This window comes from Triticum urartu, chromosome 3, assembly GCF_003073215.2.
Source record: "Triticum urartu cultivar G1812 chromosome 3, Tu2.1, whole genome shotgun sequence".
Taxonomy (NCBI): Eukaryota; Viridiplantae; Streptophyta; class Magnoliopsida; order Poales; family Poaceae; genus Triticum; species Triticum urartu.
The window spans coordinates 428,799,823-428,871,911 of NC_053024.1; positions in this window are offsets into that span (position 1 = coordinate 428,799,823).

The window sequence follows — 72,089 nt, forward strand, 5'->3', positions numbered from 1 at the left end:
AAACTGGAAGTTGCGCTTGAACAGATTGTCGTCACGACACCAGAGTAGTGACGACGGATGTGCATCATCAGGCTGTGGTCCTTGAACCATGCATGGGTAGAAGCTTTGGGCAATAGCTTCATCTCTGGACCTAGGTACAAGGTTCTTGTAAATGATGTCCCCCCACGGTTTCTTGATGGCACTTTTCTCAGCATACTCCTGGGTGACGAAGCGGTATTTGAACCATTGTTCTGCCCAATAGCGTCGAATCCATTGGATTCGAGTCTTGCGCTGCCCATAATTCTCTTCAGGATCTGTTTTATACATTTCTGCCAGGTCTTCAGGCAGATCTTTGGAAGTTCCTTCACGTCTCTGTCTGCCCCCTTTCCTTGCAGCTGCTTCTGAAGCCATAAACTTTAACTTGAAAGGTTTCAGAGGCTTTCTTTTGCCGGACCAACAGGAACTAGCTTCAGGAGAATTTATGTGATGCTGTAGGAATTCTGCAAATGAATGCAGACTATAAGAACCGAAGGATTCTCCCATGGACATGTACCTGTGACAGCATTAAGGTGCGAGGGAAGGGGAAGAGGTCATATGCATTCTCAGAAGGTTTTGAAGATTAATCAGTTTAGAAGACATTGACCTCATCGTGCGAAGACATTCACTCATAGATAAGAAGTTGGTTCCAGATTTGTACGAACCCACAGATCAGTACAAGTGAGGAATCTAACTACTTTATGAAGCACAAGTGAATATACTAGGCATGTTATGAGATGCAGATTGAGAGATCTAACTTGTGTGAAGAGAAACTTCTTATGGTAGAAAGTGACAGAACCATGAGATCAAAAGGGGCTGTAAAAAGAAGTTTTATTTACCACACTTGGAACTGCTAGACGGAGTGGGAGATGATGCCGAGCAGTTCAATCCTCCATGCCCTAACATGGCGATGGAAGACACCTACGGCGACGGCAGAGAGGACGATGTCCGCGATCGGCGTGAAGACGGCGTCGGAGAAGTTGCGGCAGCGAAGCGCTTCGTCGCCGGCGTCGTCGAGTGCTAGCGGTGGCGCTAGGGTTCGTGCGAGGGTGGAAGAGGGAGATAATGACCGCGGTAAGTGTAAATTTATAGGCTCAGGGGCGGCATTGTGCTATTACACAGGTGCCCCTAGCAATTCGCATCTGAGGAACGCGTGGCCAGTTTGTGGAAGTTTAGGGTTTGTCCCACGTCTCACGCACGCCTGGATTGTCGGCCGGTCGTTCCTGCTTCTCCGGATTTTATGTGGAGGAATGAGCATTGAAAATGGACTTTATGGTTGTCTCTATATCTTCTGCTGACAAGGACGCATCTTCCCTCACAAGCGCCTTGATGTTGAAGCCATTGCTGGTCTGCCCTGCTTAGAGGAAGCGCTGGATTGCTTCAAGCAAGTGGGTCTGCTGCCGTTTATAACTGATGAAGAGCACTGGAATGAAGAGCTTCTGTTGCAATTCTATGCCACCCTACACATCAAGGGATACAACAGAGATCCGAAGACTTGGGCCCTGGAGTGGATGACCGGCAATGTCCATCACGAAGCCAATGCATTCGATATCATTGAGCTCACCGGCCTGCCCACTCCTGGCGAACTCTTCGAGGAAGGTTGTCCACTACACACTAAAGCTCTTGAGAGCATATTCCAGCGGCCTGAACCAAATATGAGTCAGATGCTCTCCATGATGAAGCCACTGCCTCTCGATGCTCCTTATCCAACAGAGTTCTTCGTTGAAGACTTTGAGTACCTGCCCAGAACAATCTATCACATTATCCGGCGGACTCTCTGGCCTATTAAAGGGCACTCTCCAAATGCCAAGATTGAGGGTGCAATGAAGACTCTGATATTCTGTATCCTTCATGGCAAATGCTTCAACGCACAGGATCTCTTCATACGCCAACTCGCTGCATCAGGCTCAGATCTGTTTGGTTTGAAGTTCTATGCTCCTTGGGTAATGAGACTGATCAAGCTTCACTCTGCGATTTCATATCAGCCCTCAGCCCGCAACCATCGGATCTTCTTGCCTGATGTGGATACCTCTACTGAAGCTATATATCCTGAGCCTGCCAAGCAACCGTTCAGTCTTCAGAATGCAGAACACCAGAGCTTCACTCAGAACGATGAAGGTGTTGAAGCCATCTCCAGGGTGTATCCTTTGGCTAGCACTACACGTGCGCCACACCCTGCTTCAACTGAAGCCACTGATAGTGCAACTGCTTCAAGACCCAAGAAGCGCGCTCGTGTTCTCAATGACCGAGAGCTTCTTGTGGCCCTTCATCAAAAACATGATAGGCATCACGACTGGCTAAAGCGTCAGATGAAAAGCCCCTTGGTGGATGTTAATCGTCTTTGAAATCTTGCCACCAAGAATGCTTTCGTCACTCATGAAACCTGTCGTCGTACATGGAAAGGACTATCAATGATATGTACTGAAGCTGAACTTGAAGAGGATGGCTTCACTGAGCGATTCAAGTTTGACACCACACCTCCTAGAAGGGCTGTGATGCGCAACACACTGTCACTTGAATACTCTGAGTTTTCTTCATCTGCTACCACAGTCACTGCCAGAATCATTGATGAAGAAGACGATGCTACATCACCGCCACCTGCTTCAGCACCTCCCAGCTCTTCTGCACCGCCAAACACATCCAACGACCCTGCTGCTCCTAGAAACGAGTAGACACTCTTTGTCTCCAAACCTTTTTGGTCCTTGCTGACAAAAGGGGAGAAGCATATGGGTTGATAGTCTTCAAGCGGGTCCATATGGGCGGGTGCTTTATGTTTTCCTATATTTTTGCTTCGTGCTTACAACTCTCGTTTTTGCTTCATTTGGTTGTTATGAGTTGTAACACTTAAACCAGATGGTCGTCTGCTACTTGTTTGCCACCCTGTTTTGCGAAGATAAATTCCGCATGTGCGAGGATAAATTCCGCACTTAGCTCATTCTGTAGACGTCCATTTTCCATTATGCATGTCATTATCTTCATATACTTTCACATGCATAGTGGATTGTCATCATAAGCTGAAGTGGATCTCCACAAGTACAACCTGCCATGTGCATTTGCATTCCAAAAGCAAATTAACTTATATGCACATCTTCAGGGGGAGCCCTTGCAACTTATGAAGACAATTCCTTATCCTTTACAATTTCACAGACTATATTCCCCGTTGAAAACTTCAACTAGTTTGTCATCAATCACCAAAAAGGGGGAGATTGTAAGTGCATCTAGTGCCACCCCTAGTTGGTTTTGGAGTATTGACGATAAACCTAGTTGAGGGACTAATGTGTTTGTGAGAATTGCAGGATAACACAGGTAGAAGTCCCTCATTGATTCGGTTTTACTACCAGAGATGACCCCTATAAATGTATGAAGACATTGAAGCCAAAGGTGGTATATGAAGATATTCACATTGAAGACTATGACAAAAGAAGACACGTTATGAAGCCTATGGAGCTCGAAGACTTAGATCTTTCGTAGTTCTTTTTCTTTTGTGTTGAGTCATAGGAACCACCGTACTGTTAAGTGGGGTCCAGGAGAACCAGTCAGAATGACTGAAGTGATGCCTAAACCAAAAACCTATGTCTTCGAGTGAAGACAATGAGAGCGAATCTTGTCCAGAGCCGGACAAGTCAGCTTTGCTTGTAGCCAAAGTAAAGTTGCTATGAGAGTTTGAAATCTGACCGTTGAGACACGTGTCAGTTCCTTAGTGACCCAGGGTCATTTCGGATAAATCAGGTCGGGTTGCCAAGTGGCTATAAATAGCCCACCCCCTACAACCATAAACGGTTGGCTGCTCAGATTTCAGTGCACGGGTTTTGTTGTTTGAGAGCAACCCACGTTGAAGCCTTTGAGAGAAAATTCCTAGCGAGGAGAAAAGCCCTAACCACCCAGAGCCAGAGAACATTGGGCATCACTTAAGTCTTCTTGTCTGTGTGATCTGAAGACTTATTACACTTGAGGACTATGAATCCTCCAGACGGTTAGGCGTCGCGTTCAGAGCATCCAAGAGACATTGTGGATTGCCAGTGAACGAAGTCTGTGAAGGTTTGGGTGTCTACCTTGAAGACTTACCAGAGTGATTGGGCGAGGACTATGTGACCTTAGCTCAAGGAGAATACGGTGAGGACTTGGTGTCCTGAGCTGCGTGTTCAGGACTGGGTGTCCGGGACTGTGTGTCCTAAGGTTTAAATACCTAGCCGCTCCAACCAGACGTACAGTTGTCACAGCAACTGGAACTGGTCCAACACATCTTTGTCTTCAACGAGTCACCGGTTTCATCTTCACTTCCTTTTTCTTACTGTTACTCATTGTGAAGCCATTGCATGCTTGCTCTATCTTTTGTCTTCACAACGTGAATGTATGATCTGTTTGGCTTCATAACTTCTTCCTACCTGATCCTTATTACACTGCAGCTGTTTGTCTTTGTGCTTTCACTCTATTGAATACTTGACCATGGCTTGCCTAGTGTAATCTAACTTCCGCTGCATAGTAATAGGCAAAATCTTCACTGTTTGTCTCCATAACTTCCACGTTTTGAAGACTTTCATAAAAATCGCCTATTCACCCCCCTCTAGTCGATATAACGCACTTTCACGCACACGCAAGATCATGGTGATGCATAGCAACGAGAGGGGAGAGTGTCGTCCATGTACCCCCATAGACCGTTAAGCGGAAGCGTTATAACAACGCGGTTGATGTAGTCGTACGTCTTCACGATCGACTGATCCTCAGCATCGAACGTACGGCACCTCAATATCCAGCACACGTTCTGCTCGGTGACGTCCTGTGAACTCACGATCCAGTAGAGCTCGGGGAAGAGTTTCGTCAGCACGACGGCGTGTTGACGATGTTGAGGAAGCTACCGTCGCAGGGCTTTGCCTAAGCACCGCTACGATATAACCAAGGTGGATTATGGTGGAGGGGGGCACCGCACACGGCTAAGAGATCAACAGATCAATCGTTGCGTCTCCAAGGGGTGCCCCCTCCCCGTATATAAAGGAGGGAGAGGAGGAGGGGGCGGCCAAGGAGGAGGAGGCGCGCCCGAGGGGGGCAATCCTACTCCAAGTAGGATTCCCCCCGCTTTCCTAATCCTAGTAGGAGAGGGGAAGGAAGGGAAGGAGAAGAAGGAAAGGGGGGCCAGCCCCCTAGTCCAATTTGGCTTGGGCTAGGGGGGCCGCGCACCCCTAGCTGGCCGCCTCTCCTCTTCCTCCACTTGGGCCCATAAGGCCCAATAACCCCCAGAGGTTCCAGTAACCTCCCGGTTCTCCGGTATTTATCTGATAACCCCCGGAACTCATCCGGTGTCTGAATATAACCTTCCAATATATCGATATTTATGTCTCGACCATTTCGAGACTCCTCATCATGTCCGTGATCATATCCGGGACTCCGAACTACCTTCGGTACATCAAAACACAAAAACTCATAATATCGATCGTCACAGAACTTTAAGCGTGCGGACCCTATGGGTTCGAGAACTATGTAGACATGACCGAGACACATCTCCGATCAATAACCATTATAGGAATCTGGATGCTCATATTGGTTCCTACATATTCTACGCAGATCTTTATTGGTCAAACCGTGTAACAATATACATTGTTCCCTTTGTCATCGGTATGTTACTTGCCCAAGATTCGATCGTTGGTATCTCAATACCTAGTTCAATCTCATTACTGGCAAGTCTCTTTACTCGTTTCATAATGCAACATCCTGCAACTAACTCATTAGTCACATTGCTTGAAAGGCTTATAGTGATGTGCATTACCGAGAGGGCCCAGAGATACCTCTCCGACAATCGGAATGACAAATCCTATTCTTGATCTATGCCAACTCCACGAACACCATCGGAGACACCTGTAGAGCACCTTTATAATCACCCAGTTACATTGTGACGTTTGGTAGCACACAAAGTGTTCCTTCGGTATTCGGGAGTTGCATAATCTCATAATCATAGGAACATGTATAAGTCATGAAGAAAACAAAAGCAGTAACTTAAACGATCAAGTGTTAAGCTAACAAAATGGGTCAAGTCAATCACATCATTCTCCTAATGATGTGACCCCGTTGATCAAATAACAACTTATGTCCATGTCTAGGAAACTTAACCATCTTTGACCAATGAGCTAGTCAAGTAGAGGCATACTAGTGACACTATGTTTGTCTATGTATTCACACATGTATTATGTTTCTGTTAATACAATTCTAGCATGAATAATAAACATTTATCATGAAATAAGGAAATAAATACTAACTTTATTATTGCCTCGAGGGCATATTTCTTTCAGTTTCCCACTTGCACTAGAGTCAATAATCTAGATTACATAGTAATGTTTCTAACACCCATGGAGTCTTGGTGCTGATGATGTTTTGCTCGTGGAAGAGGCTTAGTCAGCGGGTCTGCAACATTCAGATCCGTATGTATCCTGCATATCTCTATGTCTCCCACATGGACTTGATCCTGGATGGAATTGAAGCGTCTCTTGATGTGTTTGGTTATCTTGTGAAATCTGGATTCCTTTGCCAAGGCAATTGCACCAGTATTGTCACAAAAAACATTCATTGGACCCGATGCGCTAGGTATGACACCTAGATCAGATATGAACTCCTTCATCCAGACTTCTTCATTTGCTGCTTCCGAAGCAGCTATGTACTCCGCTTCACACGTAGATCCCGCCATGACGCTTTGTTTAGAACTGCTCCAACTGACAGCTCCACCGTTCAATATGAACACATATCTGGTTTGCGATTTAGAATCGTCCGGATCAGTGTCAAAGCTTGCATCGACGTAACCATTTACGACAAGCTCTTTGTCACCTCCATAAATGAGAAACATATCCTTAGTCTATTTCAGGTATTTCAGGATGTTCTTGACCGCAATCCAGTGATCCACTCCTGGATTACTTTGGTACCTCCCTGCTAAACTAATAGCAAGGCACACATCAGGTCTGGTACACAGCATTGCATACATGATAGAGCCTATGGCTGAAGCATAGGGAACACTTTTCATTTTCTCTCTATCTTCTGCAGTGGTTGGGCATTGAGTCTTACTCAACTTCACACCTTGTAACACATGCAAGAACCCTTTCTTAGCTTGATCCATTTTGAACTTTTTTAAAACTTTATCAAGGTATGTGCTTTGTGAAAGTCGAATTAAGTGTCTTGATCTATCTCTATAAATCTTGATCCCAATATATAAGCAGCTTCACCGAGGTTTTTCATTGAAAAACTCTTATTCAAGTATCCTTTTATGCTATCCAGAAATTCTATATCATTTCCAATCAACAATATGTCACCCACATATAATATTAGAAATGGTACAGAGCTCTCACTCAGTTTCTTGTAAATACAGGCTTCTCCGGAAGTCTGTATAAAACCAAATGCTTTGATCACACTATCAAAACATTTATTCCAACTCCGAGAGGCTTGCACCAGTCCATAAATGGATCACTGGAGCTTGCACACTTTGTTAGTACCCTTTGGATTGATAAAACCTTCAGGTTGCATCATATACAACTGTTCTTCCAGAAATCCATTCAGGAATGCAGTCTTTACATCCATTTGCCAAATTTCATAATCATAAAATGCGGCAATTGCTAACATGATTCGGACGGACTTAAGCATCGCTACGGGTGAGAAGGTCTCATCATAGTCAACTCCTTGAACTTGTCGAAAACCTTTTGCAACAAGTCGAGCTTTGTAGACAGTAACATTACCGTCAGCGTCAGTCTTCTTCTCGAAGATCCATTTATTCTCGATGGCTTGCCGATCATTGGGCAAGTCAACCAAAGTCCACACTTTGTTCTCATACATGGATCCCATCTCCGATTTCATGGCTTCAAGCCATTTTGCGGAAACTGGGCTCATCATCTCTTCCACATAGTTCATAGGTTTGTCATGGTCAAGTAGGTTTGAATCTATGTTTGTCCGCTCTTTTGTGACATGAGCTTTGTTCATCCTTTTGCCAACACGCGGGACATCTAGCATCAAGGTGCACGTGTCACGCAAGAAAATTGAGATAAGCAGTGCGTAAGTGAGTCGTGCACTATGATGGCACCTAGTACTACGTAATATTTTTCCTCCTCAATGGCACCTGAATACTGCACGTACTCAACGACAGAGCACGGGATGGTAGCCATGGACTGATGGACATGGTCGGAGCTTTTTGGAGAGAGTACTAAATACGTATTAAATTTGATGTGTCCCGTCAACTCGTAGAATGACGAGAAGCACACACAGAATGACGGAGCACTGGATGGTAGCCATGGACATGGTCAACCCTTTTTGGAGACTAATGCACTATCGACTATAGTACCATCATCATTGTTTGACTTTCGGAAGAGATGAGAGAACTTAATGTTTATTTGCTAATTAATAGCATTGCATGCAATGAACTAACCACTACATGTCGTGTTTGCTAGTCTCAAGTCATTAAAAGCATGCACGCCCACATCTTTTTGGTTGATATGTCAAGAAGCAGGAAACGAGGTAGAAGTTAATGCACCGCGCCTAAGTATTTTGGGATTATTTGGTTTTTGTAAGATGACACCTAGACGGAGGGAGTATTATACTTGAAGGCTACAAGGTTGGCTATAGATGACGTGGCAGTGTCATGTAGCCATCAGCTGGTTATACTATTAACCATGCTCTTATAATACTCCTATATTTAGGAATGGAGGGAGTAGTTGGCATGCATGGTACTACCTATAATACTCCCATTACAACCAGCCTGGTAGAATTAAAATAGCTAATCTAAATGGTCGCTGCCCGATCTCTTTGTCGTCCTCCAGCATCCGACAGAAGAAGAATCGAGCAAGACACCGGCTGTATATGTAACACCCCGAATGTAACTTTCCCAATTTGTACTCCAACTCTTGCCGTTTCCGGTGTTAAGTTATATTTATTTCCTCGGGTTCGGGTTTTGTCTCCGTGTGTTGTTGTCGTTGTCATGCATCTCATATCATGTCATTTGCATTGCATTTGCATACGTGTTCATCTCATGCATTCGAGCATTTTCCCCGTTGTCCGTTTTGCATTCCGACGCTTCGTTCTCCTCCGGTGGCCATTTCTAGCTTTCTTTCGTGTGTGGGGATTAAACATTTCCGGATTGGACCGAGACTTCCCAAGCGGCCTTGGTTTACTACCGGTAGACCGCCTGTCAAGTTTTGTATCATTTGGACTTCGTTTGATACTCCAACGGTTAACCGAGGGACCGAAAAGGCCTCATGTGTGTTGCAGCCCAACACCCCTCCAATTTGGCCCAAAACCCACCAAACTCTGCTCCATGTCCTAGAGCGTTCGATCACGATCGCATGGCCGAAAACCGCACCTCATTTGGACTCTCCTAGCTCCACTTATGCCTATAAATAGACCCCCCCCCAAAATTCGGATCTCTCTCCCCCTCTCGAAACCCTAATCTCCAGATCCGCCGCTCCTCCCGCCGACGGACATGTCCGATTCGGGCCGGACGTGTCCGCCCCGCCGCCTCCAGCCTCCCACGCGTTGACACGTGGCAGCCGGCCACCGCCGCCGCCGCGGCCCGCCCAGGCCCGAGGCGCGCCCTCTCCCACGCTGCACCGGGCCGCCCCGCGCGCCGCCGCCTCTCCCGCCGTCCGCCCGCGCCGCCGTCTTCTCCACCGCGACCGGCCGCCTCCTGCCGCCGCCTCTCTCCACCGGCGCTGCCGCCGCCATCAGGGAGCAGCCCCAGCCTCCTCCCGCCGCCCGACGCGCGCAAGACCACGCCGGGTCGCGGCCGACCCCGGCCACCGCCGGTGACTCGTCCCCGGCGACCGGATCCGGCCTCCTCCGGCCTCCCCTTGGAATTCTTTTTCAAGAGATTTCATCTCATATTTCCAGTGGCACCCTTGGAATTCCAAGTTGAGGCCAGGTTCATGCATTTCCTGTCATATCTTGCATTTTGCATCCCGCATAGCATATCATCTTTGCATCATGTTGGTTGAGTTTTGCACGTGGTTGATTGTGTCCTTGTTGCTTGTTTGTCTTGTTTGGGTAGAGCCGGGAGACGAGTTCCCTACTGAGGAGCCCGTTGAGTTTGCTTTTGAGGATCCGGTCAACTCTGACAACTGTGCAGGCAAGATGATCATACCCTCGAAATCACTACTATCTTTGCTATGCTAGTTTGCTCGCTCTTTTGCTATGCCATTGCTACGATGCCTACCACTTGCTTGCCAGCCGCCCAAATTGCCATGTCAAACCTCTAACCCACCATTGTCCTAGCAAACCATTGATTGGCTATGTTACCGCTTTGCTCAGCCCCTCTTATAGCGTTGCTAGTTGCAGGTGAAGATTGGAGGCCGTTCCTTGTTGGAACATCTTTTATTTACTTGTTGGGATATCATTATATTGCTATGTTATCTTAATGCATCTATATACTTGGTAAAGGGTGGAAGGCTCGGCCTCTCGCCTAGTGTTTTGTTCCACTCTTGCCGCCCTAGTTTCCGTCATATCGGTGTTATGTTCCCGGATTGTTGCGTTCCTTACGCGGTTGGGTTATAATGGGAACCCCTTGATAGTTCGCCTTGATTAAAGCTTTTCCAGCAATGCCCAACATTGGTTTTACCATTTGCCACCTAGCCTTTTCTTTCCCTTGGGTTCTGCAGACTCAAGGGTCATCTTATGTTAACCCCCCCGGGCCAGTGCTCCTCTGAGTGTTGGTCCAAACCGTCAGCCGCCGGTGGCTACCAGGGGCAACTCTGGGCTGGCCTACCGGAAGTTTAGACAATCTGAGTGTGCCCTGAGAAAGAGATATGTGCAGCTCCTATCGGGATTTGTCGGCACATTCGGGCGGTGTTGCTAGTCTTGTTTTAACCTGTCGAAATGTCTTGTTGTACCGGGATACCAAGTCTGATCGGTGTGTCTCGGGTGAAGGTCTATTCCTTCGTTGACCGTGAGAGCTTATCATGGGCTAAGTTGGGAATCCCCTGCAGGGATTGAACTTTCGAAAGCCGTGCCCGCGGTTATGGGCAGATGGGAATTTGTTAATGTCCGGTTGTAGATAACTTGAACCTTAACTTAATTAATATGAATCAACTGAGTGTGTTACCGTGATGGCCTCTTCTCGGCGGAGTCCGGGAAGTGAACACGGTGTTGGGGTAATGTTTGCGCAGGTTGCTCTCTAGATTCTCGCTCGCGCTTTGCCTCCTCTTCTCGCTCTCTTTTGCGTATAAGTTAGCCACCACGTATGCTAGTCGCTTGCTGCAGTTCCACATATATATTGCCTTACCCTTCCTATAAGCTTAAATAGTCTTGATCGCGAGGGTGCGAGATTGCTGAGTCCCTGTGGCTCACAGATTACTATTACACCAGATGCAGGGCCCGATGATTCTACTCCAGGTGACGCATATGAGCTCAAGTGGGAGTTCGACGAAGACTCTCAGCGATACTATGTTTCTTTTCCCGACGATCAGTAGTGGTGCCCAGTTGGGGGTGATTGGGACCGTGTCGCATGTTGGGTTATTTTCTATTTTGGCGCCGTAGTCGGGCCATGAGTGTTTGGATGATGTATGTTATTTATGTACTCTGATGTGACGTGGCGAGTGTAAGCCAACTATGTTTTCCCCCTTTTATTCTATATGTTACATGGGATGTTGTGATGATTGCCTAACTTGCGACATTGCTTTCAATGCGGTTATGTCTCTAAGTCGTGCCTCGACACGTGGGAGCTATAGCCGCATCGAGGGCGTTAAAGTATACGCCGGAGTCGCCTCGGCGGTGGCCTTCATGGAATACAATCGGCGGCGGCCTCCCGTGTTCTACTTTTCCTCGATGATGGCAGCGGGCGGGGACGTGCTGCCCGTTACCTCATCCACATCCGTGTAGCCGCATCACCTCATCGACATCCGTGGCGGCTTCTTTCTCTGCCTACATGTCACGGCTATGCGCGCGTCGATGGCAGATGGCGCTGTCGCAGACATTGGAGGAGCTGTACACCACGGCGGTGTCGAGGGCAGCGACGATGCCCGTGCCGCCGTGCTCCCTGACAAGCCGGTGTGGAGCAAGTTGGCACTCTTCCTCGAGCTGTATTGGAGAGGCCAGCTGCGGAACCACGCGCTGGCTTAGTGCGGCAACTACCTCCGACGACCTTGGCTAGGTAGGTGGAGAAGCGAGCTGCCGGGCTCGGCGGGCCACCCAGACGGCTTTTATGCCAGAGAACTGCTCTTCCTGCTCGTCGGATGCCGCCGAAAGGGTGGACAAAATGGTGGAAGGAGGATCTTGGCTGGCGTCATGCTCCTGAACGAACGTGTGTGGCCGGAGTTGGTTTCTCGCATTCCACGCGGGTTTCTATATCTATATCTATATCTATACTACTATATAGTGTACCCATTTTAAGTAGGACTAAGAACATCAATCATAACCATTGATCTTCTAAATCCAACGGTCAATATCAGTAGGATTCGCATGAATAGTACACTGCTGCTACCTCACCTGTGTTCTAGAACAATCAAGACGGAGGGATGTGATGGTTGCTTGTCCGTTTATTTTACCAGGCCACTTATTAGTGGTTGGGTTTTTTGATATGACGGCTTTACTACTGCGAGACTCGCGTGCAGCGCCGCCCTCTACAGTAGTACTACATCGGTCGTGGTTTATTAGTCCCCCATTGAATTTGACTGAAGATTTAACTGACAAAATGTTAGTGCATGTCAACAAAAAATATATCGTTGGATTAGTATTTGAACATAGTTTTCAATGATATAATTTTAGGTGACATGCATCCGCATTTATCGTACTATATATAATGTTAGTTCAATTTTTGGTCGTACTAATCTATGGCCCTGTTTGGATACTCTAACTTACCTAGAGGTTAGAGTTAGTTTCTAGCTCATGACTAACCCTGAACTAACTCTAGGTAAAGAGGTGTTTGGATGACAGGTTTAGATTGACAATAAATGCACTTGATGGAGAGAGAAAAGTGGTTTTTCAGTGGCCCGACGAGAACTAGCTCCAATTAGCACCAACTTGGCTGGCGGGATAGAGAGAGAAAAGTGATTTTTCAGTGGGCCCCATGAGAACTAGCTCCAATTAGCACTTCTTGGGTGGGATAGTTTCTTGGGTGGGTTAGATGCAACTATCTCCAATCTAGCCCTCATGTTTGGATACTTTAGGGCTATTTGAGCCCCAACTAGCTCAAACTAACTCTAACTCATGGATCCAAATAGGGCCTATAGTAAGGTGCCCGTGCGTTGCACGGAATAGTTATATTAAGACATGCCTTGCATGTGTATACATAGTAGTAATTGTTTGTTTTTTGAATGCGGCGAGGAGGCGGGTACAACTGGGAGTGCAGCGGGCGGTGCCCTGGGCTGGCGCGCCGCTTCGAATGGCGTATCCAGTCAGAGGTCGCATCTGCCATGACCCCCTTGACAGTGCCTATCACCTTGTGTGTAGATCTGAGATGCCACGTGTACCAGATGAATGACTCCAAGCTCGACCACCGTGATGCAAGAGGTGCGAGACGAGGAACACAGTTGGAGACACCCTCCTCATCACCATATGAGTCCTAGAAGATCTCACCCACATCATCATTAGGCATGGAGCCTCCTTCTTAGACAATGTGCGCATAAGGAGTAGAGGCGACTGGGGATGCAGCACGTCATGGGCACTCCATACGTGCTCGTGTGTGTGCATCGTGCGTGCTTTTCCATCGATGCTAGCTCTAAGGCCGAGGCTGCGGTCGTCTTTTTCTCCGGCTAGTCATTGAGCAATGACAGCAAAGAGGTGTTGCAAGAGATTCTTAGGCGCCGTTGTGTGCGAGCTTCGCCGTAGCATGACGAACCGGACATCACTGCAGATGGCGCATGCCTCCATGTAGCCGAGTGTGTGCGCATGAATGTGTCATTCACATGCATTCTGCGACCGAGTGTGTGTGCATGCATGTGTTGTGTATGTGCGTTGTGTGCTCCATGATGTGCGCATTTGTGTTAGTTGGATCGGCATGAGTTAGTGCGTTGGCGTGTGTAGATGCGTGGCTGCATGCGTCCCGTACATGCGTGGCTTCTTGCGTGGTTATCAATATAAACTAATAAAATATCTTCAACTTAGCATCCTGATGTATCGTCTCTAGTGGTTAGTGAAGAGTTCATGTTCTTTTATTTGTTTATAGGCGGGCAGGCGGCAAAAAACAGGGGAAAACTCGCAAGGTTCCTTGCAGACGCTCCACCACAAGGTTCCTTGCTCCTTCTCGGTCATCGGGAATCTATGTTCTTCCACTCTTTTTTTACGTGAGCTTTGTTCATCCTTTTGCCAACATGCGAGACATCTAGCATCAAGGTGCATGTGCCATGCAAGAAAATGGAGATAATCATATAAGTAAGTGAGTCGTGCACCTTGATGGCACCTAGTCCTATACGCAATATTTTTTCTTCTCGATGGCATGTGAATAGTGCATGTACTCAATGACGGAGCATGGGATGGTAGCCATGACATGGTCAGCCCATTTTTGGAGAGAGTACGTACTAAATAACTTTGATGTGTCCCATCAACTCGCAGAACAACGAGAAGCTTTCTTACTACGCCTTATCCCTCGCCAATGCGTGCACGGTGGCTCTCAGCATGAGGAGAAACTTTTTCTTACAAGCGGTGGACGTGCAGCAGTTCATTTGGTGTCAGATTGCCAGAAGTACTACTGTAGTACAACCATTATTGTTCAACTTCCGGAAGAGGCGAAGAGCCAAGCGCAAGGCTAGCCATAGTGGGAGTAACATAAGTAGGAGTACCTCCTTTTTTATTCTAGAAATTACCACACACGAATATTGGATGGTAGCAGCACAACAATTGAACCAAAAATCGAAACCTTCCTGCCCAGCGCCAGCTGAGCCCGCCGCTCCACATCCATGGCAAGTCAGGGCGACACGACCTCTCACTTCTTCTGCCGTTGAAGCGGCTTGCCGATCGAGGGCACTGCCCGCTGCACGCCCGACATTTCAGACTACACATACTTTGTGAGACAAAAGGTTGGGCCATTATTAATGATATAGTATTATACTAAAAGGACTAACTATTGTAAGCAGGCTCTGTATTAGGTTGGTTCTAGATGACGTGTCAACTTCATATAGCCGGATGTTGGCTATACTTTTAACCATGCTCTAAGTGTGGTGTGAGTTAGAAAATTTACTAAGTCATTAATTAATAATCAACGGACGCCTTAATTACTCAGCTGTTTCTGATTCTTTTGGATACTGTGGCTATTATTGACTTGGACATGGGGTTTGGGCCAAAGGTCTACTATTATACTAATTGGTCTTACTCGCACGACTGACCTGACAGGCTCTACCCTAACCGCCGCTGTATCATATGGTTTCTCACCATTCTAGATCTTAGTGCCACCACGCAATTCTTCTCCATCCCTCCTTCCGGCGTCCACCGCGAGAAGGGACATGAGTCCTCCGAACCCCGCCTTTTGTGATCCTGTACGGGAGAGGGGCGATCAGGTTTTTGGGGAGCACACTCCTGTGACTGCTGCCAGCGACGACTTCCTCAATGACAGCCTTCTTCCCCGACCTCGGTAACCTCTTCATCAACGACATGAGTGAAAGCATCAACCACATTGGTTCTGCTCCCGCTGTATAGTATGTGATTTTGTCCTCCTGGTTTAGTCCGCATCATTACTTTGATCTTTGCAATTGTCGTCGTGATCTATTTACTCTTGATTCGGATTACATCTCATAGTAAATTGCTCATTTATTCAACAATCCATTCCAAAAACATGATTATAGGCAACTTACTCCGAGTGGTTTTGCTGCGCTTTTGAAGCCGCCTACTTTTAAGGGGGTGCAATATAAAAGGTGGCGCACAAGAGCAGTATATTGGTTTCAGATCATGTACTCCTATGACGCCACTAAGGGTAAGCCTGAGGGCGATCTTAATCCTACACAGCAGGATCCTTTTGAGAACGTGGATACCCTCTTCAAAGCCGCCCTCCTGAGTGTTCTTGAAGATTCCATTGTGGATTCATATATGTCGTTTGACAGCGGCAAAGACATGTGGGCTGCGCTCGAGGCCATGTTTGGGGCCTAGGGCGCTGGCAACGAGTTGTACGTCATGGAGCAATTCTATGACTACAAGATGACTGATGAGCGCTCTGTTGTTCAGCAGACTCATGAGATACAGTCAGTCGCTAAGGAACTTAAGTACTTCAAGTGTGTGTTGCCGGCCAAATTTGTTGCTGGGACCATCATTGCCAAGCTTCCACCTTCGTGGAACGATTTTTCTACTTCTCTGAAAAACAATAGACATGAGTTCTCCGTTTTAGATCTCATTAGCACTCTTCATTTTGAAGAGAAGGCGAGAGCAAAAGACACACATGCTTGGGTCGCTCAGGGAGCTTCTAGTGCCCACATGGTACATGAGAAGAACTTCCAGCCCAACTAGCTCCAAAACAACAAGAACAAATCTCAGGGGAAAGGCAAGTTTGATGCAAAGAACAAGCGGTCACATTCTACCAACTTCAAGAAGAATTCTCATAACGGGAAGGGATACAAGCCTCAATTTTGGTAGCACCACACAAAACTTATATGGCTGCATCTACCTGCTGTGAGCTAACCTCATGGTGCTCCAGGTATTCCTACATTCGTAACTAGGTACAATCACCACCGCAAGAGGAAATAAGCTTATTCGTACGTTGACTTTCTGATTGCAGTGCAGAACGATCCTGTCATGTGTGGAGTAGCAAACAAGCAGTGCCGCCGAAGGTGGAAATCAACCAAGGACTTATGAGATTATATATAATCAACCAAGGACTTATGTTTTGTCATGCCGAGCTATTGATATGTGCTACTATTTTGCAACACCATTTAAGTATAGCTATTGTTTTTCTATCTTTTCAGATTCAGGACAATGAAGATGATTTCAGGGGAACCGCATAATATGGACTCATGTTGAGTCATCTCTATTGCCTCATGTGTTTGCTGCAAATGTGTCAGCATCAATTGCAAGATGAGGCAGCTAGCTAGTTGTGGAGTTGCCAACATGCTCAAAGTGCTCGCAACATTGAGAAGAAACAAGCATGCCCAAGAATTTAAGGAAATTAATGCGTGCGCGGGGAGGCCCTTTGCTCAGAGAAGCATCGACCAATTTTCTCTATTTCCACACCTGCTCACAACTTTGTATTGGTTATAGTCTGGTGAATCATTGAGATGCATAAACATGCTGAACTTTTGTTCTTCTAAATGTTAGTATGCATACCATATGTTCTGAAGCTTAGTTTAATGTAAACGTTGACAAGCCTGTGAACCTTCACAATCTAGTAAGTATATTGTAGGCCTGTTATTTGACACCTCACTTTGCCGTGCTACGCGGCCAGTGTGAGTGTCTGCATCCAGTACCGCATCCTCTAATTTGGTGGATGCGAAGTTGAAAAAGGTTACTAATGAGTAGCCATAAGCTGGAGGCGTCTCTTTTTTTATTTTGAATGGGCAATAAGCTGGAGAGTGTCTCAGACTGCCTCTAGCACAAGGACCTCCAGTATGAAACACGGGCAGCCGACAGGGCTGATACAAAAGCCTATCCATCTTAAAGCCCATTTGTTTTAGTTTTTTGCGAGGAGAAGCCCATATTTCTTGAAGAGGGGGCGATCCCAGGAAAACCCTCCTTCCTCCTCGATTCCACTTATACTAAAGCTCGCTGGACTCACCCGCTTCCGTCGCCCCCCAATTCCCCCCGCTCCCCATCTTCCTCACTCGTCTAGAAAACCCCCACTCACCTTCTTCCTCACAAGTACAGAAAACACATGCTCCTCTTCTTCCACTCCTACAGAAAACCCCAGCCCTCCTTCTTCCCCACTCGCACTGCCACTAGGCTCGTCTCTGGCTACTCTTCTCAAACCTGTGAGCTCGGCGCGACGCCCACAAGGAAAATGGAGTCAGCTGGCCCTAGCGCCAAGAAGATGAGGCTCACGCCAGCAGCGACGCCGGTTGTAGATCCCGCACCCGGCAGTGCAGGGAGAAGCGGCGAGCCCCCCTCCCACCCGGATCTGAGGAACCGGTAGAATCCTTGATGGACTGCATCAGCGATCTCCTAGACATCGTGCTTGAGGAGATCATCTCGCTTCTCCCCACCAAGGATTGCTGCCGCACACAAGTGCTCTCAACTCGGTGGCGCCCTCAATGGCGCACCGTGCCCATCAATCTCGACTGTTGTGAGATATCTGTCCTTCCTAAATTTGATCTCCTTAGAGCCATCGTCTCCTCTCACCAGTAGGGCCCCGTTCAACGCCTATGCATCCCAACATGCTACCTGCTGTCCATACCTGGCATGGTGGACGCTTGGCTGACATCCCCTGAATTCGGAAAACTCTAGCAGTTTGAGTTCTACCATTACCACGAAAGTTTCATTCCATGAACACGCCAAGAATTCGTGCCCACACCACTGTTGTCCATCTCGCGGTTTTCCTCCTCTCTCCACACCGCCACCTTCACCTGGTGCCATCTACGAGACGATCTGGTACAAATGCTTCGACTCACACTGCTAAATAAACTTTTGCTTGTGGTGGTTTATCTGTCGGAGGCCTCACTGCACAACATCATCCACTCCAGTTGCCCTGCCCTGGAGCGCTTAATGATTGTTTTGGGAATAGAAATCCCTATTAGTTGTCTCAAAATAAAGTCGCCTCACCTTAAAAGCATTGGAATTTGTTTTGAAGGACAACAACTCATCATCGAAGATGCCCCTTCAATTCAAAGGTTGCTCCTTGTTAATTGTTATACACCTTCGCAAATAATTGTTGTCTCTGCGCCCAAATTGGAGATCTTGGGTGTAATTCGTGATACGTTTGATGATCACAACAAGTTGATGTTTGGCTCCAAACTTATTCAGGTACCGTATATTATCATCTACACATTTGTAATCATAAGTTACATTTTTCATTTGTGCGCATAAGTTTTATATCATCTTGGAGTACACTTTGGGTACTAATATTATGGTATATGCTCAATGAAGAGTTCGTCCATGGATAGCCTATCAATGCTGCTGGATTTTGTCAAGATCTTATATATCAGAATGTTTAGTTCTGATCTAAACATAATTATTGGCTTGCTTCGATGCTTTCCATCTCTGGTGAATTTATATATAGAGGTGATGATTTCATGCACATTGAAAGCCCGCATATATTGTACTAGAATTAATCGTTCAGCTGTCGCTCTTTAAACATACTCTTTGTTCAGACCTTAACTGTTTTCAATCTTCATGTCTACTTAGGTAGTGCTACCACATGGAAAAAACGTATAACCAATCGTTGGCGTAATAAGCACCAGGATTTTCTTAGTTCTCATGACATTCGTTTGAGGACAATAACGATGGAAGGATATGCATCCAACCAGGCAAACAGAAACATTGTCACATTCTTCCTATTGAATGCGAGGTTACAATTGTCCACGAGGCTTAAGTTTCATCGCAAGAGATTTCTCACGGACGGACATGTTGGACAGCAAAAAAAGAAGTTTCAGGTGGACAAATGGTCTTCTAAAAGTGCCCGGCTTCTATTTACAACAAGTTGTAGTCATCCTGAAATAATTTTTTTTGCACAGGATGTTGATTTTATGGATCAGACCAATCCATTCGTTTGTGACTGCGAAAAAGAGTGGTTGGGTTAGATGTTACTGCCATGTTCAATTAGGGTTTTGTCTAAAAATTTGATGAACAATTAATCCTTGGGATTTTTGTACCATTTGTAAGCTTGAGTTGCATGTTGTTGCCCTCGTACTCCCCTCCACCTGCCACTAACTGCCGCATCTTCCACGACTGCTGTTCGTTCCTGTCTGAGGCCTCGCTGTCGTTCTCTGACTTGGTTCGCTCGTTGTGCCCACCGCCGTCTAGTGTTATCAACATGGTCAACAACCTCCCCGCAAAAAAACATGGTCAACAACAAAGAGGAATCATGAGATGACTATACATGGAGAGGCAGATAGTAGGGACCCACCAGGGTCAATGCATTACGCAAGCAGGTGCCTCATTATTACAAGCCAAAAAATACTTCCTCCTAATTCCTCACTGCTATAAAATCAATTAAATGTCTTAAAAGGTCAAATGACTGACAGATCTCCTGGGGTTTTTGACTCCCGTATCACGCAAAAATCTCCTGTTGTTGTTTCGAGCTGTTTTTCTGAGAGATCTAATTATCATGACGTCCCCAAGTGCTTCCAAGGACAAGTTCTTCGAGAAGGTCATCAACCCTTACCTCACGGAGGTGCTGCAACACCCTCAAACCATTGAGATGCGTGATGGGTTGCTGCACATCCGCGATGCCGAGGGACCATAGGGAACCGGAAGCGTGGAGACAAGGCTCGAAGCAATGGAGCAACAAGTTTTCAAGTGCCAGGGGATGGTGGAGCATGGAATCAATGCTAGCCACATGATGCTCGCGGAGTTCACTAACAACTACAAGCCGGATGCCAAGAACACCGAGGAGGCCACTTCAAGCTACATGAGAACATCTAGCACCTCCAAGCCCAAATCTATGACCTGCAAAACCAAAACTGTGAGTATGAATATAGATTAAAAAGAATGAGTTTGGCTGCAGATTCGAGGATTCCGGAGACTCGATCATCCTTCTATGATGGTGAACCTATGCCTTGGAAGATGGATGACAAGCCCGCATCAGCAACAACACCTCCACCTTCTTCACCAACCAAGGAGATATAATCACATGGGTATGGGCACTCCCCTTGGCAACTACCAAGCTTGGGGGAGGTGCCCCGGTATCGTATCACAATCACAACTCCTATCTTTACCGTTTTCCTTAGTTCAATCCTATTAGTAGTATTTTGATCTAGTAGAATAAAGTTTATGGCATGATCTAGTTGTGAGTTTTGCTTTTTAGCTGAGTATGTGGACTTGCTTTTTAGCTCTGACATAGACTCTTTCTGATGTTATGATAAATTGCAATTGCTTCAATGACTAAGGTTATAGTTTGTTGGTTCTCAATAAGGGTTCTGATTCATACTTTTGCATTGTGAATAGATCATCACTTGAACATAAGTAATCATATAACAATATCTATGTATGTTGCTGTTATGAGAATAATCATGATGCCCTCATGTCCGTATTTTATTTTTATCGACGCCTCTACCTCTAAACATGGGGACATATTTATTGTTATCGGCTTTTGCTTGAGGACAAGCGAGGTTTAAGCTTGGGGGAGTTGATACGTCCATTTTGCATCATGCTTTTATATCGATATTTATTGCATTATGGGCTGTTATTTCACATTATGTCACAATACTTACGGCTATTCTCTCTTATTTTACAAGGTATACATAAGGAGGGAGAATGCCGGCAGCTGGAATTCTGGGCTGGAAAAGGAGCAAATATTAGAGACCTATTCTGCACAACTCCAAAAGTCCTAAAACTCCACGGAATACCTTATAATAAATAATGAAAAATCCTCACCAAAGATGAAGACCAGGGGGCCCACACCCTGCTCACGAGGGTGGAGGGCGCCCCCCCTTTAGGGCACGCCCCGCTACCTCGTGGGCCCCCTGGTGGCTCTCTGATGAGCATCTTCTCCTATATGAAGTCTTTCGTCGAGAAAAAAAATAAGAAGCAACCTTTTGGGACGAAACTCCGCCGCCATGAGGCGGAACCTTGGCGGATCCAATCTAGAGCTCCGGTAGAGCTGTTCTGCCGGGGAAACTTCCCTCCCGGAGGGGGAAATCATCGCCATCATCATCACCAACGCTCCTCTCATCGGGAGAGGGCAATCTCCATCAACATCTTCATCAGCACCATCTCATCTCAAAACCCTAGTTCATCTCTTGTATCCAATTCTTGTCTCCAAGTCCGGGATTGGTGCTAGTGGTTGCTAGTAGTGTTAATTACTCCATGTAGTTGATGCTAGTTTGTTTAATTGGTGGAAGATCATATGTTCATATCCTTAATGCATATTATTACCCCTCTGATTAGGAACATGAATATGCTTTGTGAGTAGTTACGTTTGTTCCTGAGGACAAGGGAGAAGTCTTCCTATTAGTAGTCATGTGAATTTGGTATTCGTTCGATATTTTGATGAGATGTATGTTGTCTAGCCTCTAGCGGTGTTATGTGAACGTTGACTACATAACACTTCACCATTATTTGGGCCTAGAGGAAGGCATTGGGAAGTAATAAGTAGATGATGGGTTGCTAGAGTGACAGAAGCTTAAACCCTAGTTTATGCGTTGCTTTGTAAGGGGCTGATTTGGATCCATATGTTTCATGCTATGGTTAGGTTTACCTTAATACTTTTTTTGTAGTTGCGGATGCTTGCAATAGAGGTTAATCATAAGTGGGATGCTTGTTCAAGTAAGAACATCACCCAAGCACCGGTCCATCCACATATCAAATTATCAAAGAACCGAACGCAAATCATATGAACGTGATGAAAACTAGCTTGACGATATTCCCATGTGTCCTCGGGGGCGCTTTTCCTTATATAAGAGTTTGTCCAGGCTTGTCCTTTGCTACAAAAAGGATAGGGCCACCTTGCTGCACTTTATTTACTTTTGTTACTTTTTGCTCGTCACAAATTATCTCATCACAAAACTATCTGTTACCACTTATTTCAGTACTTGCAGAGAATACCTTGCTGAAAACCGTTTATCATTTCCTTCTGCTCCTCGTTGGGTTCGACAATCTTACTTATCGTAAGGACTATGATAGATCCCCTATACTTGTGGGTCATCAGTCTCTGCCGCGGGAAATGTAGCTCTGGCAGACGATGAACCCTTCAATTGAAGTACGACGGCACCGCGACCCTCTATGTGAGGGTGTGTGGGGAAGATGGTCGCCGCGTCGCGTGCTGCACAGAGGGGAACGACGGTGAGGAGGTGCTCGGCCTTGGCGATGGCTGCGACAAGGATGGGGGGAACCCGCCCGTGGCGTCGACCGCGTCTCGTCTGTCTATGGCAGCTCTTCCCCCAACGACAGCTCCAGTAGTGGCAGCTACGACCAGCCCCCACGTCGTCGTACCCGTGAGAAGGGTTGTCTCATCGTCGCGCCATCATGAAGCACGAGGCGGGGTCCGGTTGAGCTCAGGAGGGCGCTGGGGCCTGCGCCCGTGAACCGTTGTTGGCGCTGCTTCTATTTTGTTCTTCTTTTCCTTCCTGCATCAGAAAGAAACCAGAATGCCCCCCAGAGGGGCGTGTATCGAACTATGATCTCAATCGTTATGTTATGTTTGCCGTTCCTGTGTCGTGCCGCAACATCGTCGTTTTATGTAGGGATAACTTAGTTTGACTTGTTTTGAGTGGCCTCCTCCTCACGAGGCGCTTGCTTCCTAGTGCCTGTCGAGGCCTCCTTGACCTGATATGCGCTTAAGAACTGCAAAAAATACGTTAAGAGGTTTATCGCTCACCTAGTGCTTGGTTATAGGCGCCGTTGACCTTAACTCAGTGCTTCACGTCGGGATACTCGTGGGGCACAGATTAGGAGAGGTGCGCCAGCTTGTGGGCTTGAACGAGGGTGCCTCGTGAAAAGACAAAAGGAGGAAGCTCACGAAGGTACCTATTCAGCCCCCTCACGAGGGACGCGAGGGAGAGTTCAGGTCGACCAAAGAGGCGAAGGCAGAAACAGAGGCAGAAAGCGATAAAACAGGACCAGCAAGAGACACCAGAAAGAAAATTTCAATTAAAAGAGGGGCGAGCCAACTTCGGAAAGCAAATGAAAAGCCACGTCTGGCACCTAGTCTAGTATTTGACATCTTCTCACCAACGCGGAGCTAAGTGCCGCCACTCGTTGTGGGAGGGAGCCCCCGAGGCCCAAGGGTGGCTCTCTTGAGGCTCCGGGGCATGTACAGCCCCATTCATTATTACATGAGAGTGTCACGGGTGGCGATTCTTCATAGGCACGGGGCCTTGCTTCACAGGCACTAGGCCTTTCTTCACAGGCACCGGGCCTTCTTCACAGGCACTGGGCCTTTCTACACATGCACGGGGCCTTCTTCACAGGCACTGGGACTTTCTACACAGGCACTGGGCCTTTCTTCATGGGTAGAACTTCCAGAGGTGTTGGATGTTCTAGACGTTCTAGACGGGTACCCCGTCCTGTGTCTCTAGGCGTGCGGCGCCAGGCCTGGCAATGTGGACGACCTTGAACGGGCCCTCCCACATGGGCGAGAGCTTATGCAGCCCCTCCCTGGAGAGCACCCGCCTCGGGACGAGGTCACCCACCTCAAGGGTCCTGGAGCAGACGTTGCGGCAGTGGTACCGCCGCAGTGCCTGCTAGTATCTTGCCGCCCGTAGTGCAGCTTCATGGCGTCGTTCCTCCCCCAGCACAAGGTCCATGCCCCGCAAGGCGTCCCATTAAACACCAGGACCCATGCGGAGCAATGCTCGACCTCATGAGGGAGGACTGCTTCTGCTACATAGACGAGGAAGAACGGGGTTTCGCCCGTTGGCTTGGTGGCGGTGGTGCGGATCGACCACAGCATAGACTGGAGCTCGTCGTGCCAGCCCCTGCCATAGGCCTCGAGCTTCTTCTTGAAGGTCCTGGTCTTGAGGCCCTTCATGAACTCCGCGTTGGCGCGTTCGGCCTGGCCATTGCTCCTGGGGTGTGCTACTGAGGCGTAGCAGATTTGCGTTCCAAGGTTAGCACAATATGAGTTGAAGAGATTACTAGTGAATTGCGAGCCCTTATCGGTGATGATGCGGTTGGGGACCCCAAAACGGCTCACGAGGCCCTTGATGAACTTGACTGCAGAGCCAGCTGGGATGGCGCGGACGGCTTCAACCTTCGGCCACTTAGTGAGCTTGTCGATGGCGACGTAGAGGTACCGATAGCCCCCAGGCGCCCTAGGGAACGGGCCCAGAATATATAGCCCCTAGACCGCGAATGGCCATGAGAGGGGGATGGTGTGGAGGCCCTGAGCTGGCTGATGGATCTGCTTGGCATGGAATTGGTAGGCCTCGCAGGACTTCACCAGCTCGGTCGCGGGGTTGAGCGCCGTAGGCCAGTAGAATCCACTTCGGAATGCCTTGCCGACAAGGGTTCGAGACGACGAGTGGTGCCCACAGTCTCCGCCGTGTATGTTAGCTATCAGTTCTTTCCCCTGTTCCCTGGATATACAACGTAGTGTAACGTCATTTGGTCACTTTCTGTATAACTCACCGTCCTGGATACTGCATGCCGTGGCATGAAGGGCCACGCGCTCTGCGTCCTCCTCCTTCTCTGGCAACGCCCCTTGCATCAGGTATTTCTTGAATTCCTTGGTCCAGCATCCCTCCTGGGGCTCGAGCGCCAGGAGTAGGCGTGCTCCTGAGGTCGGGCCACAGGCTGGGGCTCCTGAGGCAGGCGGCTGTGGAAGTTCCTCCCGAGGCTGAGTTGTTTTTGAAAGCGGCAGCATTGCTGATGGCTTGAAGAGCCGCTCCTCGAAGACGCCAGGCTCCTAGGGCTGTCGCTTGGATGCTCTTCTAGCGATGTCATCTGCTTCCTTGTTGGTAACATGGGGCACGTGCTGCAACTCCTAGCCCAGAAATTGCTTCTCCATCTTACGCACCTCCGTGAGGTATGCTTCCATGTGCTCGTTCTTCGGCTCATATACCTTGTTGGAGAAGTTGATGAGGAGCTGTGAGTCGCCCCTGATAGTGAGACGCTTCACCCCCAGCGCCGCTGCAACCTTCAGGCCGACTATGAGGCCCTCGTATTCTGCAATGTTGTTGGAGACCTTCTTGCCCTGCTGGAAGCAGAGCTGCACGGCGTAGTAGACCTTGTCCTGAGTGCGCGAGATGAGTACTGCTCCAGCTCCCGCGCCCTGGCGCGCGAAGGCACCATCGAAATACATGACCCAGCCATCAGGAGCCTCGCCTCCCGGTGAGAGGGACCGGTCTTCGCCTTCTTTAAGCGCCGGGGCATCTGTCCATTCTTCCACGAAATCAGCGAGCGCGGCCCCCTTGATGACTCTGGTAGTACTGAACTCCAGCTGGAATGCTTGCAACTCGATGTTCCATTCAGCGACTCTTCCGGCAGAGTTGGGGCTCCTGAGCACTCTCTCCAATGGGTAAGCCGAGACGACCTTGATGGGGTGGCCCTAGAAGTAGTGTCGTAGCTTTCGTGAGGCCACTAGGAGCGCAAGTAGGAGCTTCTGAGGCATGGGGTACCGCGCTCTTGCATCCCGCAACACTATGCTGACAAAGTATACTGGGTGCTCGACAAGGGTAGGTGTGCTGACGAGGTTTGCATCTTTTGCAAGCTGGGGTGTCTCCTGAGGGGGTAGGGCCTCCGACACGAAGTCGCTTGCCGAAGTCTTCACGAGTTTGGGGGCGTCGTCCTGCCGAGCCTGATCCTCTGCCGCTGCTGTTGCGGCCCTTGTGGCACCCTTCTGGTATTGCGTCGTCTCTGCTGGAGGCGTGGCATGGCGCGATGCGCCCTTGGCTTGGTGTTCTTCCCGAAGCGCCACCAGGGTCGTGCTGGCTGAGTGCGGGGTGGCGGCAAGATAGAGCACTAGGGGCTCGCGAGGTCGTGGCGCCATCATCACTTGAGGGCTGGTCAGGTATCTCTTGAGGTCTTGAAAAGCTTGGCCGGCCTCCGGGGTCCACTCAAACGGGCCCTTCTTTTTCATCAGCTTGAAGAAGGGTAGGGCGCGCTCTCGCAGCTTGGAGATGAAGCGCCCCAACACAATCACCCTACCAGCCAACTTCTGCATTTCCTTGAGGGTCTATGGTGGACTCATGTCTTTAATGGCCTTCACCTTCTTTGGGTTGGCCTCGACCCCCCTGTGGGACACCAGGAAACCCAGCAGCTTGTCGGAAGGGACGCCAAACAAACATTTCCCAGGATTGAGCTGCAAGTCCACCTAGCAAAGGCTTTCAAAGGTCTCCTCTAGGTCTTGGATCAAGGTCCCCGCCTCCCGAGACTTCACCATGATGACATCGACGTAGGCTTCAGCGTTTCTCCCGAGCTGCCGCCCTAAGGCGATGTGCATGAGTCGCTGGAAGGTTGCGCCCGTGTTGCGTAGCCCGAATGGCATGTAGGTGTAGCAGTACACCCCACACAGGGTCAGGAAGGCTGTCTTCTCCACATCTTCTACCGCCATCTTGATCTGGTGATATCCTGAGAACGCATCCAGGAAGCATAGGAAGTCGCACTCGGCGGTGGAGTCGACGATCTGGTCGATGCGTGGAAGCGGGAACGGATCTTGGGGGCAGGCCTTGTTGACGTTGGTGAAGTCGACGCACATCCGCTCCTTCCCGCCTTTCTTGGGGACGACGACGGGGTTCGCCAGCCACTCGGGGTACCGAACCTCGTGTATGACACCCGCAGCCTCCAGCTTGCAAGTTTCTTGGACGATGAAAGCTTGGTTCTCCGTGGACTGCCGCCTTGCCTTCTGCTTCACAGGGCGTACATTGGGGCACACCTTCAGGTGGTGCTCTATTACCTCTCTTGGGACCCTACCAGCTGATCGGGCTCCTAGGCGAACACTCCCTTGTTTGCACGCAAAAACTTCACTAGTGCCTCCTCCTGAGTAGGCCCGAGGTTGGTTCCTATGGTAAAGGTTGCCCCTGAGTACCCGTCCTCCTCGACCAACACTTTCTTGGTTTCTGCCTTGGCCTGAGTGAAGAACTGCTTCTTCTTGGTTGGTATGGCTCCCTTGGCTTTGGAGGTATCCGCATTGGTGGGTCGTGATGTCACGACGGCCTTGAGGGCAAGCTTGAGCACCGCCAGGGCCTCCTTGGCGTCCCCCTTGATGGTGAGGACACCCTGGCTCCCCGGCATCTTCATGAGATTGTAAGTAGGATGGGTTGCTGCCATGAACTGGGCCAGAGATGGGTACCCGAGGATGGCGTTGTATGGGAGGCCAATGCGGGCGATGTCGAAGTCGATGAGCTCGGTGCGGTAGTTGTCGCGCGTGCCTAATGTCACGGGTAGGCGGATCGGCCCCAGGGAGTGGGCGGGGCCTCCGCAAACTCTCGAGAAGGGCTTGCTGGGGCAGAGCCGCTCGAACGGTACGTGAAGGAGGCTGAAGGCCTCGACGGAGAGCACATTGAGGCCGGCGCCGCCGTCGACGAGCATCTTGGTGATGGATACGTGGCAGATGGTTGGTGCACACAGCATCGGGAGTGCACCCGTACTGGCAGTGGAGGCCGGATGGTCCTTCGAGTCAAAGGTGAGGTTGGCCTCAGGCATGGCCCGGCCGGGCGGAGCCCCCGGGCGCTCGGAAGAGACGCCGATCAAGCGAAGGTACGGCTTGACGTGCCGATATGAGGGTGGTGCTTGCGAACCGCCGAGAAGAGCATCGACGATGGGGGCCGCCGGTTCCTCGAAGCTAGCGACGAAGAGGCTGCGCAGCTCGTCCCAGGTGGAGACAGAAGACTCCGGCAAGTGGAGGAGCCTGGCGTGCGGCGCGCCCACAAGGGCCATTGGGAACCAGTTGGCCATGATCTTGCCGTCACCCCCGGCTTCTAGGACGGCCTACTTGTATGCTAGCACGAAAGCCGACAGGTCCGCCGCGCCGTCGTAGCGCGGCGGCATCTCCGGCTTGAAATTGGGCGGCCAATGCACCTGCCATGGGGAGAGGGTGTCGAGATGGTGGAGCGCGAGCCGACAGAAGGAGACTCCGGCGCACCCCTACCTGGCGCACCAAATGTCGGATCACAGGTTCTGGCAAAACCCTTAAGGTTCAAACACTGGGGTGCGCGCGAAGATGTCCCCCCCTATCGATCCGCGTACTAACTTAGCCCAGATCTCACGAATTAACTCAACAAACTCGCATCACAAAGGACACAAGATTTATACTGGTTCAGTCCACCGTTGTGGTGTAATACCCTACTCCAATGAGGTAGTGGTGGATTGCCTCTTGGGCTGAAGACAAACAGTACAAGGGGAAGAACAGCCTCCTGAGGTTGAGGTGTTCTTGTGCTTGGTGGGTGTGCCGCCAAGGATGTGGTGGCTCCAATCTTAGATCTCTCTCCCCTAGCTACGGTGGTGGCTAGTCCTATTTATAGAGGCCTTGGTCCTCTCCCCAAATATTGAGCGGGAAGGGAGCCAACAACGGCCAATTTGAAAGGGGACAACTAGTACAAGCTATCCTGACAAAAGCAGTCTTCGCCTGCCAAAGGCTCTGGTGGTGACGCCGTCTTGGGCTCCACGGTGACCTCCGTCTTGCCGTCCTTCTAGTCTTGGTCTCGTTGCACCAATATGGAAACCTTTGCTGGATACCCCGATACTCCGCGCCTGCGCTTGCCCCCTTAGCACCAAAGAGGAAACAAGGACGCTACGCGTGCTGGCGCCCGCCTAGTGCCCACCTGGTTCTCGATTGTCATGGCTTACATCACGAGAACCTCGCAAGGTTTGACTGGCCTTGAACTCTCCGCCCCTCATGAGCGAGCCTGGTGAGGCCGCTCCTGAGAAGGTCTTGCATCGTCCGCCTCGTGAGGGTCTTGATTCCTTGTTGATGAAGATGAGTCATATGGGCCTGCTAGCAAAGCCACACCGTGGGCCGCAGGTAGGCAAGTCTGGGGACCCCCGTTCCCTGAACGCCGACAATATCATATTGCTTGAGTTTATCCCTCTACATCATGTCATCTTGTGTAATGCGTTACTCTGTTCTTATGAACTTAATACTCTAGATGCATGCTGGATAGCGGTCGATGTGTGGAGTAATAGTAGTAGATGCAGAATCGTTTCTGTCTACTTGACACAGATGCCTATGTTCATGATCATGCCTAGATATCATCATAAATATGCGATTTTCTATCAATTGCTTGGCAGTAATTTGTTCACCCACCGTAATGTATGCTATCTTGAGAGAAGCCACTAGTGAAACCTATGGCCCCCAGGTCTACTTTACATCATATAAGTTTCTGATCCACAATTCTAGTTTTATATTTATTTTGCAATCTTTACTTTTCAATCTATACAACAAAAATACCAAAAATATTTATCTTATTATCTTTATCAGATCTCACTTTCGTAAGTGACCGTGAAGGGATTGACAACCCATTTATCGTGTTGGTTGCAAGGTTCTTGTTTGTTTGTGCAGGTACTAGGCGACTTGCGTGTAGTCTCCTACTGGATTGATACCTTGGTTCTCAAAAACTGAGGGAAATACTTACGCTACTTTGCTGCATCACCCTTTCCTCTTCAAGGGAAAACCAACGCATGCTCAAGAGGTAGCAGTGCTTTGTAGTGGCTTCGATCTTACGGTGCTTGATCCCGGTGACAAGAGGGGAACCGACACGTATGTATCATTGCTACCAAGGATAAAACGATGGGGTCTATCTCTACATAGATAGATCTTGTCTACATCATGTCATCGTTCTTATTGCATTACTCCGTTTCTCCATGAACTTAATACACTAGATGCATGCTGGATAGTGGCTGATGTGTGGAGTAATAGTAGTAGTGTTGGGGAACGTAGTAATTCAAAAAAATTCCTACGATCACGCAAGATCTTTCTAGGAGATGCATATCAACGAGACAGGAGAGTGTGTCCACGTACCCTCATAGACCGAAAAAGGAAGCGTTTAGTATCGCAGTTGATGTAGTCGAACGTCTTCACGATCCAACCGATCCAAGTACCGAACCTACGCCACCTCCGTGTTAAGCACACGTTCAGCATGATGACGTCCCTCGATCTCTTGATCCAGTAGAGGGTCGAGGGAGAGTTTCGTCAGCACAATGGTGTGGTGATGGTGTTAATGATGTGATCCGCGCAGGGCTTTGCCTAAGCACTACGACAATATGACCGAGGTGGTAAATTGTGGAGGGGGCACCGCACACGGCTAAGATAATTGATGTTGCGCCGTTGGGGTGCCCTCTGCCCACGTATATAAAGGAGGGGGGAGGAGGAGGCTGGCCAAGGGGGAGGCGCGCCAGGGGGGAGTCCTACAAGGACTCCAAACCTAGTAGGATTCGCCCCCCCTTTTCCAACGGAGAGGGGGAAAGGGGAAAGGAGGGAGAGGGAGAAGAAAAGAGGGGGGCCGTGCCCCCTCCCCTTGTCCAATTCGGATTGGGGCACGGGGGGCACGGCCCACCTCCTGTGGCCTGCCTCCTCTCCTCCGCTATGGCCCATTAGGACCAATAACTTTCCCGGGTGGTTCCGGTAACCTCCCGGTACTCCGAAAAATCATCGATCTTCTTCGGAACCATTCCGGTGTCCGTATATAACCTTCCAATATATAAATCCTTACCTCTTGACCATTTATAGACTCCTCGGTATGTCCGTGATCTCATCCGGGACTCCGAACAAACTTCGGTCATAAAAAACACATTACTCACAATACAAATCGTCATCGAACGTTAAGCGTGCGGACCCTACGGGTTCGAGAACTATGTAGACATGACTGAGACACATCTCCAGTCAATAATCAATAGCGGAACCTGGATTCTCATATTGTGTAACGCCCCAAGACCGGAGCTTCAGATGGCTTCCATGGTTTCCGAGTTTCATCGTGTGATTTGTTTGGTTCGTTGCTTTCTTCTTTGCATCATTTGCATTGCATTATGTCATCATGCCATTTTTTTCTCAACAATCAAATCATATGGATCTTCGATTCATTTAAATTGAGGGAACTCGCATGGTGATTTCTCTATATAACATATCCTCCCAATATATTAGGGAGCTATAATAAATATTCCATTCTTATGGAATCAACCAAAACACACTTGCATCTTTCTCTAGTCAGCAATCCCTCATCAAGTGCAACACCCAATCACTACTTTTCTTCCTTTCAATTCTCACCCATTTATTGCAAATGAAATTTTTTCTGTCACCTAAGAATGTTCATTCTTTTCCTATAATTATTGGACCATGCCATTTACCTCTCTGCCAAATCTCATCTTTTTCTGAGTTGTTTTGGTTGGGTCAAAAATGCGTCAAGTTTGAATTAATTCAAACTTGGATCATTTTTCTACCTCTAAAAAGGTTGCCAAAGCATTTTATTCTAATATCTCAAAAACCCAGGATCCGAGGGATGTTCTTATATACTCCATACCCTTATCCTTAACCCCCTAATCTTTTCTTGTAACATCTGTTTTTTTAAAAGACAGAATATGAGAATTAGGAGGGAGAAGAGAGAGGGTGAAAGGACCCCAACAGCTCCAGCCGGCCTCTGACCACTTCCCTCTCCCTGGGCCAGCCTCCAAGGCCCAGTCTCTCCCCTGATCTAACCTAGGCCAAGCCGCTCCCTCTCCATCTCCTTCGTTCCCTTCCCTTGTCTCCTTCCTCACGCCGCCAGGAGCGCCCGTGCCTGATGCCATCTGCTCGACCCCTGTCCTCTCGATCTCTCCCTCGATCCCATCTCTCCTGCCGTAGCGCCAGAGACCGAGTCATCCCTCGATGCGCCATCAGAAATGGAGAGCAGCACCGCTCCCTTCTTCGATCCACCTCCCTCTCCCTTCGTTCCCCTGCTCTCCTTCCCTCGTGTCGGCGACCTCCTGCTGCCTCTTCCACCACCAGATCAGGCCAGCCTCCACCGCCCTGCCCATTTCCGGTCGAACCTCGTCGACAGGACCCCATCACCGCCTCTAGTTCCTCCTCCATCATGCCTCGTCCTTCCCTCCTACATCCTCCGCGCCGTTGCCTCCTCTGCACGCCGCGCCCGAGACCCCGCGAACCTCCCGCTCGTCCGCCGCGCTCTTGTGCCTCCTCCTCCCTCCCACCGGAGCCCAAGTCCAGCGCTTCCTCCCTCCAGCGCCGCCTTGCTGCTCCCTCCCGTGCACAAGCCCCTCCTCTGCCATGGCCTTCCTCCTCCTGTGTCTGCAACGACGTTGTGCTGCTGCAGCTGCTCTTCCTGCGCGCTGCCTTCCTTGCCGAGCCTCATGGCGTGGCCCTTCTTTGGCAACTAGCGCTCCTCCATGGATGACCACCACTATCGTTGAAACACTCGGAGCAAGACGACCACAACTCTGTGGCTTTCTGGTGTAATTGGTTCATTTTGGCGTTTGGGTCACCGTTGTCGTTTTGTTGTAAGTACCTCGACGATCGCTGGTTTCGAAGACCACAAGCACCACTACATCGATGTGTAATCGCAAAACTGTTGGTGACCTCGAAGCGTTTGGAATTGTTAAGTTCGATCCCATGGCCGAGTACCCCTACAACAAGTGTACCTCTACCGCCGTCTTCGGAATCGCTAAGAACGCCAAGTGCCCCTTCGAGTTGACAAAACCGGCAAGTTTGAAGACGCCAAGTACCACCAAGTTCCTGATGGATGCGCCAAGTCCCCAGCAAGACACGTTTTCGTCAAGTTCGACTACACGGATATGACCTCGGAGTCAGACCGCAAGCGCCAAGTACCCCACCGGCAAGACCACACGGACGCTCGAACAACTACAGACCGAAACGTCAAGTACCTCGTCGATCCGTGTATGACTACTGTCGCTTGGGTTCGACAAGACACCGAGTACCACTATGTTTGCCATGTACATCATACACCAAGACCGGACTGACAAGTACCCTGAGAACGTCTGTACCGCTACCGTCGACGTGCTTTTCGTCAAGTTCCACTACCGATGACCCCGAAACAACTACTTCGACTACCATCACGTGAACCACTACTTCCCTCGACGTCCGAGAACTTCTACTTCCCCTACACCGCTTCGAACTCGAACCCCTCCGATAATGCACGCTTCGAAGCTTCGGTTTCGTTCCAGAGTTGTGAGGATCCGTTCGACTACGTCCACTTGTCTTCTTCATGGACTCGTTCTTCTTCCTTGCGGGATTTCAGGCAAGATGACCATACCCTCGAAATCACTTCTATCTTTGCTTGCTAGTTGCTCGCTCTTTTGCTATGCCTATGCTGCGATACCTACCACTTGCTTATCATGCCTCCCATATTGTTAAGCCAAGCCTCTAACCCACCTTGTCCTAGCAAACCGTTGTTTGGCTATGTTACTGCTTTGCTCAGCCCCTCTTATAGCGTTGTTAGTTGCAGGTGAAGATTGGAGTTTGTTCCATGTTGGAACATGGTTATTGTTGGGATATCACAATATCTCTTATTTAATTAATGCATCTATATACTTGGTAAAGGGTGGAAGGCTTGGCCTTATGCCTGGTGTTTTGTTCCACTCTTGCCGCCCTAGTTTCCGTCATATCGGTGTTATGTTCCCGGATTTTGTGTTCCTTACGTGGTTGGGTTATAATGGGAACCCCTTGACAGTACGCTTTGAATAAAAGTCCTCCAGCAAGGCCCAATCTTGGTTTTACCATTGGCCACCTAGCCTTTTTCCCTTGGGAGTCGCGCATCCCGAGGGTTATCTTTATTTTAACCCCCCGGGCCAGTGCTTGTCTAAGTGTTGGTCTAAACTAGAGCCACTTGCGGCGCCACCTCGAGGAAACTTGAGGGCTAGTTTTAGCTGTACGTAGTGTTCATCCGGTGTTGTCCTGAGAACGAGATATGTGCAGCTCCTATCAGGATGTCGGCGCATCGGGCGGTCTTACTGGACTTGTTTTACCATTGTCGAGGATGTCTTGTAACCGGGATTCTGAGCTTGATCGGGTCTTCCCGCTAGAAGGAATATCCTTCGTTGACCGTGAGAGCTTGTGATGGGCTAAGTTGGGACACCCCTGCAGGGCTTTGAACTTTCGAAAGCCGTGCCCACGGTTATGGGCAGATGGGAGTTTGTTAATGTCCGGTTGTAGAAAACCTGAAGTTGACCTTAATTAAAATGCATCAACTGCATGTGTTACCGTGATGGTCTCTTTTCGGCGGAGTCCGGGAAGTGAACAAGGTGTTGGAGTTATGCTTGACGTAGGTTGTTCTAGGATCACATCTTGATCATACTTTTATCGACCGTGCTTTGCCTTCTCTTCTCGCTCTCATTTGCGTATGTTAGCCACCATATATGCTAGTCGCTTGCTGCAGCTACACCTCATACCTTTTACCCTTCCTATAAGCTTAAATAGTCTTGATCACGAGGGTGTGAGATTGCTGAGTCCCCGTGACTCACAAATACTTCCAAAACCAGCTTGAGGTGCCGATGAGTCCGTGTAGATGACGCAACCAAGCTCAAGGAGGAGCCCGATGAGGATCTTGTCCTTTGTGTTGATCCGTTTTCAGTTGATCAGTAGTGGAGCCCAGTTGGGGTCGATTGGGGATCTGTGTAGCTTTTGGGGTAGTCTTCTTTTATTTTGGCTCCGTAGTCGGGCCTTGATTGTAACTGGATGATGTAATGCTTTATTCATGTATTGTGTGAAGTGGCGATTGTAAGCCAACTATGTATCTTTTTCCCTTATGTATTACATGGGTTGTGTGAAGATTACCTCACTTGCAACATTCCTTTCAATGCGGTTATGCCTCTAAGTCATGCTTCGACACACGGGAGATATAGCCGCATCGAGGGCTTTACAAGTTGGTATCAGAGCCTTCCCCGATCTTAGGAGCCCCCTGCTTGATCGAATAGCTGGCGTTGTGGAGTCTAGAAAAATGTTTTGAGTCTTTTAGGAATTATATATATCGGAGAGTTAGGACTTCTTTTTACTCCTCAATCCCTTCGTCGCTCTGGTGAGGCATCCTGACGTAGAGTTTTGACTCTTCTCTTCTCAAACTTTCACTAAATTTTTTTTAGGATCACGCGGGTATCTTGGAATCGTTCCGATCGAATTGTGACGAGAACATTGTTCTTGGTGCCTCCTCTCATTTAGGGGTTGTGGTAGTGTCCCGGGGAGTTGAGCTCCGAGGTGTTGTCGTCACAATTTTATCGTTGCAGTTCTGGAATACCTGAGTTTAGTTTCACCGACATCGAAAATCTCTTTTATGCAGTTGTTGGTGAGATAACCTCGACGCCACCCAGTATTGGGGCGGGAGTTCGGGAGTATTGCCATAACTTGTATAACGGATGCTTTTCGAAGGTTGAGGTAGACGATTTCCGAAGGTTTCGTGGTTATGTGTTGAATGATGGATCAGCTGGATGTAGGATTTGTTAGCTTGGGTGAGATATTATGCTTCCCCTGTATCCCCAACACCTGATTGCATAACCGGAAAATTTCGGGAGTTTATAAGTGGGAATTAAAGTAGCTCTTAGGATATCTTTCTGACGGATGTATGATATGAAATTGGGGTTCGACGTCTAGTGGTCCGCCTATCCACGGTTGGTTTTACAGTGGTCTCGTTGTGTCTTAAAGAGTCCTTGGCTATGCTGACTCGGGGACGCTTCGCATGTCATGTGCACTGCCTTGTACATGATGGTGCTGTACGATCGAGCCCGTGTAGGCCCCACCACGAAAACTTCGGACAAAATCTCTATCATATGTTTGTTCCGGCTTATTCTGCAAGCCAATTCTTTGTTTTGTTTTGAGTTGTGGTATTCGAGTTGCTTCGAAGTCAAATGTTGATTCCATACCTTCCCCAAATGGCGTTCTAATACTCCGATGGGAATACCAATCCTTCTTGATCATCAAGATTGTTTTTGTCAATCCTTTTTAAACTAGCGTGTTTCTCTTCAAGTGGATCCGATCATTTCAACTTCCGCAAGATCAATTATCACTTCTTCTCAATGGTGTTTGTTTCATCCGTATCCAAGTTGCCTTTGTTTTTCCCACCCTCACACCCTTTTTCCTTAAGGACTCGGATTTCTTATTCAAGTATCATTGTATTGTTGTGAAGCCTCTCCATTCCTTTTCCGTCAATGTTCTTATCCGGTGATTCTCATGAAGATTCTAACGGAGCTTCAAGTTCGTCACTCTTCACTCCTTTTCTTCTCAGGTGGATTCAATTCAAACTTTGTGGATCATATCCCTTTCCTCATTTCAAGGCTTTCTCATGCCGGTGCAATTCTTAATCGTTCACCTCTCACTATCCTATTGTCCCGGAGTGCTCAAGATATCTCAGAAGGCTCGTCTTTTCATTCAAGATCAGTTCAACCTATTTCGAGGTTGTTATCTCATTCAAGCCATTTAATTCAACCAGTGCAACCTCTCTTTTAAATCATTTCAACGGTGTTTCTTTTGAGTGGGCCCTAACCCACAGGTCTTTTCCCAGGATCTTACCTGACTCTTCTAATTCTCCCGGAGCTATCCTCAAAAATTATTTTCGAAGTTTGACGTAAGAATGAATTGTCATCAGTCAAATGTCTTTCTCCAAGATCGGTTAAATTCTTTCCATCGTTGGCTCAACCTTTCCATTCTTCATTCCGGAGTGTCTAAATAATTCATGGTGGTGTTTCTGGTCGTCATTCTGATTTGAAGACCGAAGAAGAGTTTCTCTTTAATCTTGCTCCATTCTCTTCAAGATTCGTGATTCTAGCTTGTCGCCATCCTCTCGTAATTGTTTTGATCGTGAGAATTCTTTTCACCTATCCGGAGCAATTCAAGAGTCTTCTAAGTTTGTTATCCGGAGTCCATCAATTCAGGTTTAGTCAGTCTCAGCTGTCAGTTACCATTCTCCTATCTTACCGATGCTTCGTTCAAGTAATCTCTAATCAGTTCATGATCCCTTCGTTCTCTTGTATCTAAATTCTCTCAAGCATCTTCATTCATTTGCTAATTCTTCCCGGTGTTTCTTTATCTTCTCTTCGTTCATTTTCAATTCTTACGGTGGTTTGCTCAAGATTCTATTCCATGGTTATCATATCAACTCATTCGTTGTTTTCCAAATCCTACCGATGGCTTGTTGAAGACCGTCTCAAGTTTGCGCTATATCTCGCTTAATCCTTTCTACGAGAATAAGTAGTATGCAAAATCCGTTGCTTGTCATCAATTAAATTGGTGAAGGATAAGCATAATGTAATTCTTATTCTTGTTTCATCCAAGTGATTTAATTTCTTATTCCAGAGGTTCATCAAATTCTCGATTCAAGTTGTCCATCTTTCTTTTCCGGAGTTCCAAGTTTCCACTCTATCTCGTCGCAAAGCTTCATCTAATCATTACAAGGGTTCACCTTGTGTTTTCAACCTCTCTTTCTTTTCGTTATTCTTTTGTACCGGAGTTCTTCATGGAGATTCTACATGGTGGTTCATCAACATTCTTTTCTTAGGAGCTCAAGTTTCTTCATCTTGCTATCCGGAGTGCAATTCTTTCTCCCATATCATTGGAGGTGGTATTATGTCATTCTTGATAATTCGGGTTCATGTTTCATGATTCACATGTTGTTAGGAATGAGATATTTTAAACCCATCAATTTCTTCTTTGGATTTATCTTGGGTTATATTTCACCTAAATCTTTCCCTAAGGACTGTTGCTATTTATGGTGCTTATAAATGACCCAAGTTCTTCATTTATCCTTCCGGTGGAATAAGTTTTCCCGTCTCCTTGTTGATATCAATCGAATCCATTGTTTCCATTTGTCGAATCCATTGTTTCCATTTGTGGCAGAATTTCACCTCATAATTTTGAGATATTCTCCATAAGCCCACTACAAGCTTACTCTTTTCGTTGTTGGTTTTCCAACAATTACGTTCGACCCTTCTCCTAAGATGCTTTCTAGCTCATTCGAGATAAAAGATATTGTTTTTCTCCTCCGTTCATTCCATTTCATTCTCTCTTTTCTTCCGGAGGCATTGTGATGTTGATCTCTTCAACCCTTCTTCTTGTTCTTGTCAGGACCTTATTCTTTTCGTGCTTATCCTTTCAACTGGAGTGTTACCCAAATCAGTTCTTTCTTATTCCTATTTCTTAACGGAGTGTTTTCAACTCTGTTCATCTTCGTTGTATTCTTTCTTTCAAATTTTTTCAACCTCTCAAGGTTCGTGGTTTCAATCATTGGTCAAAGAAGCAACTTAGTTTTAGCTCTTCTCTTCCTCTTTCATTTTCCCTTCGGTGCCATCCTAGATCTCGGGACGAGATCCTCTCGTAGTGGTGGAGTGTTGTAACGCCCCAAGAACGGAGCTTCAGATGGCTTCCATGGTTTCCGAGTTTCATCGTGTGATTTGTTTGGTTCGTTGCTTTCTTCTTTGCATCATTTGCATTGCATCATGTCATCATGCCATTTTTTTCTCAACAATCAAATCGTATGGATCTTTGATCCATTTAAATTGAGGGAACTCACATGGTGATTTCTTTATATAACATATCCTCCCAATATATTAGGGAGCTATAATAAATATTCCATTCTTATGGAATCAACCAAAACACACTTGCATCTTTCTCTTGTCAGCAATCCCTCATCAAGTGCAACACCCAATCACTAGTTTTCTTCCTTTCAATTCTCACCCATTTATTGCAAATGACATTTTTCTGTCACCTAAAAATGTTCATTCTTTTCCTATAATTATTGGACCATGCCATTTACCTCTCTGCCAAATCTCATCTTTTTCTGAGTTGTTTTGGTTGGGTCAAAAATGCGTCAAGTTTGAATTAATTCAAACTTGGATCATTTTTCTACCTCTAAAAAAGTTGCCAAAGCATTTTTTTCTAATATCTCAGAAACCCAGGATCCGAGGGATGTTCTTATATACTCCATACCCTTCTCCTTAACCCCCTAATATTTTTTGTAACATCTGTTTTTTTTAAAAGACATAATATGAGAATTAGGAGGGAGAAGAGAGAGGGTGAAAGGACCCCAACAGCTCCAGCCGGCCTCTGACCACTTCCCTCTCCCTGGGCCGGCCTCCAAGACCCAGTCTCTCCCCTGATCTAACCTAGGCCCAGCCGCTCCCTCTCCATCTCCTTCGTTCCCTTCCCTCGTCTCCTTCCTCACGCCGCCAGGAGCGCCCATGCCCGATGCCATCTGCTCGACCCCTGTCCTCTCGATCTCTCCCTCGATCCCATCTCTCCCGCTGCAGCGCCAGAGACCGAGTCATCCCTCGATGCGCCATCAGAGAGGGAGATCAGCGCCGCTCCCTTCTTCGATCCACCTCCATCTCCCTTCGTTCCCCTGCTCTCCTTCCCTCACGCCAGCGACCTCCTGCTGCCTCTTCCACCACCAGATCAGGCCAGCCTCCACCGCCCTGCCCGTTTCCGGTCGAACCTCGTCGACAGGACCCCATCCCCGCCTCTGGTTCCTCCTCCATCATGCCTCGTCCTTCCCTCCTACATCCTCCACGCTGTTGCCTCCTCTGCACGTTGTGCCCGAGACCCCGCGAACCTCCCGCTCGTCCGCCACGCTCTTGTGCCTCCTCCTCCCTCCCACCGGAGCCCAAGTCCAGTGCCTCCTCCCTCCAGCACCGCCTTGCTGCTCCCTCCCTTGCACAAGCCCCTCCTCTGCCATGGCCTTCCTCCTCCTATGTCTGCAGCGACGTTGTGCTGCTGCAGCTGCTCTTCTTGCGTGCTGCCTTCCTCGCTGAGCCTCGTGTCGTGGCCCTTCTTCAGCAACTAGCGCCCTTCCATGGATGAACACCACAATCGTTGAAACACCCGGAGCAAGACGATCACAACTCTGTGGCTTTCTGGTGTAATTGGTTCATTTTGGCCTTTGGGTCACCGTTGTCGTTTTGTTGCAAGTACCTCGACGATCGCTGGTTTCGAAGACCACAAGCACCACTACATCGACGTGTAATCGCAAAACTGTTGGTGACCTCGAAGTGTTTGGAATTGTTAAGTTCGATCCCATGGCCGAGTACCCCTACAACAAGTGTACCTCTACCGCCGTCTTCGGAATCGCTAAGAACGCCAAGTACCCCTTCGAGTTGACAAAACCGGCAAGTTTGAAGACGCCAAGTACCACCAAGTTCCTGATGGATGCGCCAAGTCCCCAGCGAGACCCATTTTCGTCAAGTTCGACTACACGGCTATGACCTCGGAGTCGGACCGCAAGCGCCAAGTACCCCACTGACAAGACCACACGGACGCTCGAACGACTACAGACCGAAACGTCAAGTACCTCGTCGATGCGTGTATGACTACCGTCGCTTGGGTTCGACAAGACACCGAGTACCACTACGTTTGCCATGTACATCATACACCAAGACCGGACCGACAAGTACCCTGAGAACGTCTGTACCGCTACCGTCGACATGCTTTCCATCAAGTTCCACTACCGATGACCCCGAAACGACTACTTCGACTACCGTCGCGTGAACCACTACTTCCCTCGACGTCCGAGAACTTCTACTTCCCCTACAACGCTTCAAACTCGAACCCCTCCGATAATGCACGCTTCGAAGCTTCGGTTTCGTTTCGGAGTTGTGAGGATCCGTTCGACTACGTCTGTTTGTCTTCTTCATGGACTCGTTCTTCTTCCTTGTGGGATTTCAGGCAAGATGACCATACCCTCGAAATCACTTCTATATTTGCTTGCTAGTTGCACGCTCTTTTGCTATGCCTATGCTGCGATACCTACCACTTGCTTATCATGCCTCCCATATTGTTAAGCCAAGCCTCTAACCCACCTTGTCCTAGCAAACCGTTGTTTGGCTATGTTACTGCTTTGCTCAGCCCCTCTTATAGCGTTGTTAGTTGCAGGTGAAGATTGGAGTTTGTTCCATGTTGGAACATGGTTATTGTTGGGATATCACAATATCTCTTATTTAATTAATGCATCTATATACTTGGTAAAGGGTGGAAGGCTCGGCCTTATGCCTGGTGTTTTGTTCCACTCTTGCCGCCCTAGTTTCCGTCATATCGCTGTTATGTTCCCGGATTTTGCGTTCCTTACGCGGTTGGGTTATAATGGGAACCCCTTGACAGCTCGCTTTGAATAAAACTCCTCCAGCAAGGCCCAATCTTGGTTTTACCATTCGCCACCTAGCCTTTTTCCCTTGGGAGTCGCGCATCCTGAGGGTCATCTTTATTTTAACCCCCTGGGCCAGTGCTTGTCTAAGTGTTGGTCCAAACTAGAGCCACTTGCGGCACCACCTCGGGGAAACTTGAGGGCTGGTTTTAGCTGTACGTAGTGTTCATCCGGTGTTGCCCTGAGAACGAGATATGTGTAGCTCCTATCAGGATGTTGGTGCATCGGGCGGTCTTGCTGGACTTGTTTTACCATTGTCGAGGATGTCTTGTAACCGGGATTCCGAGCCTGATCGGGTCTTCCCACTAGAAGGAATATCCTTCGTTGACCGTGAGAGCTTGTGATGGGCTAAGTTGGGACACCCCTGCAGGGATTTGAACTTTCGAAAGCCGTGCCCACGGTTATGGGCAGATGGGAGTTTGTTAATGTCTGGTTGTAGAAAACCTGAAGTTAACCTTAATTAAAATGCATCAAGTGCGTGTGTTACCATGATGGTCTCTTTCCGGCGGAGTCTGGGAAGTGAACACGGTGTTGGAGTTATGCTTGACGTTGGTTGTTCTAGGATCACTTCTTGATCATACTTTTATCGACCGTGCTTTGCCTTCTCTTCTCGCTCTCATTTGCGTATGTTAGCCACCATATATGCTAGTCGCTTGCTGCAGCTACACATCATACCTTTTACGCTTCCTATAAGCTTAAATAGTCTTGATCGCGAGGGTGTGAGATTGCTGAGTCCATGTTACTCACAGATACTTCCAAAACCAGCTTGCAGGTGCCGATGAGTCCATGCAGATGACGCAACCAAGCTCAAGGAGGAGCTCGATGAGGATCTTGTCCTTTGTGTTGATCCGTTTCCAGTTGATCAGTAGTGGAGCCCAGTTGGGGTCGATCGGGGATCTGTGTAGCTTTTGGGGTACTCTTCTTTTATTTTGGCTCCGTAGTCGGGCCTTGATTGTAACTGGATGATGTAATGCTTTATTCATGTATTGTGTGAAGTGGCGATTGTAAGCCAACTATGTATCTTTTTCCCTTATGTATTACATGGGTTGTGTGAAGATTACCTCACTTGCGACATTGCTTTCAATGCGGTTATGCCTCTAAGTCATGCTTCGACACGTGGGAGATATAGCCGCATCGAGGGCGTTACATATTGGCTCCTACATATTCTAGGAAGATCTTTATCGGTTAATCCGCATAACAACATACGTCATTCCTTTTGTCATCGGTATGTTACTTGCCCGAGATTCGACCGTCGGTATCATCATACCTAGTTCAATCTCATTACCGGCAAGTCTCTTTCCTTGTTCCGTAATGCAACATCCCGCAACTAACTCATTAGTCACATTGCTTGCAAGGCTTATAGTGATGTGCATTACCGAGAGGGCCCAGAGACACCTCTCTGATACACGGAGTGACAAATCCTAATCTCGATCTATGCCAACTCAACAAACACCTTAAGAGATACCTGTAGAGCATCTTTATATTCACCCAGTTACATTGTGACGTTTGATAGCACACAAGGTATTCCTCCGGTATTCGGGAGTTGAATAATCTCATAGTCAAAGGAATATGTAAAAGTCATGAAGAAAGCAATAACAATAAAAGTTAACGATCATTATGCTAAGCTAACGGATGGGTCTTGTCCATGACATCATTCTCCTAATGATGTGACCCCGTTCATCAAAGGGCAACACATGTCTATGGTTAGGAAACTTAACCATCTTTGATTAACGAGCTAGTCTAGTAGAGGCTTACTAGAGACACTTTGTTTTGTCTATGTATCCACACATGTATCAAGTTTACAGTTAATGAAATTCTAGCATGAATAATAAACATTTATCATGAATAAGGAAATATAAAATAACAACTTTATTTTTGCCTCTAGGGCATATTTCCTTCAGTCTCCCACTTGCACTAGAGTCAATAATCTAGTTCACATCAACATGGGATTAACACCAATAGTTCACATCGCCATGTGAATAACACCCATAGTTCACATCGCTATGTGACCAACACCCAAAGGGTTTACTAGAGTTAATAATCTAGTCCACGATGCCATGTGATTAATACTTCAAAGAGTACTAAGGTGTGATCATGTTTTGCTTGTGAGAGAAGTTTAGTCAACGGGTCTTCCACATTCAGATCCGTATGTATTTTGCAAATTTCTATGTCTACAATGCTCTCCATGGAGCTACTCTAGCTAATTTCTCCCACTTTCAATATGTATCCAGATTGAGATTCGGAGTCATCTGGATCGGTGTAAAATCTTGCACCGACATAACTCTTTACGGCAAACTCTTTATCACCTCCATAACTGAGAAATATTTCCTTAGTCCTCTAAGGATAATTTTGACCGTTGTCTAGTGATCTACTCCTAGATCACTGATGTACCCCCTTGCCAAACTGATGGAAAAGTACACAATAGGTTTGGTACACAGCATGGCATATCGTATAGAACCTATGGCCGATGCATAGGGAATGACTTTCATTCTCTCTCTATCTTCTGCCGTGTTCGGGCTTTGAGTCTTACTCAACTTCACACCTTGTAATACGGGCAAGAACCCTTTCTTTGACTAATACATTTCGAACTTCTTCAAAACTTTATCAAGATATGTGCTTTGTGAAATCCCAATTAAGCGTCTTGATCTATCTCTATAGATCTTGATGCCTAATATATAAGCAGCTTCACCGAGGTCTTTCATTGAAAAACTTTTGTTCAAGTATCCTTTTATGCTTTCTAGAAATTCTACATAATTTCCAATCAATAATATGTCATCCACATATAATATTAGAAATGCTACAGAGCTCCCAGTCACTTTCTTGTAAGTACAGGCTTCTTAGAAAGTCTGTATAAAACCATATGCTTTGATAACATTATCAAAGTGTATATTCCAACTCCGAGATGCTTGCACCGGTCCATAAATGGATCGCTCGAGCTTGCACACTTTTTTAGCACCTTTAGGATCGACAAAACCATCTGGTTGCATCATATACAACTCTTCTTTCAGAAATCCATTAAGGAATGCAGTTTTGATGTCCATTTGCCAGATTTCATAATTATAAAATGCGGCAATTGCTAACATGATTGGGAAAGACTTAAGCATCGCTACGGATGAGAAGGTCTCATCATATTCAACTCCTTGAACTTGTCAAAAACCTTTCGCAAAAAGTCGAGCTTTGCAGACAGTAACATTACCATCAGTGTCAGTCTTCTTCTTGAAGATCCATTTATTCTCTATGGCTCGCCGATCATCGGGCAAGTCAACCAAAGTCCACACTTTGTTCTCATACGTGGATCCTATCTCAGATTTCATGGCCTCAAGCCATTTGTCGGAATCTGGGCTCATCATCACTTCCTCATAGTTCATAGGTTCATCATGGTCTAGTAACATGACTTCCAGAACATGATTACCGTACCACTCTGGTGCGGAACATGCTCTGGTTGACCTACAAGGTTCGGTAGTAACTTGATCTGAAGTTTGATGATCATTATCATTAGCTTCCTCTCTAGTTGCTGTTGGCATCACTGGAACTGATTCCTGTGATGAGCTACTTTCCAGTTCGAGAGAAGGTACAATTACCTCATCAGGTTCTACTTTCCTCCCACTCACTTCTTTCGAGAGAAACTCCTTCTCTAGAAAGGATCCATTCTTAGCAACAAAAATCTTGCCTTCGGATCTGTGATAGAAGGTGTACCCAATAGTTTCTTTTGGGCATCCAATGAAGACGCACTTCTCCGATTTGGGTTTGAGCTTATCAGTTTGAAACTTTTTCACATAAGAATCGCAACCCCAAACTTTTAGAAACGACAGCTTAGGTTTCTTGCCAAACCACAGTTCATACGGTGCTGTCTCAATGGATTTAGACACTGCCCTATTTAACATGAATGCAGCTGTCTCTAATGCATAAACCCAAAACGATAGTGGTAAATCGGTAAGAGACATCATAGATCGCACCAAATCTAATAAAGTACGGTTATGACGTTTGGACACACCATTACGCTGTGGTGTTCCAGGCGGCGTGAGTTGTGAAACTATTCCACATTGTTTTAAAGGAAGGCCAAACTCGTAACTCAAATATTTGCCTCCGCGATCAGATCGTAGAAACTTTATTTTCTTGTTACGGTGATTCTCCGCTTCACTAAATATTTGCCTCCACGATCAGATCGTAGAAACTTTATTTTCTTGTTACGATGATTCTCCACTTAATTATGAAATTCCTTGAACTTTTCAAATGTTTCAGACTTGTGTTTTATCAAGTAGATATACCCATATCTACTCAAATCATCTATGAAGGTCAGAAAATAACGATACCCGCCGCGATCCTCAACACTCATCGGACCGCATACATCAGTATGTATTATTTCCAGTAAGTCAGTGGCTCGCTCCATTGTTCCTAAGAATGGAGTCTTAGTCATCTTGCCCATGAGGCATGGTTCACAAGCATCAAATGAGTCATAATCAAGTGATTCCAAAAGTCCATCCGCATGGAGTTTCCTCATGCGCTTTACACCAATATGAACTAAACGGCGGTGCCACAAATATGTTGCACTATCATTATCTACTTTGCATCTTTTGGCATCATTATTATGAATATGTGTATCACTATGATCGAGATTCAATAAACCATTTATATTGAGTGTATGACCATAGAAGGTTTTATTCATGTAAACAGAATAACAATTATTCTTTGACTTAAATGAATAACTGTATTGCAATAAACATGATATAATCATATTCATGCTCAATGCAAACACCAAATAACATTTATTTTAGGTTCAACACTAATCCCGAAGGTAAAGGGAGTGTGCGATGGTGATCTTATCAACCTTGGAATCCCAACACACATCATCACCTCGCCCTTAACTAGTATCTATTCATTTTGCACTCCTGCTTCGAGTTACAAACCTTAGCAACTGAACTGGTATCAATTACCGAGGTGCTACTATGAACACTAGTAAAGTACACATCAATAACATGTATATCAAATATACCTTTGTTTCACTTTGCCATCCTTCTTATACGCCAAGTTTTGGGGCAGTTCCGCTTCCAGTGACCATTTCCTTTGCAGTAGAAGCACTCAGTTTCAGGTTTGGGTCTAGCTTTGGGCTTCTTCACGGGAGTGGCAACTTGCTTGCCATTCTTCTTGAAGTTCCCTTTCTTTCCCTTGCCCTTTTTCTTGAAACTAGTGGTCTTGTTAACCATCAACACTTGATGCTATTTCTTGATTTCTACCTTCGCCGATTTCAGCATCGCAAAGAGCTTGGGAGTCATTTTCGTTATTGATCATTTGTAAGTACAGTGGGGTTTTACGCCCAAACTGCGAGTGTCGTGTTCTCCACAGGGACTAGGCGAACAACGGCTATGCTCGGCTAAAGCTAGGTAACGAGATATTGGGTGATGAAAGCGGAGAATATAAACCTAAAATAACCAAGAATGATGGAAAAATAAAATGACGAATGACACGAGGAGATTAAGATTGAAACTCGCTCTCTTTTTGGTGTGTTCATATCACTTGAGAAAATAGAAACTACAGATGGACATCCTCAAGAAAAGGGAATTAACAAGACAAGACCATGTCTATGTATATATAACTAGCAAGTATACGAGACACAAGGAAAGAACAAGATCATGGACAAAATGCAATTGTTTCACATCACATACACATGTCAATAGTACATAGCTATCATTGAGACTGAAAAATAAATGATAACAAAACTGACTACCACATAGAGCAATTTCAACATAAAATTCAGAACAAGTAAACTGAATGTAATAGACATCTACTTGACAAGTGAATCACACATATTGAAGTAGGGTAAAACAATTTACAATTGAATGAGTTTCAACACTAAGTGTTCACAGAAAATACACACACACACATAGGGAGAAGTAGAAGCAGTTTGGGTTCGGAGAAGAGCAGCAACAAAGGGGGAGCAGCAGCAACAGCGTTAGGGAAAGAAGAGAAGTAACATCACTGATGTGGAGGAGAGCGAAGCGGCTGCAGATCGGCGTAAGAAAAAGAGCAGCAGCAAGGGGCGTGAGAGGAAGGAGTTGTAGCAAGGAGAGGGGGAAGAAGAAGCAGGGGTGCAACAAGAAAGAAGCAGCAACAGGATTTGGGGAAGAGGAGGCAGCAGCAGGAGGTTGGAGAAGGGAGAAGCAGCAGGGGCATTGAGAGAAGAGAGGAGGAACAGCCAATGGGTAGCAGAGGTGGTGGAGATGCGATGTTGGTGCTGGTGGCGGTGTGAGGTGCGGCTGATGGTGGAAGGTGTTGGTGGCGCGACGCTGATTGATGGAGGTGATGGTGGAGTGGTGGATGGAGATGGGTGATGAGGCGGGAGGCGCACCACCACGCCGGCCTGGCCGTGGCGGCGGCCGGAGGTGGAGAAGGAGGGGTGAGGGAAGAGAGAGATGCCAGGCCACAAGGAGAAAGACGGATGCCGCTAGGGATTTTGTTCCCCTCAGATCAGATCTGCCACTTTTGCCCTGTTGCCCTCCACTTCTATTCTTTCTTCGCAAGATGATCCCTCCAACATTAGCTTGGCCCCTCTGGTTACTTCTTTTCTTCACGGTAGGGTCCCTACGTAGATTACAGCAACCACAGTTTCTTGACACTCTCCGTTATAGAAGGATTTTGGGCCTTTTCGCCCTTTTCTGCAAAACATGGAGGAGTGTTGTAAATGTAGCATAATGGGGGTATTTGAATATTTCTTAAGTAAATAATGTGAAAATATGATTACAATGTGATGCAAAAAGGCTAAAAAGAATATATGAAGAAATGCTCTACCAAGTTCCCCCACACTTAAATCTTTGCTTGTCCTCAAGCAAACACATATGACAAAGGCTAGATAATGAACAGTGAATCCATTCGAGAACGTCCTAGTAAATCAGATCTCCAAACAATGTGTTCTTTGAACTTTGCTATTGAAAATTAATGGTTACACTACAAAAAAAGACACTTCCGTGATCATACGTGTTTGTCACCATAGGTCACGTTTTCTGTCATGCATGTACATCCATGACAAATTTATGACAGAATCTAGATAGTCATACCTGTGCTGTCGTAGAAGTGTTCCATGACATTACCAAAATTATCATCACGGAAGTGTCCACTTCCATGATGATAAATCGCGCACCATAGAAGTGCTTTCGTCAAGGGTGACCGACATGTGGCATCCACCGTAATGGGACGCCATTAAGCTATCGGGTCTGGTTTTCGATCTGATAACCCGTTAACAGCCAGGACCAATGAGAATTTCCCACATGTAAAATTCTCATTGGCTGGAGGAAACACGTGTCGGCTCAACGTTCGGACAGATGTCATCCACTCATTGGACAGGAGGCGCCTATGATACGTCGACACGTGGCACAGCTCAACAGAGGCCCATTCCGGTGAAAAGGTCGGCCTGTTTGACTTGGTCAAAAGGTAACGGGCCGGCCCATGGAAAGCCTATTAATGGTCTATTCGTATATAGCCCATTTACGACCCGCTTACTACCGGCCCGTAATGGCCCATCGGAATTAAGCCCAGTAGCTTCATCTGGGCCGTCCAATATGATTCCAGCCAGTCGTAACTTCCGGCCCATGTATGGCCCATGATGTCTTTCGGCCCATATGAGGCCCTTTGTAACTCTCGGCCCATTAAAGGCCCGAGATGAAACTGGCCCATAATGAACAGTGTAGCGCTTTACACCCATTAATGGCCCATTATTCCGTCGGCTGTTTCCAACTCGTGTTAACTTTCGGCCTTCTAAGGGCCCATTTCTTCTTGGGCTCATTTCTAGAATTCGGTTAGAAATGGTCTGTTAGTGGCCTATTCCGTTTGTGGGCCAAATACAGCCCGTGGTTACATTCGGCCCGTTTGTGGCCTGTTAACCCGTTCGGCTGTTTTCATAGCGTTATCAAATACGGCCTATTAACGACCCATTATGGTCCACGAATAGTATGGCCCATGTTTGGTGAAATGATTATACGCCCCGTAGAAGGCCCATGGATCCTACGGCCTGTAGAAGACCAATGGACCCTACGGCCCCTAGAAGGCCCGAGGGGGGCAATCCTACTCCAAGTAGGATTCCCCTCTTTCCTAGTCCTAGTAGGAGAGGGGAAGGAAGGGGAGGGGAAGAAGGAAAGGGGGCCCGGCCCCCTAGTCCAATTCGGTTTGGGCTAGGGGGGGGCGCGCGCCCCTAGCTGGCCGCCTCTCCTCTTCCTCCACTTGGGCCCATAAGGCCCAATAACCCCCAGAGGTTCCAGTAACCTCCCGGTTCTCCGGTATTTATCTGATAACCCCCGGAACTCATTGGTGTCCGAATATAACCTTCCAATATATCGATCTTTACATCTCGACCATTTCGAGACTCCTCATCATGTCCGTGATCATATCCGGGACTCCGAAATAACTTCGGTACATCAAAACACAAAAACTCATAATACCGATCGTCACAGAACTTTAAGCGTGCGGACCCTATGGGTTCGAGAACTATGTAGATATGGCCGAGACACATCTTTGGTCAATAACCAATAGCGGAATCTGGATACTCATATTGGTTCCTACATATTCTACGAAAATCTTTATCGGTCAAACCGCGTAACAACATACGTTGTTCCCTTTGTCATCGGTATGTTACTTGCCTGAGATTCGATCGTTGGTATCTCAATACCTAGTTCAATCTCGTTACTGGCAAGTCACTTTACTCGTTTCGTAATGCAACATCCCGCAACTAACTCAATAGTCACATTGCTTGCAAGGATCATAGTGATGTGCATTACCGAGAGGGCCCAGAGATACCTCTCCAACAATCGGAATGACAAATCCTATTCTTGATCTATGCCAACTCCACGAACACCATCGGAGACACCTGTAGAGCACCTTTATAATCACCCAGTTATATTGTGACGTTTGGTAGCACACAAAGTGTTCCTTCGGTATTCGGGAGTTGCATAATCTAATACTCATAGGAACATGTATAAGTCATGAAGAAAACAATAGCAGTAAACTTAAACGATCAAGTGCTAAGCTAACAAAATGAGTCAAGTCAATCGCATCATTCTCCTAATGATGTGATCCCGTTGATCAAATAACAACTTATGTCTATGTCTAGGAAACTTAACCATCTTTGACCAATGAGCTAGTCAAGTAGAGGCATACTAGTGACACTATGTTTGTCTATGTATTCACACATGTATTATGTTTCCGTTAATACAATTCTAGCATGAATAATAATCATTTATCATGAAATAAGGAAAGAAATACTAACTTTATTATTGCCTCTAGGGCATATTTCCTTCAGTTCCCCAATTGCACTAGAGTCAATAATATAGATTACACAGTAATGTTTCTAACACCCATGGAGTCTTGGTGCTGATGATATTTTTCTCGTGGAAGAGGCTTAGTCAGCGGGTGTGCAAAATTCAGATTCGTATGTATCTTGCATATCTCTATGTCTTCCACATGGACTTGATCCCGGATGGAATTGAAGCGTCTCTTGATGTGTTTGATTATCTTGTGAAATCTGGATTCCTTTGCCAAGGCAATTGCACCAGTATTGTCACAAAAGATTTTCATTGGACCCGATGCACTAGGTATGACACCTAGATCAGATATGAACTCCTTCATCCATACTCCTTCATTTGCTGCTTCCAAAGCAGCTATGTACTCCGCTTAACACGTAGATCCTGCCACGACGCTTTGTTTAGAACTGCTCCAACTGAAAGCTCCATCGTTCAATATAAACACGTATCCGGTTTGCGATTTAGAATCGTCCAGATCAGTGTCAAAGCTTGCATCGACGTAACCATTTACGACGAGCTCTTTGTCACCTCCATAAATGAGAAACATATCCTTAGTCTGTTCCAGGTATTTCAGGATGTTCTTGACCGCAATCAAGTGATCCACTCCTGGATTACTTTGGTACCTCCCTGCTAAACTAATAGCAAGGCACACATCAGGTCTGGTACACAACATTGCATACATGATAGAGCCTATGGTTGAAGCATAGGTAACACTTTTCATTTTCTCTCTATCCTCTGTAGTGGTCGGGCATTGAGTCTTACTCAACTTCACACCTTGTAACACAGGCAAGAACCCTTTCTTAGCTTGATCCATTTTGAACTTTTTCAAAACTTTATCAAGGTATGTGCTTTGTGAAAGTCCAATTAAGCGTCTTGATCTATCTCTATAAATCTTGATGCCCAATATATAAGCAGCTTCACCGAGGTTTTTCATTGAAAAACTCTTATTCAAGTATCCGTTTATGCTATCCAGAAATTCTATATCATTTCCAATCAACAATATGTCATCCACATATAATATTTGAAATGGTACAGAGCTCTCACTCAGTTTCTTGTAAATACAGGCTTCTCCAAAAGTCTGTATAAAAACATATGCTTTGGTCACACTATCAAAATGTTTATTCCAACTCCGAGAGGCATGCACCAGTCCATAAATGGATCGCTGGAGCTTGCACACTTTGTTAGTACCCTTTGGATTGATAAAACCTTCAGGTTGCATCATATACAACTATTCTTCTAGAAATCCATTCAGGAATGCAGTCTTTACATCCATTTGCCAAATTTCATAATTATAAAATGCGGCAATTGCTAACATGATTTGGACGGACTTAAGCATCGCTACGGGTGAGAAGGTCTCATCGTAGTTAACTCCTTGAACTTGTCGAAAACCTTTTGCAACAAGTCGAGCTTTGTAGACAGTAACATTACCATCAGCGTCAGTCTTCTTCTTGAAGATCCATTTATTCTCGATGGCTTGCCGATCATTGGGCAAGTCAACCAAAGTCCACACTTTGTTCTCATACATGGATCCCATCTCCGATTTCATGGCTTCAAGCCATTTTGCGGAATCTGGGCTCTCATCGCTTCCTCATAGTTCGTAGGTTTGTCATGGTCAAGTAACATGACCTTCAGAACAGGATTAACGTACCACTCTGGTGCGGATCTTACTCTGGTTGACCTACGAGGTTCAGTAGTAACTTGATATGAAGTTTCATGATCATCATCATTAGCTTCCACACTAATTGGTGTAGGTGTCACAGGAACCGGTTTGTGTGATGAACTACTCTCCAATAAGGGAGTAGGTACAGTTACCTCATCAAGTTCTACTTTCCTCCCACTCACTTCTTTCGAGAGAAACTCCTTCTCTAGAAAGGATCCATTCTTAGCAACAAATGTCTTGCCTTCGGATCTGTGATAGAAGGTGTACTGATACGTCTCCGTCGTATCTATAATTTTTTATTGTTCCATGCCAATATTCTACAACTTTCATATACTTTTGGCAACTTTTTATACTATTTTTGGCACTAACATATTGATCGAGTGCCCAGTTCCAGTTCATGTTTGTTGCATGTTTTTTGTTTTGCAGAATATCCATATCAAACAGAGTCCAAACGGGATAAAAACTGACGGATATTTTTTTTGGAATATATATGATTTTTGGGAAGAAAAATCCACGCGAGACGGTGCCCGAGGTGGCCATGAGGCAAGAGGGCGCGCCTGCCCCCTAGGTGCGCCCCTAACCCTCGTGGGCCACCCATAACGAGCTTGATGCCCTTCTTTCGCCGCAAGAAAGCTAATTTCCGGATAGAGATCGTGTCAAAATTTCAGCCCAATCGGAGTTACGGATCTCCGGGAATATAAGAAACGATGAAAGGGAAGAATCTGAAAACGCAGAAATAGAGAGAGACAGAGAGACAGATCCAATCTCGGAGGGGCTCTCGCCCCTCCCTTGCCATGGAGGCCAAGGACTAGAGGGGAAACCCTTCTCCTATCTAGGGAGGAGTGAAGGAAGAAGAGACAAAGGGGCCCCCTCTCCCCTTCTCTGCCGGTGGCGCCGGAATGCTGACGTGGCCATCATCATCATCACCGCGATCTACACCAACACCTCCGCCATCTTCACTAACATCTCCATCACCTTCCCCCCTCTATCTACAGCTGTCCACTCTCCCGCAACCCACTGTACCCTCTACTTGAACATGGTGCTTTATGCTTCATATTTTTATCCAATGATGTGTTGCCATCCTATGATGTCTGAGTAGATTTTCGTTGTCCTATCGGTGGTTGATGAATTGCTATGATTGATTTAATTTGCTTGGGGTTATGTTGCTGTCCTTTGGTTCCCATCATATGATTGCGCGCGTGGATCACACCATAGGGTTAGTTGTATGTTGATAGGACTATGTATTGGAGGGCAAGAGTGACAGAAGCTTCAACCTAGCATAGAAATTGATGCATACGGGATTGAAGGGGGACCAATATATCTTAATGCTATGGTTGGGTTTTACCTTAATGAACATTAGTAGTTGCAGATGCATGCTAATAGTTCCAATCATAAGTGCATAGAATTCCAAGTCAGGGATGACATGGTAGCAGTGGCCTCTCCCACATAATGCTTGATATCGGTCTAGTAAAGTAGTCAATTGCTTAGGGGCAATTTCGCAACTCCTACCACCACTTCTCCACACTCGCTATATTTACTTTATTGTTTCTTTATCTAAACAGCCCCTACTTTTTATTTACGTACTCTTTATTATCTTGCAAATGTATCCAACAACACCTACAAAGTACTTCTAGTTTCATACTTGTTCTAGGTAAAGCGAACATCAAGCGTGCGTAGAGTTGTATCCGTGGTCGATAGAACTTGAGGGAATATTTATTCTACCTTTATCTCCTCGTTGGGTTCGACACTCTTACTTACCGAAAACTGTTGTGATCCCCTATACTTGTGGGTTATCAAGACCTTTTTCTAGCGCCGTTGCCGTGGAGCAATAGCGTGGGGTGAATATTCTCGTGTGTGCTTGTTTGCTTTATCACTAAGTAATTTTTATTTGATGTTCTTAGTTGTTCTTTATCTTTAGTTATGGATATGGAACACGAAATACCAAAAAAATAGGTATACTTTCTGCTCATGGAGATGGGAAACCTCCTAAAACCCTCGATGTTGGTTATGTGAAATATATTATGTACTACTTTAATAATCCCGAGAAAACCCCATTCAATTATGTAATGGGAGTAACGTTGGATCAACGAGAATAGTTTAGGGATTATCGCTTGACACAAAAAGGGAAAGTATTATGGGATCAAATTCATATATTGAAGTGGTATGCTTGGCAATTATGCGTGAGTTATGATTATACTTGTTGCTCTAGGATGAAGGCTCCACACCTTCCCTTTTCATGCAAATTCAATGATAATAAAACCTTAGGTTCTTATGCTAATGGTATATATGATTACTATGATGTGGAACAAATAGAAGAATTTGTTGCTTTTATGGGTGCTTATGAAATTGAATATATGTGTAAAGAGTTTGAAGATTTTGATGATGCTGTTTATAGATCTGAAAATTTAGCTATCCTTAAATATTGCTATGAGAATTATGAATACAATTCCGAAATTAATGCACTTATGGAGAAAGTCTCCGCTGTCAAGAAGAGACTAATATTTTGCATGAGTGTATGGAAGAAGAAATTGATGAAACTGTGAGCTCATTGGATGAAACAGATGAGGAAGAGAGCGAAGAACAAAAGGAGGAAGAGTGGATTGATCACCCGTGCCCACCTTCTAATGAGAGTAACTCTTCAGCTCATACATTGTTTAATTCCCCTTCGTACTTACCGAAGGATGAATATTATGATAATTGCTATGATCCCTTCGATTCTTTTGAAATATCCATTTTTGATGATGCTTGCTATGCTAGTGGCCAAGATGCCAATATGAATTATGCTTATGGAGATGAACTTGCTATAGTTCCTTATGTTAAACATGAAATTGTTGCTATTGCACCCACGGATGATAGTCCTATTATCTTTTTGAATTCTCCCGACTACACTATATCGGAGAAGTTTGCACTTATTAAGGATTATATTGATGGGTTGCCTTATACCATTGCACATGATGATTTTGATGAATATAATATGCATGTTGATGGTGTCCTGGACTAGGGGGTACTCACAACGTCGTCTCCCGATCTATTAGATTGGGCCGAGGACCCCCGTGGCCATATACTCATGGGCCAGTTCGGACGGCTGCCACATACAAAGAAGATTCCACAAGACTTGGCGATCAAGACAAGGACTTCTCCCCACCGGCATATTCGGCTAGGACTCTTGTTATCCTAGGCCTCCGGTGCATTATATAAACCGAGGCTAGGCTAGTTGATAGATATCCAATATATACAACAATCATACCATAGGCTAGCTTCTAGGGTTTAGCCTCCTTGATCTCGTGGTAGATCTACTCTTGTACTACCCATATCATCAATATTAATCAAGCAGGACGTAGGGTTTTACCTCCATCAAGAGGGCCCGAACTTGGATAAAACATTGTGTTCCCTGCCTCCTGTTACCATCCGGCCTAGACGCACAGTTTGGGACCCCTACCTGAGATCCACCGGTTTTGACACCGACATTGGTGCTTTCATTGAGAGTTCCGCTGTGTGATCGACAAAAGGATCGATGGCTCGCCTGCAGATCAACTGCGACTTCGGCATCTTCGTCACCAGCTCGACTGGTCACCTTGGTTCGACCAAGAATTGCGCCCCGTGTTCTGATCACCATGTCCAGACGAGGGCCTTCATCAAACATCAACTCCGATCTCTATCAAGATCACGGAGGAATCATCTATGGAGCTCGGGGGCTCAACGTCAACATTGCCCTCAAGCGACCGTGCTGTTTTTCTGGACAGCGAACTCGTATCTGCCACCACCACCTCCTCGAGTATCGCTTTGACGATCTCTTTGGTGGAATTGTGCGGAATTGAGTCTACAACAACCATGGAAAATTTCGTCGAGTTCCGATGGAGGAATCTCTGGCAATCCACGATATACCGGAGCCCTGTCAAATCTGGACGGGGATTTGGATGAGTTTAGGGCGTGGTGTCCAGCTTCTAGCTCGGATGTCCTTTGGAAGATCCAACCGTTGATCGGCTGCGGAATTCCTATATCTACCACCTCTCAAAATTTCGGCTCGATCCGACCGTCCAAACTCCGAGAACCTTTCGATTAGTGCATCACTTTTCGGATCTGTTTTCTGCGCGAAAACGAATCCGACCCGAGTTCATTTTTTTTATGAACAGGATTTCGGACATCCCTTTTGAAGGAAGTTTTGTATGGGGTATTGTGTTTTGTTCCCGAACACATCCCACTAACTGTAAGATCTTTTGAACATGATCTTCAACATCATGCTGGTGTCAAACCAGTCCGGCAATATTACTCCACGGCTGCCGACCTGTGCTAGACACGGTGTCACATTGTTGAGCCGAGCTCAACTTCTTCGGATCATCATCTCGGCAAGCCGAACAAGAGCCCGGCATCGCGAAGGATAAATCATCACCAACATCGCCGCCCCACGGATTACACGGAGCGGGCATACCGGCATCGCCGCACGGTCTCTTCATCAAGCCGGCATCGACCACGTCACGACCTGCATCGACAGGGCCGCGCTATTGCTTCTTCAAGCTGGTGTCCATCACGCCGACCTACTTCGACTCATCGGCTGACATCGAGGCTTCGACATCTCGGCTGGACCGGGGGCTTCGCCATCTCTTCATCAACCTACTCCGAACACTTCGGCGTCACTAGTCGACCAGCTCCGTCACGTTAGCTGGGCCGAGGGCTTTGCCTCGGCGAGTCAACCTTTAGCAGCATTGCCATGCCATCGTTTTATCCCCCATCAAGCAATGGGTGTGCGGAGCGAGTCCCAATTTTGGGAATCACCTTCCTTCGGATTGCTACAACAAATAAACCAGGTGCTATTAATCCCAGTCACTTTTCAAGATATCTTCCGATATTCTGATAAATCGGCCGATTTATCGCTTACCAGTGTCTGACCGATAAGATATATCGGCCCATAAATCAACCGATATGACGATAAATCGGCCGATATGCCGATAAACTGGCCGATTTACCCCTTATCATGGGTCGACCGATAAATTCCCGATAAGCGATATCCCCAACATTGATCCCAGTATTTTTTGCTTGTTTGGGTTCATTTTTCCCAAGGAATTATTACTCTGGTTTGTCCGTCATATGTACACAGGTCTATCAAATGGTGGCCGCATTAACGACAGTCGCATGGTGGTTCGGTCAGTTTCCGTACATAGTCCGGCAAACGCCGCACTCGGAGCTCGGACCGACCTACGAATTCAGGCTTTGCCACGCCTTTACCACATCACGCCGACGCCCTGCATCGACATTGACTTCGGCGCCAGGCCATATTTCTTTTATTACTCACTTTGCTTAAATTATTTATTATGCAACGATTTTTTTTATTATCATTATTACTATTATCTCCAGTTTGCACTATTTTTTGTGCACAGGAAAATGATCCGGGGACTTCGGCGTCACTCTGCCGGTCTGCATTGATCGTGCTATGTCACCACCTCGGGACCGGCTTGAGGGATGGAACCTTGCCCCGCATCAAGCTCGGACCGCGTCATCAATACCGAACACATTAACCAGCTAAGTCGCTTTCATGCTCAAAGCTTTAATTTCTAACTTGTGTTCGGTTCGACCAAGCATTATACTTTTTTGGAAAAAAGTTGCTTCTAAAAAATTTCCTTGTCCAAACTTTGTTTGTGACGCATAAATTCAAATACCCCGTTTACTTGGGGGCATCCTTTATGAAGCTTTTCCTGTTGCATATGATTATACTTGTATGGCTTCGTTCCTTGTTCGTGTATTACGCCACAATATGCACCATATTGACTTAAGCGATTTGCAAGCTGGGTTGCCTCGCTCCTGTGTTTAGCCCTACGTTCCCGATTATTCGGCTAGGGAGTAAAGGGAGCACCTCTGCGATTGTCATGATCAGGTCACCCGAGCCTGACCTCAGACTGGGTGAAGCCAAAAGCTAGCGCTCTTATAGTTATTCAATGATGGTCGGCACACAACGGAACTCATGAGTACAAAAAAATTTATTGCACAAGTCTCATAATAACAATGAGCACCGAAGAAAGGTATCGGTGGGGGTACTATTTTCTTCGAAGATGCTTCTTACTCTTTGCAGTAATATAGCATAAGTTCCCTGAGCGCGCTTTGTCTGTTACAGCCTTATGGCCTGATTGCCTGGTTATTGGAAACACCGTCGATATTCTCGACTGATGGAGTACATAATACTTTTCGGTCCTTAACCGAAGATGGAGAAGCCGACGGTCGGTTAAGACGCGTTTAAAGTTCGGTTGAACATAGATATGATATAAGTACTTCGGTACATGCAATCATTCTTCTACCCAAGTCACTTAGGGGCTCTTAAGTTTATTTGAGCCGTTTTATAATAAGTGTTCTTCTTCTCAGTCGTTGCAAAGTTCTATTATTATTATTTATCACTCCTTTTTTTCGACGCGAGTGTGCGGTCACTAGCCGGGGAGCCTAATTTCTCTCTCAAAGCCGCTAGAGTTTAGTTTGCTAAACTGGCCTAATGAGAAGTACTCCGCCCTCGGGATAGGAGGTTGAAGCCGTAGGCTGACCCACTCGAAGTCTTGAGATAGGATGTGTCAGGTTAAAGGCCGACAGAAGCACTCCTTTTTTCTAAGACCAATTTTCGGATTGGCACCGAACACTTGATCTTGTTCGGACGTCATGTTTTTCCTAACGTTTCTTCGTTTTCCAAGATTTTTGGAACTTTTAAACTATTTGTGCTTTTCCAGCATTAGTCTCGCAGTGCAACGCCAGACACCTTTAGGGATTCGGCAAAAACATTCTCAGATATTGCTATATATGCATCGGTTTCGAATTGTGTCTTCGGTCAATAGTTGGGTTGCCCGGCTCCTGCACTTGCTTCCTACATTCCGTTTTGTTCGGCTAGGCGTGCAAAGGGAGAACCACTGTGATTGTGCTTCCAGCTCACATGGTTAAGCACCTTAGTGGAGAAAGCCTAAAACTGACTGTCACAATAAGCGTAAACTAGTCAGCGATCCGATGACTATGACGGGCCATTCATAACAGTGGCCGAAGTGTTTACGGCTTGACCTCGACTGTCGCCGAACACTACCGGGGGCTATTAACTGGCCTCCCAAACTAAATCCTCGATATTTTGCTCTTACATTCGAGCTGAGGTTTCATGATCATGCTTAGCATGACAACCCAAAGAAAGGAACCGATAGCGGGACTATTTTCTTTCGAATACATTTCTTCTGTTAAACAGTAATATAACATATCTCTCTGTGTACCTTTGTTTATAAAACCGTATGGCCAGATTGCCTTGTTTGTCGTAAATCTTTGCCCTCATAAAGGCTTTATAAAGTAGGACAAACACTCCTCGGCTACTGGCCAAGGAGGTGGAAGCCGATGGTCGGTCAACAAAGTTTTGTACAATGCGGATCCGAGCATTAATGACGTAAAGTATTTGGATACATAGAGTCATTACACATAATTTGTGATTTTACTATGGATATTGATCCTTAATTCGGCCACCCGTGCCCGCATTAAGGCTCGGGGGCTACTGGGCTTCGGGCTTATTATTTACAAATATTAAAGGGGCACATCGATCCCCTGATCTGGTGTTGCCACCCGACCAGTGTCTCGGGGGCTACTGCATTGCCTGTTCAATGCAGAAAATTTCAAGTGCAGTACAGTTTCCAAGGAGATTTTGATCCTCAGGTTGGTCGGCCGCACCCAACCTGAGTCTTGAGGACTAAGCACGCTGCTTTTGTGTCCCGAAGTATTCTGCCGAGCTAGGACTTGATCCTCAGGCCGATTTTGCAAATCAACCTGAGTCTCAGCGGCTACTGGGATCAGCAGTCTTATGTCATCCTTCATGTGCATCTCGGGTTTAGACCGATACACACCTTGAGGGCTACTGGCTATATATCTCGGCAGAGAATAAATTGCACCAATAAAAAATATTGACAAAAAATCGGCCCATAGTCGGGGTGGTGCACCACCTCGGAAGCAGTCCGGCATAAAGCTCGGGCGCTAGTGGCTGGATCCATAGAGGGCATTTCCGGCATTAAGCTCGGCTAAACTCCTTCAACTTTTTTGAACCAAGGTGATATGACACCTCGGATATAGTCCGGCATTGGAGCCTGGACACAGTCCGGCGTTGGAGCTCGGATATATTTCGGCGTTGGAGCTCGAATATACAGTCCGGCGTTGGAGCTCGGATACATAGTCCGGCGTTGGAGCTCGGATACATTCCGGCGCTAGAGCTGGGAAGCGGTCCGGCGTTGGTGCTCGCCTGCAAAAGATACCTCGAATGCAGTCCGACGTTGGAGCTCGGACACAAGAGGACCCTGCCTTCCGGGAACAACTTCAAACCCGAGGTGTGGCATAAAAATAAACAAGGCATTGATAAAGGCCGGAAACTTAAAGGGGCTCCTCGGATACCCGACGTGTAAACTCGTCGAATGCATTTCGGCGATCCTCAAGATCGAAGATAAAGAAAATTTGTTGAACCAGTTTTCAAGACCGGCAACCGAAGATGAAGAACAGTTCAGAAAAATCGAGGAGCGTCCCTAACTTGAAGACTGGTTCAGGGGGCTACTGACGGTGTCCTGGACTAGGGGGTACTCACCACGTCGTCTCCCGATCTATTAGATTGGGCCGAGGACCCGCATGGCCGTATACTCATGGGCCAGTTCGGACGGCTGCCGCATACAAGGAAGATTCCACAGGACTTGGCGATCAAGACAAGGACTTCTCCCCACCGGCGTATTCGGCTAGGACTCTTGTTATCCTAGGCCTCCGGTACGTTATATAAACCGAGGCCAGGCTAGTCGATAGATATACAATATATACAACAATCATACCATAGGCTAGCTTCTAGGATTTAGCCTCCTTGATCTCGTGGTAGATCTACTCTTGTACTACCCATATCATCAATATTAATCAAGCAGGACGTAGGGTTTTACCTCCATCAAGAGGTCCCGAACCTGGGTAAAACATCGTGTTCCCTGCCTCCTGTTACCATCCAGCCTAGACGCATAGTTCGGGACCCCCTACCCGAGATCCGCCAGTTTTGACACCGACACATGTGCTTGCTGCTCCTACATGCAATTATTATGAGAGAGGAACTATATCTCCACCTCTCTATGTTTCCAATATGATAAAATTGCAAGAAACTGTTTATACTATGCATTGGCCTTTACTTTGTGTGCATGAATTGTTCTTTTATGACATGTCGATGCATATGAAGAGAGTTAGACTTCTTCATTACATTATATATGTTACCTTGTGATCACCACTAAATTACAAATCATTGTTAATTAAAATTGGCCTTGATATACCTTGGGATCCGGGTGGATCCATTACTTGAGCACTATATGCCTAGCTTAATGGCTTTAAAGAAAGCGCTGCCAGGGAGACAACCCGGAAGTTTTAGAGAGTCATTTATTTCTGTTGAGTGCTTTCATATAGTTTAGAAACATCAAAAATAAAGAGGGGAACCCAAAACTTTTTCAAAATGGAAAGCGAAAGTGAGAAAGACAAGCATTGTTGAAGTGGGAGCTAGCCTTGAACTTTGTTCATGCTCACGGAAACTTTGTGGATCTTGATTACAGAAACTTTTCAATAAAAATAATTATCCCCTTGTACAATTACATTGTATTATAAAAATAATGTGCCAAGGTTTGCCTTTAGGATGTTTACATTTGCTTGATGGTCTATACGGTGCAGGACAGAAACTTTGGCTGTAGTGCGCGATTTTAAATTTTTAGCTGGAACGTCAAATGGTTATGATTATTTTTGCACTGTCTTCCTATACAAATTGTTTATTTTTCCTAATTTTGGTAGAATTTTTCAAGTATAAGAAGTATGGTGAATGTTCAGATTATTACAGACTGTTCTGTTTTAGACAGATTCTGTTTTTGATGCATAGTTTGCTTGTTTTGATGAAACTATCAATTTATATTAGTGGATTAAGCCATGAAAAAGTTATATTATAGTAGACACAATGCAAAAATAAAATATGAATTGGTTTTAAATAGTACTTAGAGTAGTGATTTGCTTTATTATAATAACGGATCTTACCGAGTTTTCTGTTGAAGTTTTGTGTGGATGAAGTGTTCGATGATCGAGAAGGTCTCGATGTGAGAAGAAGGAAGAGAGGCAAGAGCTCAAGCTTGGGGATGCCCGAGGCACCCCAAGTAAATATTCAAGGAGACTCAAGCGTCTAATCTTGGGGATGCCCCGGAAGGCATCCCCTCTTTCTTCAACAAGTATCGGTGTGTTTTCGGATTCGTTTCGTTCATGCAATATGTGCAATCTTGGAGCGTCTTTTGCATTTAGTTTTCATTTTTCTTTTATGCACCATGCTGGTATGAGATAGTACTTGGTTGATTTATAGAATTCTCTATGCACTTCACCTATATCTTTTGAGTATGGCTTTATAGAATGCTTCATGTGCTTCACTTATATCACCTGAAGTTTGGATTGCATGTTTCTCTTTACATAGACAATCGCCTTTTGTAGAATGCTCTTTTGCTTCACTTATATTTGTTAGAGCAGGGGCATATCTTTTGTAGAAAGAATTAAAATCTCTTGCTTCACTTATATCTATTTAGAGAGATGACAGGAATTGGTCATTCACATGGTTAGTCATAAAATCCTACATAAAACTTGTAGATCACTGAATATGATATGTTTGATTCCTTGCAATAGTTTTGCGATATAAAGATGGTGATATTAGAGTCATGCTAGTGGGTAGTTGTGGATTAGTAGAAATACTTGTGTTGAGGTTTGTGATTCCCGTAGCATGCACGTATGGTGAACCGTTATGTAACGAAGTTGGAGCATGAGGTATTTATTGATTACTATACGCACTCTCACCCTTCCATCATGCTAGCCTCTCTAGTACCGCGCAACTTTCGCCGGTACCATAAACCCACCATATACCTTCCTCAAAACAGCCACCATACCTCTATCATGGCATTTCCATAGCCTCCTAGATATATTGCCATGCAATCATCCTTCCATCATTGCTATACGCCTCTCACCCTTCCATCATTGCTAGCCTCTCTAGTACCGCGCAACTTTCGCCGGTACCATAACCCACATATACCTTCCTCAAAACAGCCACCATACCTACCTATCATGGCATTTCCATAGCCATTCTAGATATATTGCCATGCAATCATCATCATATACATGACTTGAGCATTCATTGTCATATTGCTTTGCATGATCGTAAGATAGCTAGCATGATGTTTTCATGGCTTGTCCGTTTTTTGATGTCATTGCTACGCTAGATCGTTGCACATTCCGGTACACCGCCGGAGGCATTCATATAGAGTCATATCTTTGTTCTAGATATCGAGTTGTAATATTGAGTTGTAAGTAAATAAAAGTGTGATGATCATCATTATTAGAGCATTGCCCCAGTGAGGAAAGGATGATGGAGACTATGATTCCCCCATAATCGGGATGAGACTCCGGACATTACAAAAAAAATAAAAGAGGCCAAAGAAGCCCACGAAAAAATAAAAATAAAATAAAAAATAAAAACAAAAAAATGAGAGAAAAAGAGAGAAAAGAGAGAAGGGGCAGTGCTACTATCCTTTTTCCAAACTTGTGCTTCAAAGTAGCACCATGTTCTTCATATAGAGAGTCTCTTGAGTTATCATTTCCATATACTAGTGGGAGTTTTAATTATAGAACTTGGCTTGTATATTCCGATGACGGGCTTCCTCAAATGCCCGAGGTCTTCATGAGCAAGCAAGTTGGGTGCACATCCACTTAGTTTCAGTTGGAGCTTTCATACACTTATAGCTCTAGTGCATTCGTTGCATGGCAATCCCTACTCACTCACATTGATATCTATTGATGGGCATCTCCATAGCCCGTTGATACGCCTAGTTGATGTGAGACTATCTTCTCCTTTTTGTCTTATCCACCATCATATTCTATTCCACCTATAGTGCTATGTCCATGGCTCACGCTCATGTATTGCGTGAAAGTTGAAAAGGTTTAAGAACGTCAAAAGTATGAAACAATTGCTTGGCTTGTCATCGGGGTTGTGCATGATGTGAATATTTTGTGTGGTGAAGATGGATCATAACCAGACTATATGATTTTGTAGGGATAACTTTCTTTGACCATGTTATTTTGAAAAGACATGATTGCTTTATTAGTAGGCTTGAAGTATTATTGTTTTTATGTCAAATGATAGACTATTCCTTTGAATCACTCATATCTTAATATTCATGCCATGATTAGATATGTGATGAAGATTATGCTAGGTAGCATTCCACATCAAAAAATATTTTTTTTTATCATTTACCTACTCAAGGACGAGCAGGAATTAAGCTTGGGGATGCTAATACGTCTCCGTCGTATCTATAATTTTTTATTGTTCCATGCCAATATTCTACAACTTTCATATACTTTTGGCAACTTTTTATAATATTTTCGGGACTAACATATTGATCCAGTGCCTAGTGCCAGTTCCTGTTTGTTGCATGTTTTTTGTTTCACAGAATATCCATATCAAATGGAGTCCAAACGGGATAAAAACTAACGGAGAATTTTTTTGGAATATATATGATTTTTGGGAAGAAAAATCCACGCGAGATGGTGCCCGAGGTGGCCACGAGGCAGGAGGGCGTGCCTGCCCCCCCCCCAGGCGTGCCCCTGACCCTCGTGGGCCACCCGTAAGGCGGTTGATTCCCTTCTTTCTCCGCAAGAGAGGTAATTTCTGGATAGAGATCGTGTCAAAATTTCAGCCCAATCGGATTTACGGATCTCCGGGAATATAAGAAACGGTGAAAGGGAAGAATCTAAAAACGCAGAAACAGAGAGAGACAGAGAGACAGATCCAATCTCGGAGGGGCTCTCGCCCCTCCCATGCCATGAAGACCAAGGACCAGAGGGGAAACCCTTCTCCCATCTAGGGAGGAGGTCAAGGAAGAAGAAGACGAAGGGGCCCCCTCTCCCCTTCTCTTCCGATGGCGCCGGAACGCTGCCGTGGCCATCATCATCATCACCGCGATCTACACCAACACCTCCGCCATCTTCACCAACATCTCCATCACCTTCCCCCCTCTATCTACAACGGTCCACTCTCCCGCAACCCTCTGTACCCTCTACTTGAAAATGGTGCTTTATGCTTCATATTATTATCCAATGATGTGTTGCCATCCTATGATGTCTGAGTAGATTTTCGTTGTCCTATCGGTGGTTGATGAATTGCTATGATTGATTTAATTTGCTTTTGGTTATGTTGCTGTCCTTTGGTGCCCATCATATAATTGTACGCGTGGATCACACCATAGGGTTAGTTGTATGTTGATAGGACTATGTATTGGAGGGCAAGAGTGGTAGAAGTTTCAACCTAGCATAGAAATTGATGCATACGGGATTGAAGGGGGACCAAAATATCTTAATGCTATGGTTGAATTTTACCTTAATGAACATTAGTAGTTTCAAATGCTTGCTAATAGTTCCAATCATAAGTGCATGTAATTCCAAGTCAGGGATGACATGCTAGCAGTGGCCTCTCCCACATAATACTTGCTATCGGTCTAGTAAAGTAGTCAATTGCTTAGGGGCAATTTCGCAACTCCTACCACCACTTTTCCGCACTCGCTATATTTACTTTATTGTTTATTTATCTAAACAGCCCCTACTTTTTATTTACGTACTCTTTATTATCTTGCAAACCTATCCAACAACACCTAAAAAGTACTAATGTGCATGCTCAACGCTGGCTCCAAATAACAATTATTCAGGTCTAAAACTAATCCCGAAGGTAGATGTAGAGGTAGCATGCCGACGACGATCACATCGAATTTGGAACCATTTCCTACGCGCATCGTCATCTCGTCCTTAGCCAGTCTTCGCTTAATCCGTAGTCCCTGTTTCGAGTTGCAAATATTAGCAACAGAACCAGTATCAAATATCCAGGCACTACTGCGAGCTCTAGTAAGGTACACATAAATAACATGTATATCACATATACCTTTCTTTACATTGACATCCTTCTTATTCGCCAAATACTTGGGGAAGTTCCGCTTCCAGTGACCAGTCCCTTTGCAGTAGAAGCACTCAGTTTCAGGCTTAGGTCCAGACTTGGGTTTCTTCTCTTGAGCAGCAACTTGTTTGCTGTTCTTCTTGAAGTTCCCTTTCTTCTTCCCTTTACCCTTTTTCTTAAAAATAGTGGTCTTGTTGACCATCAACACTTGATGCTCCTTCTTGATTTCTACCTCCGCAGCCTTTAGCATTGCGGAGAGCTCGGGAATTGTCTTATCCATCCCTTGCATATTATAGTTCATCACAAAGCTCTTGTAGCTTGGTGGCAGTGATTGAAGAACTCTGTCAATGACACTATCAACTGGAACATTAACTCCTACCTTGTGACGCCCGGATAGTTACGCAACAGTAGTCCCACGTTAACGATGCTGAGTCACCATGATTACTGTTGTTAATCTCGCGTTAGTTCGAAACTGATTCAAATTCAAAATTCAAAATCAGGCAAACAACAAAAGTTTTCAAACTTTAAAACTAAAATGTTCGGAGTGAGCCAAATAATGCATAGGTAATTATGGTGGAGAAACCACACTTTTATAAAATATTTAAATACTCTAAAATGAATAAAACAGTAGCAAATACAATTGTTTAAATGCTTTAAAAATAATAAACATTTTCAAAACTAAATTGTTATAAGTATTAAAAAAACTTTTATGGCAGTGGGTTATGTTGAAACATTGTTTTGGGAGCTAATGTCATATTTTCATAAAACTAAAATGAAAGAAACTATAAATGAAAACAGAAAAGAATAAATAAAAGAGAAGGAAAATAAAACAAAAATACATGAAAGAAGAAAATACGCTCCCTCTCTCCCATGGGCGAAGTGGCCCAGTTGGCCACAGCCAACCAGGCCGACCCAGGCCACCCCCTGCCTATACCCCCACCGCAGTAACCCTAGCCCGCTACCCCACCACTCGTCCACCCCACCCCCACGATCCCCTCTCCCTCGATCCAGATCTGGATCGGGCCACGACCGCGTCCCCCGCCAACGCCGCCCGGACCGAACCGCCACCAACGCCGCCTGGAGGCCTCCAGCGCCCGCCGCCGCCGCCGCTCGGAGCTCGTCGTCCGTCGCCGCCTCCTTCCCACCGGCGCTCGTCCCCATCCTCCTCCTCGACTCGGCTCCTGCGAGCCTCGCCGCCCAATCCCCTGCATGCGCACGTGAGCGCCCCCCATCCTTCCCCCTTGCCCCGCAGTCACCGCCGTACGTTCACGCTCCGGCCACGCCATGGTTCCTGTCACCGCGCCCCGGCTCCTCCTCCGCGCATGCGCTCGCCGCGCGCCGACCATGTCCGTCCACGCTCCTGCTGGTACTCGCCCGCCGCTCAGCTTGCTGCACTGCAGCTCCGAGGCATCGTCCTCGCCCTCGTTTCTGCCCTCGCCACAGCCGCACCCTGTGCGTGCTGCCCACAGGTGCCGCGACAAGTGCCCCGCGCCCCACCACGGCCGACCGGGCTGCCGCTCGCCTCCTGTGCCAGCGCCCGCGGCCTGCTGCTTGCTCCGGTCCACCTGACCTTGCCGGCGGCGACCTACATCCGCCCCGCGGCCACCCTGCTTGCCACCGCGCCATCGCCCAGTCCGGCGCCCCGCCGCAGCCCCGGTTGCCTCGCTCAGTCGCGCCCGTGCCCAACGCCCGCTAAGGCACCCCCGTGCCTATGACAAGAGGCCCCACCCCTGGAACCTTTTTTTAAAGAAGATTAAAAAATATAATATAAAAAAGAATTAATTTATAATTTAATTAATTAGTTAATTAATTAAATTAGTTAACCTAATTAATTGTAGTTAATAATCCTAATCATTTTAGTTAGACTAACTAAACCTGATTAGTTAGTCTTAGACAATGACAGCCGGGACCCATGCGTCAGTTTGACCAAGTCAACTCACTGTTGACTGCTGACATCACCCAGATGTCATGCTGACGTCATAATGGCATTTCCTAATAAAATTAATTCCGGTAATTATAAAAATGAATTAAAACTTTGAAATTTAATATGAAATAATCTGTAACTCAGATGAAAATACTTTGTACATGGAAGTTGCTCAGAACGACGAAACGAATCGGGATACGCAACCCGTTCGTCCGTCACACATCCCTACCATAGCGAACATGTAACATTCCCCATCCGGTTCATCTGTCCGAAAACGCGAAACGCCGGGGATACTTTCCCGGATGTTTTCCCCCTTGTCGGTGTCACTTAGTACCGCGTTAGGTCACCTCTAGCATCGCGCATTGTCTTGTTATACTTTGTGATACCTTGATTTCTCTATTATTTATTGTATTCCCCCTCCGTTACTTCTGTCTGGTAGACCCCGAGACTGACGGCAACCCCAGTTCGACTACGGTGTTGACGACCCCTCTCTCTTGCCAGAGCAACCAGGCAAGCCCCCCCCCTTTGATCACCAGATATCGCCTACTCTTCTCTATACTGCTTGCATTAGAGTACTGTAGCATGTTACTGCTTTCTGTTATCCTATCCTGATGCATAGCCTGTCCTTGCTACTACTGTTTTTAGCTTTACCTGCAATCCTAAATGCTTACTATAGGATGCTAGTGTTCCATCAGTGGCCCTACACTCTTGTCCGTTTGCCATGCTATACTACTGGGCCGTGATCACTTCGGGAGGTGATCACGGACATATGATATATACTTATACTGTTACATTACTTATGATACTGTTCGGAGATGGGGGCTGAAGGGGCAGGTGGCTCCATCCAGGTAGTGGTGGGCCTGAGATCCCGACGGCCCCCGACTATTACTTTGAGGCAGAGCGACAGGGCAGGTTGAGACCACCTAGGAGAGAGGTGGGCCTGGCCCTGGTCGGCGTTCAAGGATACTTAACACGTTTAACGAGATCTTGGTATTTGATCTGAGTCTGGCTATTGGCCTATACGCACTAACCATCTACGCGGGGACAGTTATGGGCACTCGATGTCGTGGTATCAGCCGAAGCCTTCTTGACATCAGCGACTGAGCGGCGCGCGCCGGGTTGGACCGCGTAACGCAACTTCCTTTGTAATGGAGGTTGCTTGGTCTGCTCACCGGCCGCGTACGCAACGTGCAGGTGTGCAATGGGCGATGGGCCCAGACCCTTGCGCCATAGGATTTAGACCGGCATGCTGACCTCTCTGTTGTGCCTAGGTAGGGCTGCGACGTGTTGATCTTCCGAGTCCGGGCATGACCCAGGAAAGTGTGTCTGGCCAAATGGGATCGACCGTGTTGGGTTATGTGGTGCACCCCTGCAGGGAAGTTAATCTATTCGAATAGCCATGATCTTCGGTAACAGGACGACTTGGAGTTGTACCCGGACCTTATGACAACTAGAACCGGATACTTAATAAAACACACCCTTCCAAGTGCCAGATACAACCGGTGGTCGCTCTCTCACAGGGCGACGAGGGGAGGATCATCGGTTAGGATTATGCTATGCGATGCTACTTGGTGAACTTACCATCCACTCTCTTCTCCTGCTGCAAGATGGAGGTTACCAGAAGCGTAGTCTTCGAAAGGACTAGCTATCCCCCTCTTATTCCAGCATTCTGCAGTACAGTCCACATATGATACCCTTAATCCATTTGATACCAATGCATACATATGTAGTGTAGCTCCTTGCTTGCGAGTACTTTGGATGAGTACTCACGGTTGTGTTGCTCCCTCTTTCCCCCCTTCCTATACCCGATTGCTGCGACCAGACATTGGAGCCCAGGAGCCAGACGAAACCATCAACAACGACTCCTACTACACTGGAGGTGCCTACTACTACGTGCAGCCCGTTGACGACGACCATGAGTAGTTTAGGAGGATCCCAGGCAGGAGGCCTGCGCCTCTTTCGATCTGTATCCCCATTTGTGCTAGCCTTCTTAAGGCAAACATGTTTAACTTATGTCTGTACTCATATATTGTTGCTTCCGCTGACTCGTCTATGATCGAGCTCTTGTATTCGAGCCCTCGAGGCCCCTGGCTTGTAATATGATGCTTGTATGACTTATTTTATTTGTAGAGTTGTGTTGTGATATCTTCCCGTGACTCCCTGATCTTGATCGTACACGTTTGCGTGTATGATTAGTGTACGGTCAAATCAGGGGCGTCACAAGTTGGTATCAGAGCCAACTGCCTGTAGGAATCCCCCTTTCACACTCCTTGGCCGAAGTTGAGTCTAGTCGATGAAAATTGTTTTACTAACTTGGCTGTGCGGCCCCTGGGCCCACGTCGCCATCGGGTGTCATTAGGATCTTTTATTCCTCGATCTATAATCTGGGATTCTGATCTCTCTTCTATTCGGGTTAAATGATTTTGCTAAAATCTAACTCTAGGTTCTCGCTACCACTTCCTGCCGGAGAACCCTTTCATTACGGATGGTCGACTGCTTCAACAGAAGATTTTGACAATACTCTCCGATATTTTCTCGAGACCTTGTGCATGTTGCTTTTGCAATTCCCTACCACCAAAAAATCCCTCTGGATAAATACTTACACCTGTCGTTCTTACTTTTATTCCCAGTTGGTCTTGTTATTACAAGGTACCCCGAAATACTCGTCATTGTTTCAATAATCCTTTGTGCTTACTGCCTTGCTATTCTTTGTCACCTGAATACCCCTACGGATAATTCTTGCACTTATCGAGTATCCTCTCATCCCCTAGTTGTTCATGTGTTTCACAATGGTCATCGAGATACTATTCGATCCTCCAAAAATCCTTAGTAGCTTATTGCTCTGCAATACTTGTCTACTTGCATGATGGATGATTTCCATATGTCTGGCAATATTCGTTAGTATCCTTAGGCACCATCATTTTGATCCCTTTGATTCAACATGAGTGCGAATGCATGCAATCATCAGTTGATCCTTTTAATTATCTTTCCGGCTCAGATGTCATTTTAAACATGAGCTGGTTCTCAACAAATCCAATTGCTGTCGATTGTACCCATAAGGATATTCAACTTATTCATTCCTAATCAGAACATTGCTTCTGATCCCTTGATTTGAAAATCATAATTCCTTTGCATTGGAGCTCTGAATTAGTCAGTTGTTTCTAAATCTGATCTCCTTGCATTGTTTCTCCCTCTGGTTGAGTACCGATGCTCACACCAGATCCCTTGAGGACCACCAGATCCTTTGTTGGATTTTATCCGACAACGTCCTTCATATTCAATAAGTCTGTGAGCCTTTCCTCGGATACATAATGCCTTTGGTAAATTGTATCCTCTGCTTTCTCAAGCATGCTCTACTATCGAGCTTGTGTTATTTATTCTTCAAATTTGTGGTATATACTCCTAAGATGCCCTGATGGGTTGAACCTATGCCATCCCCAAACGGTATGAACCCGAAAGTTTTCGCGAGTCATACTCTTCTGTTGCTCTGCCAGATAAAATTTCTACACTACAGCCTCATCAAAAGCGAGAAGTAATATGAAAGGTTATGCATTGAAGAAGTGGGAGTCGACCTTGAGCCCTTGCGTTCATGCCCATGGACCCGATGTGGAACTTTTCTTTCAAGCTTCTTGTAAATGATAATAATCCCCTTGTTATAAGTTCATCTTGTATTTGTGGACATGGTTCCGACCATGTTTCTCCTCGATTCCATTTCTCGTGC